The sequence below is a fragment of the Quercus robur genome, chromosome 4, assembly GCF_932294415.1.
Source record: "Quercus robur chromosome 4, dhQueRobu3.1, whole genome shotgun sequence".
In the NCBI taxonomy this organism is placed as follows: domain Eukaryota; kingdom Viridiplantae; phylum Streptophyta; class Magnoliopsida; order Fagales; family Fagaceae; genus Quercus; species Quercus robur.
Window position 1 is genome coordinate 81,801,997 of NC_065537.1, and position 66,822 is coordinate 81,868,818.

The 66,822-nt window shown below is 36.4% G+C and overlaps 2 protein-coding genes, 2 long non-coding RNA genes and 1 pseudogene across 4 annotated transcripts; 4 read left to right on the plus strand and 1 right to left on the minus strand.

Annotated features, from left to right (window-relative positions):
- The first annotated feature begins 19,203 nt into the window (after positions 1-19,203).
- Positions 19,204-27,585, plus strand: LOC126722750 (probable pectin methyltransferase QUA2; annotated as a pseudogene).
- Positions 27,586-27,603: 18 nt separating this feature from the next.
- Positions 27,604-29,505, plus strand: LOC126724568 (uncharacterized). Its single transcript, XR_007655038.1, has 4 exons — positions 27,604-27,704; positions 27,859-28,014; positions 28,354-28,594; positions 29,153-29,505. It is a non-coding gene; the product is annotated as an uncharacterized LOC126724568 (long non-coding RNA).
- A 131-nt stretch (positions 29,506-29,636) lies between these two features.
- On the plus strand, positions 29,637-29,881 carry LOC126724569 (uncharacterized). Its single transcript, XR_007655039.1, has 2 exons — positions 29,637-29,685; positions 29,770-29,881. It is a non-coding gene; the product is annotated as an uncharacterized LOC126724569 (long non-coding RNA).
- Positions 29,882-30,141: 260 nt separating this feature from the next.
- Positions 30,142-33,008, plus strand: LOC126723948 (uncharacterized). The gene is made up of 4 exons (XM_050427971.1): positions 30,142-30,249; positions 31,662-32,154; positions 32,332-32,445; positions 32,529-33,008. The coding sequence occupies exons 1-3, from the start codon at positions 30,226-30,228 to the stop codon at positions 32,406-32,408; spliced, it is 594 nt and encodes a 197-aa protein (XP_050283928.1). The 5' UTR covers positions 30,142-30,225; the 3' UTR covers positions 32,409-32,445; positions 32,529-33,008.
- Positions 33,009-34,957: 1,949 nt separating this feature from the next.
- LOC126722751 (uncharacterized) lies at positions 34,958-36,559 on the minus strand. Its single transcript, XM_050425902.1, has 2 exons — positions 36,095-36,559; positions 34,958-36,040 (listed from the first exon to the last, which is right to left on the minus strand). Exons 1-2 carry the CDS (start codon positions 36,557-36,559, stop codon positions 34,958-34,960), a joined length of 1,548 nt encoding a protein of 515 aa, XP_050281859.1.
- Between the last annotated feature and the right edge of the window lie 30,263 nt (positions 36,560-66,822).

A 66,822-nucleotide genomic window follows, 5' to 3' on the forward strand; every position in this document is an offset into this window, starting at 1 on the left:
TATAACAAAAAGCTCAGGATTTTGACATCTAGACAACCACTTACCGTTGATCTTGTTTGATTCAAGCCCTAAAAATTTTCTTGCCTCTATCTTCTGGGACCGACACCTCCTCACACAGCACACACACTCCTTCAGTCCTCACTCCTCAGCCGAGCTCTTCTTCTCATCGGCGACCACCGTAGGGCGTGGTCAACGACCACCGTAGGGCGTGGTCAACGACCACCGAAGCTTCTCCGGCAACCCCAAGGGCCCAAAGCCTCTCACCCTCTGCTGTTTCTCTCTCTCTCCTTCTTCAGCTATCGCGTTCTCTCTCTTCCAATTTCATTGTTCTTTCTTTTCTTTTTTTCTTTTTTGCTTTGGGTTTACACTTTGACTTATCTGCCTACCGTGTTCTTATATATAGTATAGGTTTAGTGCCCGTTTGGTTCAGCGTTTGAAACCCAAAACGCGCGTTTTCAAAAAAGCCAGCCCAAAAATAGTGTTTGGTAAGTAATAAACGCAACTTTTTGGAAAAAGTTGCGTTTTAGATTTGTGAAGAAACGCGCGTTTGAGTTTATGGAGCTCTGGAGGTCCATAAACAAAAAGCTCATGCGCGTTTTCAAATTGATCCGTTGGGCTCTTCCAAAAATAACCAAATTACCCTTGATAAATCATCAGCTCTCATCTCATCTCTCTGCTCTCCCAACAAATTTCCATATCCAAACACAAAAAAATCTATAACAAATTCCCAAATTCAAACACAAAAAAATCTATAACAAATTCCCAAATCAGTTAAGGAAAAAAAAAAATCAATCCCTTGCAAATTAGGATTCCTCAAAATACAAAAAAAAAAAAAAAAAAAAAAAAAAAAAAAAATCAGAATATAGCATAGAGAATTACAAGACAAAATCGAAGTCGAAGCGTCAAAAACACCGAGCTCTGGGTTCGATCAAATCGGCGAACACCACCCAATCAAACCCGGATGACTCTAACTCCGACCCCATTTTCGATCTCCAAGCCCTTCCCTCTCAGCCACGAAGAAGGAGAATGTTTTGGTGTTTGGAGAAATGGCAGGGAAGGAATAAAGAAAGGAGGAAAGAAGGATTAAAAAAGGAAGAAAGAAAAAAAAAAAAAAAAAGAGACGAAGAAGATGTTCTGGTGTTTTGGAGAAATGGCAAGGAAGAAATAAAGAAAGGAGGAAAGAAGGATTGAAAAAAAAAAAAAAAAAAAAAGAAAAGAAAGAGAAAGAATCATGCAGACGAAGAGATAAGAAAAAAAAAAAAAAAAAAAAAAAAAAAAAAAAAAAAAAAAAAAAAGAGGAAGAAGGAGAGCTCTCTGGGACGTTCTGGAAACTTGGAGAAGTGAAATGGAAAAAGAAAGGAAAGAAGGAAATAAAGGAAAAGATTGGTCAGTGGGTACGTGTGTGGACTGGAAAAAAAGAGGGAAAAAAAAAGAAAAAAAAGAAGAAAATGCGGTAAGTGAGTGGAGGAGAAAAAAAATGAAAAAGAAGGAAATATTATCACAATATTTTCACAATAAATATTAAGTAGTAGGTTATTATTAGCTAACACTTGTCGGAAAAAATAATTTTTTTAGAAAGAGAAAAAAATAATTTTAATAGTACGTTCAAATTAAAATTAGTATCAATTTTTATCACAATATTTTTACAATACTTTCACAATAAATCTTAAGTGGTAGATTATTATTAGCTAATATTGGTAAGAAAAAAATAATTTTTTTAGAAAGAAAAAAATTGATTTAAGTATGATGAAGTAATTGATTTAAGTATGAAACAAAATCAAATAAAAAAAAAAAAAAAAAAAAAAAGTATGAAATAAATTCCCTTATATATACATTGTCCTTTTTGGTCATTTACCCCTCAAAAAGCCACTTTTATAAGTGCTAGCCAAACACTCAGCTTTTTCATTATGCACTTTTTAACAGTTTTTACCAAACACTCAGCTTTTTGAAACTCCACTTTTTCATTATGCACTTTTACAAAACTCCACTTTTTCATTATGCATTTTTTCAAAAAGTTGAACCAAACTCACCCTTAGTATTTTTTATTTTGTTTGGTTTTATGATTTTAATTTTTATCTGCCTTATACAGTTGTATGTGTTTTTTTTTCTTGAAATCTGCTCTGCCTTATATTGTTTACTTGTTTATAATGGGTTTAGCATTTTTTGTTTTTGTGTGTCCTGCTACAGGTTTTTTTTATTTATTAAAGTTAGATATTGTAGGTGAAATGGATTTTTTTAGAAAAACTATAAAATCTAAATAATATCATCAGTTAGCAAACGTTTCAAACTATTTTGGTTTCTAACCATTCGAGTTTAGTGGAGTCGATTTGTGGGTTGTAAAATCGAGTTTAGTATACTCGATTTTCCTTTTTGCAGTAGCTGACGTGGAGAAAGGGTGCACAGAAATCGAGTTAAATAAACTCGATTTCTATGCATACAAACCGAGTCCAATACACTCAGTTTTTACACATAGAAATTGAGTCCGTTGGACTTGATTTCTGTGTATAAAAAACGAGTCTATTAGACTCGGTTTGTATGTACAAAAACCGAGTCTAATGGACTCGGTTTTTTTACACAAAAATCAAGTCCAAAGGACTCGATTTCTGTTTTCTTTTGCCACGCGTCACTAACTTGTCTCTCAACAAAACTCTCAAAAAACTCTCTCATTCAAAACAGTCCTCTCAACTCACAGTCCTCCCACACTAACACACTTACAGTCCTCTCAAAATTAGTTCAAAAAACTCTCTCATTCCCTCCCACACTCACAGTGCGTCACTCAAAAAACTCAGTCTCTCTCTCACTCTCACTCCATTCCATCTCGGTCTCAGCTCCACTCTCTGATCCGGCTCCGTCGCCGTTCCATCTCTCTCACTCATTCCCTCTCTTCAGCTCCGTCCTTCTCCGTCGTCGTCGACCCTCCATCTCGCTCCATCTCAGTCTCAGCTACGGTCTCTCACTCTCCATCATCGTCGCCGTCAACTTCTCTGTCGCCTTCGCCGTCAGCGTCTCCGTCACCGTCCCAACAAACCGCAAGGTATCATTCTCATTTGATCTCTTCTATGTGGTTTTTGGGTTTTTATATCATTGTATGATTTTTGCTTATTTTCTGTTTCTTATATGTTCTTTTATTTTTATTTTTTTTTTGGGTGTAATGTGAATTGAGTTGAGATTAATGGGTTTTTGGATTTTTATTTTTATAAAATGTTTATTATTATTAATATTATATATTTCTGTGATTTGAATTGAGTATGACTATGCACAAGTTATGCTTACCAATAAATAGGTACTAGCATTGATTGCTGGGATGACATGAGTTCTTATTTATTGAATTGCTGTTTGAACCTAGGGGTTTTTATCATGTGGCCTTTTCAATGAACTTTTAACTCTTCACCATCTTGTGTGAAGTTGCCATAATCACGATATATGTTCCTTCTTGTCATGACTAGCAAATAAATTGCTCTGATAGTTTTTTCTTGTCATGACTAGCATCTAACTGGGTCTAACGTATTTGTAGAAATATAGGAGGCAACTCTCCTGTTTAATATGACCTACACCTGAATAAAAACATCTCTTTAATCTTAGTTTTCTGTTAGGCATTGAACGAGAGGGCAGGGATTTTCTTTATACATATGTATATGTAAAGAATCTATTGATAGATTTCTCATCGTTTGGAAATTAAAAAATTACGTTATTAACTGCTCATACAAGTGTAAATGGACTTTGCCATTAATGCTCCTCTTTCCAATTAATCGTTTTAGTTCTCAAATCAGCATATTTCCTCATTTTTGGCAGTTCCACATATATCATGATGCTTTAACTTTCATTAAATGTCTTATTCCTTTTTTTATATTGTTTTATGGTCTTTTGGTTTTATGGTCTTTGTTTGATTGGTCTCACGCATGGGGATTCACAACTAGTGACGCCATTCCTGTATTTATAGTCTCTTTCTTATTGAACATAATTTTTTTTTTTCGTGTAATTGTTTTGGTTGCTTTGTGCTTTTTGTATGTAGTCTTTTTTTCAATAAAATTATTCTTATAAAAAAAAAAAGGCTCTCCTAAATATTACAATATGAAATTCATCATATATATTAAATGCCTGTCTAGAAATTTATTTTCCTTTCTTCCTTCTTTATATAAGCATAGAAATGATGTTCATCCATATATATACATATTTGAGGTGCTAATTGCATTTTATACCTTGCAGGAATAGGCTTGAAAAGGCTTCACAACATAAGCTTTTAGAGAAGGAAGTTGCATAGTGATATTGCAGGTAATGATTCTACTATGTTGCTACATTTCAAATCTTGGCTGCCATGTTTGCTTTGTTACCTTTGTTCGTCTGCTTTACTATACATTGCTGTTATTGAAGATTATTTATTTATTTTATTTTTTTGTCCTGGTATTTAAAATTTGCATTATATTGTCTTATTTTTAACATTTGGTTCTTCACTTCTTCTGCATAGTTTTCACATGAATCTACACAGGCAATGCTGCAATGTTGAAATGATTTTATGATTTCTTACATTATGTTTGGTAGGATGAAGTGTAGAAATGAGATTTTTCGTACCTACTTGTGTTGGGGTGGTAGGGTAAAGGCTTTGTTCACCTTTGTACCCTGGTTTGGATGTTTTGTTGTGAGTTTAAACAATCAATATTAGAAAGTCTTTTAAGAACCCACCCCACAAACTCCTCCCCCCTTTTTAATTTTTTCAAATCTTTTATGTAGCACGTAACTGTAGGGTCCATTTGGTAGGAGGGAAAATAGTAAGGCGAACCATGTGGGTAGCCCAAATTAATCAACGCGGATATGATTTTCCTTCATTCTTTTTGTCACCTTTTGTAAAACTTCATTGTAGCCCAAATTAATTTGATGAGTAAAGAGGACCATCTGCTTGTTGTCAAAATAAACTGAATCATTTTCTTGTTCATCACTTTCCTTGCCAATTTAACATGTGATTATATTACTCTTGACTCCCTAAACTTCGTGCAGTATGGCTGCTGTTCCTGCTCAGCTCCCTGATGAGTTTGGTCCTGGGCCCATTAACGATTCGGTGTTAAGGTTTATAAAAACACATCGAGCATGCGCTGTTTGGGAAGACAAGGTAAAAATTAAAACCAACCACCTGCTGAATATTCTCTTCTTATCCTTTTACATTATGTTGATTTTTTTTTTCTTCCCATTTCTAAAATTCTAAGTTTGTCAATGGTATTACTAGCTTTCAATGCATGGTCATGCGCATTAGTTGGGTTAAGTTAGATTGGTTGACTGTTAGTGTGGGTGTACACTTTGCTACCATTCACTCTTTCATCTAGAAAACCAAGAAAAACACTTTGAGATGAAACTAATGCTAAAAGTATGAAATTTAGGCTAAAAGGATCATAGTTATGTTCCAAATATTCCAATACGTAAAAAATTAAATGCAGCTAGGCAACCCTGAATAGAAGAATGATGAACCAGCATTATTAAAAGAATGTTATTACTTATTACTTACCACAACAGCAGTAATGATTCATTGTTACATTACAATCTTGTGATGCTAAAATTGCTATGTAGAATGCAATGAATTAAACTAATCACATCAAAAATAAATAAATAAATAAACTGAACTCAATTGAGACTTACAAGTATATTAAGTCTCCTGCTAAACACTGACGATACTATGTCCATGTGATTATAATAACTTGGCCTTATTTATTTATTTTGTCTCCCCAAAAGAATGGTCATGATCAACATTTTGTATAAGCATATTCTAGCCAATTAATAATCTCGGTGTATACTTTGTGTGTGTGCAATTAGACCTCGCCATTGCTCCACAGTTCAGAAACTAGGTTGGCAACTTTCCTTATAACAATTTCCATAATTAAGCTAACAAGTTTTAAATACATACCTTACAGCCCGAGTGGATAGCATTTTGGTGCCATGCATAGCCTTCTTTACATAACCAAATCAATTAGCCTTAACCAAGTTACCACTCTCTTTGTCTATGACAAGGCCTCTAATCACCTAGATGAAACAATTGAATAATTTGTGCTTAGTTACAGGAAAGAAAAACAAATGTCAGGACCAGCAAAAAATGCCATGATTTACAAACTCTTAAAATTGTGTAGAAATGAAGATTTCAGTAAGAGTACGTTTAAATGTGTTGCGTACATGAATGTGTTGTGTACATGAACTCGATGTCTGTCCATACATGAACAAAGCAATCCTAGGTTCATAAGAGTTATTTTTGTTTGAAGCAATGTGACCTGTGATAATTTTATTGTTGCTTGGCAAGAAGTTGTTCAGGTTGTGGTTGTTGCAGTAATTTTTCTTGTTATTATTGAGAATGCTAGCCTTTGCCTCTAGTTTCTTTTACTTTCCCCTATTTAGGTTGTTTATTTTCCATCTAACTTTTCCTGGTTTAGAGGCAGCAATAGGCTGGTCGCATGGGAAGCCTTTCATTACTAGACAAATGTATAAAGTGCATTGCATCCTTTTATTTTTCTCCCGCTGTTGCTTTTTTTTTTTTGTTTTTATTTTTTCTTTTTGGGGTTGATATTTTAAGGTCCCTTCATAACTGGTTTATTTTTGTTTTTTGGAATCAATAACTACAATCATATATACAAAGGTTATGACATATTGCATCTCATCACCATAGTTCTATCATGTGCAGGATCCAGGGCCATTGAAATGCCGCGGTCGTAATGACGAGTTCCGAAAACGACGCCGGATAGTGGTGGATGATCATATCGTCGACATTGTGAAGAGAGTTGGATTAGAGGGGCTGTATAGGACCCCAAGTAGAGAGATTGATCATAACCTGATCACGGCCTTCGTTGAGCGATGGCGGCCTGAAACCCACACCTTCCACCTGCCACATGGTGAGACAACGATCACATTACAAGATGTGGAGGTTCTTTTGGGGATTCCAATAGATGGTGAGGCAATTGTTGGAACAACTGACTTGACATGGGCTGATGAATGTCGAAGTCTGCTTGGAATTGCTACTAATGACACCACGCTTAAAGGACAAAGGATCCAAATTAAGAAGCTACTAGAAAAAATTGACGAAGGGTTGCCCGATGATGCAGCAGAGGTGGTTGTGCATCAATATGCACGGTGTTATATCCTAGCACTCCTGGCAGACACAATTTTCGCAGACAAGTCTAGCGATAGGGTGCATATGATGTGGTTGCAGATGCTGAGGGACCTTCGGAATCCACCTCAGTACAGTTAGGGGAGCACTTGCCTCTTGCATGGCTGTACAGAGAGTTATGCAGGGCAACCGACAGAGGTGCTAGTCAGATTGGTGGAGCCTTGTTGCTAGTTCAGTATTGGGCATGGGTCAGATTCCCTTTTTTGTGCCCAAGGATGGACTTCCCACCAGATGGTGCATATGACCCACCATTTGCACCTTCTCCATTGTCTATTAAGTAAGTCTCTTTCTTGACCGATTCTCTCTATTGGAAATAGATCCATAATTTTAAATACATTGTTAGACATAGAAAATAAAATTTTAACCTTGATATTCTTCAAATTTTGACTCATTAATAGGATTTTTATTTATGTTTTTTATATATCGTTTGACAACCACGGAGGTCATATGTTATGATTGATGTATAATATAAGTCTTATTAATTTCTAGCTCCACCACTAATCATATGTTTAGATAATCATTTATTAGTATAAACTTAGTGGTATGTACTGTTAAATTTACGATTGCCCATCATTTATTGTCGTTGATTACTTCATATTCTTAATTCCAAGTATTGACTCCCTCTTTCGCAATTGTAGGACTGTGTGGGTTGTGAGCACCTTGAATAGCCCCGCCGAAATCTGTCTGGTCCGATACCGTTAGCTTTTAGATTGTATGCATCCAAAGCAGGTACCAAAATTGTGTTTATTCTATTGTTTATGACTATTGTATTTATAAATTTAAAAGAGCTCATAGATATGGAACATTGCATAATATGCTGTCCTTTGATTTGACTATTTCAGGTGGTGTGGCAACCATATGAAGCTGAATTAGCCCACCAGCCTGCGTTTTGTGTCGCCGGAAGGGATGTATGGACGGCAAGGGTACCGCTTGTATGTTTCTGGCTAGTAGAGAAACATACACCGGACCGTGTTATTCGTCAATTCGGGATGGTACAAGAACCCCCCCCCCCCCCCCCCCCCATATGTTGATACTGACGAAGCCCTTCATGCCATAGACCTGAAGGGAAAGATGGAGGTGAATTGGAGGGACAGACATTATGGCCATATCCAAGTATGGAATAGTCGAGCACGATTTCTATGTCCTATAGCACGACTAGAGGGTGATATGTCGTCTGCTCATCCATACTTCAATTGGTACGATAGGGTGACTTGGAGGTTCGTCGACCACACTTCGACTTCACTTGTTATTATGGTAATTGCTTCGACCTTTCTTTTCAATTTTTCTTGCATATCAGGAACTTCAGTATGATGTACTAATTGTATTTATTTACTTTCAGGTTACCAGTCACAAGAAGTTGTTGAAACTTTATACAGTAGGCAGTCCTGAGTACAAGCATATTTCAGCTGTACTTAAGATAGTGGAATGCCTTCACCGTATCACTGCCCGACTTCCGTTGGAAGATATCGATGGGGCAAATCCAGAAGCGCCAGAAGATACTGGACGACCAAGCACGAGCTCAACTCGTGCCAGCCATAGCCATGGTCAGCTTGCTGCATCCCATCAGGTTGTCAATAGGGCAGATCTCTCTCCACCCCCACATGCATCTCCTGCCCCAGAGTTCCCTCCACCTCCACATGCATCTCCTTCCCCAGAGATCCCTCCACGTACTGCTCATGCAGTTTCTGATCTAGAGATCTCTCTACCCACTGCTCATGCATCTTTTCACCCCGAGATCCCTTCACACACCTCACGTACATTTTTTGATCCTGCTCATCTTTCATTTACTCCACCATCCTTTGATCTCGGCCCTGATTTCAGTTAAACCCCTCCTGTCATGCACACGCAATCCCCATCATACAGCATTGGTCATATAGACCATGTACCGCCCCATAGTCACTCCATGTCATTCATGCCCACTCCTAGACTGCATATAGATCCCATGAGTACGGGCACTCACATTTCATTTGCTACACCATCCTCCCCCGCAATTGTAGGATCTTCAGTTGTTGGGAGTCAAGCAAAACAGCCAGCTGTGCATTTTGAGAGTGAGCAGGTTGTTGGGTTACAGTCACCCCCACCAGGTCGACCTAAACGTACAATAAAAGCACTTCCTTGTGGGATAGGTGGTCACAACGCTGGCCCCACGGTATGACAAGTCATTTAATGTAATGAATATTGAGTAACTACTGTTATGGTTGGTATTGGAATTCATGTAATCCATTGTTTGGTTGTAACTCCATCTTTGCAGCAACGTGAGGAGCCTCACGAAGGAGATGCAGTACCCCCCCCCCCCCCACATACCAGACACTATACGAGACAGCATAAGCGTAAAATGCATTAGGATTAGCATCCCATAGAGGTTCTCTCTCTCTCTCGCTCTCTGAAATCATTGTTTTTTTATTTATTTAATTCTTTTAATGCTTTCAAAACATTCCTGATTATTTGATGTGGGTTTATCTTAAAAACCCTTTTTTTTTTTTAATTATATTTCAAAGTCTTTGATTTTTGTAAATTTTATATTGAAATACTAATGCAGGTTTGTATATGATGCCTGGTTGGAAAGTTTATCCAACTCTCCACTTTTGAATTTGCTTTGTGCTTTGTGTTTACGAGATATGTGTTGATGCTAGATTTTAGTGGATATGTTTCTTGGTTTTCTTTAAGTGATTTTGTTCTTTGATGTTTAATGTGTTTTTTGGTGGGTTAAAACATTAGGCATATTGTTGTCAGTTTTTATTTTTATTTTTTATATTTAAAATTGCTGGATGTTGAAACTTTGTTGGTATGAATGTATGCAGGGATGGATGGTACTGGTTTGGGACTTGTTCTGCACCATTAAGCTCTTGGGAAGTAAGTCATATTACCCGTGTGTCTATGATGAATGTGATTGCTTCTATTTTTTAATTGGATTATCACCTCTTAAGTTAAACATCTCAATGGCAATCACTTTAAAATTAAATTCATTATTTTTTATCAAAAAAGAAAAAATGAGAAAGAAAAGAAGCATCTCAGAAGTGAGAATAGAAGTTAGTTTAAACTTTTTCAGCCAGGAATATAAAATAGATGCCCATACCTTGTCAGACCTAGGAAATTTATAGGTCTTTTTATGAGATGGTCCTTTTCTATTTGGGAAAAAACTAAATTGATTTTCTTGCTTATCAGTTCTTTTTTGGCAATGAATTCACATCTAGAAGGCTTGGCATTTAAGTCAGCTTAAGAATAACAAGAACTGATTCACTCTTTGTGCATTGTTTTCAGTGACTTTTGTGGAAACTTGCTTCTTCTCCTTTCTAGGATAATATTATGTAACTGGACTTCATGCTTTTGTATTCTTTTATTTATTTATTTTTAGTTGTTAGCAACAATTTTTAATCCCTTCACTGCAGGGCTTTTGACGTCTGGTGCCTTCATATCCCTGTTCACGATCGTACACCATTTGAAGGTCTTAATCTTTAAATAATAATCTGTGTGTATCAAAATTTTGTTAAGGTTTTCATGAAGTTCAATTGCATTGTTGATTCATTGAAATGATAGATTATGTCTGTACTTATCAAAAAAAAGAAAAAGAAATGATAGATTATGTCTGTAATTCTTGTAGCTATTTGACTATCATATGTAATTATAACTAATTTGAAATGCAAATATGATTTATTACATTATAAAATCTGTTTTGAACAGAAACCTAAGACACCATTATTCATTTATTGCTTGCACCCTTTATTCCAAACTGTCCATTTTATATGTTTATATACTTTTTTCCCCTGTTATTCCTTACATGAATAATTGGGACTCTAACAATTACTTATAATTGAGTCAATTATGCTGACAATAGATTAATTTGTTGGTACATTTTGAGCAAAAGTTGTAAGGACATATGTGTTAGCAATAGTTAAACATATTTTGGCTGTTGATATAAATCCTAGTCCCAAAACGTTGGAGTAGGCTATAGATCCTCAACAAGACTGATTGGGGTCAGGCTCATACTTGAATTAGTGAAGTTAAAAGTCCTTAAGGGCTGTACATGCCCTCTTCAATTTAAAAGCGTAAAGGGTGTTTGTGGGTAATGGGGTATGATATTAGCTTGTTGGTTGGTCAGGTACTTCTTCGCTTGCCTATGGGCTCCCTAGTGCGAAACCAAAATAGGTTGGCATCTTCCAAGTGAATTTAAATTAATGAAATTTTATCATATTTATGTTACTTTAGTTATAAAATTCATTTCATTAATTGTTGAGATCAATTTTTAACAAAATCTTAGAAATTTCCTTTGCAGTGATCAAATATTTTTATGTCTTAAAAAATTTGTTATGTGCATGCTTCTCACACATGTAGGTGGGTTTTGTATTATCCCTTAATACACAAGATATGATAATTTATAGTTTGGTAAATTTTGTTGTATGAAGGGCTGGCAAAACTTGTAGAAGAAACTGTCAGGTTTGAACATGCCTTATCTCCACATAAGCCAATTTATTTGGTTGGGGATTCCTTTGGAGGATGCCTAGCACTTGCTGTTGCTTCTCGTAATCCTGCCATTGACCTAGTTCTGATATTATCAAATCCAAGTTAGATTCCTGATATGCAGTTCATTTTTTTTCTTATAAATATAATCTTGGTATGTTTCTGTTTGATGATCAATGGTTGATTATCTGAGAAATCCTGATCTTTTGGTATTTCGTTTTAGCAACATCATTTGGCAGGTCTCAGCTGCAACCATTGTTTCCTATCTTGGAGGCTATGCCTGATGGACTCCATAGTGTAGTTCCCTATCTTCTTAGCTCTATCATGGGTACCTAATCTGTCCCCTTCAAGTCCACTTGTGGAATTCTTCAACGCGTGAAAAAATTGGATACATTATTGCTAATTTAACGAATTCACTGTGCCTTTAGTCTTAGGAATACCTCATGCCAAGTAATCAGCTACTATGGTGTATGAAATATGAATTCAGTTGCTGTGATATTTGGTGCTGCTGCTCTTAGGTGCTTGATTTGATATCAATTCTTTTTTAATATTGTTGCTAGCATGTTCATAAAAATTTGATCATCTTAGTTTATTTCTGTATTCTTACCCTGAGTGAAACCTTGAATCTTGTCTGTTGGTCAACTTAAAAATGATTTATTTGAATGAAGTGCTTTTAGATGCATATTTTATAACAATAAGTTTTGTCCTGCTCCTATCTATACTCACAGTTGAACAAACCCTGGGAACAACTTGAGTCTATTTGGTTGAACTGATTTTTAATCTTTACTGACCTAATTTATTTAATCACATTTTTGTTAATAAATTTTATTTATTGGATTCTGCTTTAATAGATTTGCATTATTATTTTTCCTTTAAATTTAGATGTGTTTTTATCCCGTGTCACTTTTTGCAGTCACAAATTTCTCTTTTTCTGATATATAATTTTCTATTTTGACATCAGGTGATCCAGTGAAGATGGTTGCAGTCAATATTGAAAGCAGTTTTCCTCCTGGGCAAAGATTTGAGAGGCTGTCTCGCAGCCTCATTGGGTTGTTACCATATCTTTCTGTATGGAATGCTTGCCAATTGGGTTTCCCCTTTTTTATTTTGTGTTTTCATAGATTAATTTCTCTCCTTCTGCTTCAATTTCTATTATTTTCAACTAGTGTTGCTTTTTTGCTTTTTGTTTTGTATTTTTGGCATAGTTTAGTTGTACTCTCTTTAGTTTCCATTTACGGAAGTTTCTGTAATTATTAGCTGCCTGGGCACAAAAATCTTTTATCTATTGTGCTTTATCTTTCTTGTAGCTTAGTTATATATCATTAGAAGATATTTCCTTTGTCCCATTTTGTATGTCCAGTTTAGAAAGTCCTAACTTTCTAAAAGAACATCATTTAATATTTTGTATCTCACACAAAAATAAATAAGTTTCAAAATTTCTGTTGTAAACTTTTCAGAATTCAAATCAATATATTACTAAAAGCTGAAGCGTAGCGTTTAATGCTGTTGCGCTCACGTTGAGCCACGTCAACGTCCACGTCATCATCTTTTTTTTTTTTTTTTTCCATTTTCTTATAATTATTTATAATTTTTTTTTATTTCATATTTACACTTCTCCAACATTTCTTCCTCTCTTACCTTTTCATCTCCCCACTACTTCTCTAACCTTTCTCCTTCTCTCATTCTCTCACCTTCTCATCTCCCCACTACTCTCTACATTAATATCATTCTTCATCTTTCCCTTCATCTTCCTCTATTTTTGTCTCTTCTTATTCACACTTTCTTATTATAAATTTGTCACTATCTCATTCATTCCATGCATAGTTTTTCCTTACAAAAAAAAGGTTCTCTCTCTCTCTCTCTCTCTCTCTCTCTCTCTCTCTCTCACACACACACACACACAATTTTTGAGTGGATTTTTATTTTTTATTTTTCTTGCATCTTCGCTTTAGGTTGATAATTTTTTATGTTCTTTAATCTACTTTAGGTTAATGCGATTCAGTTCTCTCTCTCTCTCTCTCTCTCTCTCTTTGATTGTTAAATGTTATCCTATTGCATTATAAAGGATTAAATATAAAAATATAATATTATTTGAATACATAGCATGATTTGGATAATTTAATTTGGTAGCTACTGTAATTTGATAGCATGATTTTTATAGTGCTCAATTTAGATGTTAAACTATGAGACTTTAATCATTTTTGTTTATTTTTTAATCCTTTGTGGTAGACAAAGTACTCTATAATGCAATTTATTTAGAGAAAAGCAAAGGTTGGCTAAACAAAAGTTATTGGATGAGAGACAAATTTTATCTTTCGCAATTTTACTTTAATTATTATTATTATTATTTTATAACAATGCATATATAAAAATTTAATTCTTAGATTTTGCTAATAATTGATTATTTGATAATATGTTTTGGGTGGACGAAATTACAATTTCTGCAAAGAAAATAACCTTAGTAGATTATAAATAACAATTTTTTTTCCTAATTGGTTCAATTAATCATAGTTAAGTTTTATTAATTTTTTTAGTTACTTTTTTCAGTGTTTTTGGATTGTAGGCAGAAAAAATAAGTTTGAGAAAGTTTGTTTAAAACTAAAAGAATAATTTCTAAATTTTATTTTCTTTTTAATGATTCACAAAATGTTATAAATAACTTTTATTAAAAAAAATAAATATTTTCGTTAAATTGCCTTTTGAATTTTTGAGAAAAATTGTATTTTTTTCATTTTAGTACGACAAAAATTATTAAATTTATGATTTATGATTGTTTCTATATTACATTTATGATTATTCTTATATATTACTAAAAGCTGAAGCGTAGCGTTTAATGCTGCTGCGCTCACGTTGAGCCACGTCAACGTCCACGTCATCATCTTTTTTTTTTTTTTTTTCCATTTTCTTATAATTATTTATAATTTTTTTTATTTCATATTTACACTTCTCCAACCTTTCTTCCTCTCTTACCTTTTCATCTCCCCACTACTTCTCTAACCTTTCTCCTTCTCTCATTCTCTCACCTTCTCATCTCCCCACTACTCTCTACATTAATATCATTCTTCAACTTTCCCTTCATCTTCCTCTATTTTTGTCTCTTCTTATTCACACTTTCTTACTATAAATTTGTCACTATCTCATTCATTCCATGCATAGTTTTTCCTTACAAAAAAAAGGTTCTCTCTCTCTCTCTCTCTCTCTCTCTCTCTCTCTCACACACACACACACACACACAATTTTTGAGTGGATTTTTATTTTTTATTTTTCTTGCATCTTCGCTTTAGGTTGATAATTTTTTATATTCTTTAATCTACTTTAGGTTAATGCGATTCAGTTCTCTCTCTCTCTCTCTCTCTCTCTCTCTCTGATTGTTAAATGTTATCGTATTGCATTATAAAGGATTAAATATAAAAATATAATATTATTCTAATACATAGCATGATTTGGATAATTTAATTTGGTAGCTACTGTAATTTGATAGCATGATTTTTATAGTGCTCAATTTAGATGTTAAACTATGAGACTTTAATCATTTTTGTTTATTTTTTAATCCTTTGTGGTAGACAAAGTACTCTATAATGCAATTTATTTAGAGAAAAGCAAAGGTTGGCTAAACAAAAGTTATTGGATGAGAGACAAATTTTATCTTTCGCAATTTTACTTTAATTATTATTATTATTATTTTATAACAATGCATATATAAAAATTTAATTCTTAGATTTTGCTAATAATTGATTATTTGATAATATGTTTTGGGTGGACGAAATTACAATTTCTGCAAAGAAAATAACCTTAGTAGATTATAAATAACAATTTTTTTTCCTAATTGGTTCAATTAATCATAGTTAAGTTTTATTAATTTTTTTAGTTACTTTTTTCAGTGTTTTTGGATTGTAGGCAGAAAAAATAAGTTTGAGAAAGTTTGTTTAAAACTAAAAGAATAATTTCTAAATTTTATTTTCTTTTTAATGATTCACAAAATGTTATAAATAACTTTTATTAAAAAAAATAAATATTTTCGTTAAATTGCCTTTTGAATTTTTGAGAAAAAATTGTATTTTTTTCATTTTAGTACGACAAAAATTATTAAATTTATGATTTATGATTGTTTCTATATTACATTTATGATTATTCTTATAATGAATAAAAATATAATTACAAAATACATTACTCTTTATTAAATTAGTTTAAATTGTATAAAAAAATTTAATAAAACTACCATAAAAATAATTATCATGCGCAACGCGCAGGTTTGTGGCTAATATATATATATATATATATAAAACCGAAACCTTTGGAGCTCCCACAATTTTCCACGTCATCACTATTTTCTTTTTCTTTTTATTTTAGATTCTTTTTATTTTTGGTTCAATTTTCCACGTCATCACTATTTTCTTTTTCTTTTTCTTTTTATTTTGGATTCTTTTTATTTTTGGTTTTATATCTTATCAAGTATTACAATAGTTTAGTTTAAATAAAATTCTATTAGATATATGTTTCAAAAGCTTGAAAATAGCCTTTGGAGCTCCCACAATTTTCCACGTCATCACTATTTTCTTTTTCTTTTTCTTTTTATTTTAGATTCTTTTTATTTTTGGTTTTATATCTTATCAAGTATTACAATAGTTTAGTTTAAATAAAATTCTATTAGATATATGTTTCAAAAGCTTGAAAATTCTATTTCAACTAAAATTCTATAACAAAAATTTTCATAAATATAAACTTCTGCCAAGGTCGAAACCCTTCATACTCACTCAAATTTTCACAAAGAAAACACACATATCAAATTGAAGCCATAGTAGGAAGCAAGTTGATTCTTCAACGAGAACAAATCATGTAGTACAAAGGCCACCTAATTGCTTTTAGTTTTGAACTCGATTGTCTTATTAACAACAAAGTCTATGAATTGCAGTGATGGACAACCGTCCACAAATAACATCCACGCAAGGGCTTGATGTTCTTCTTAATTATCTCATATAATTCTAGGAATTATTTTATTTAATTTTTTTTGGAATTAATATATTTAGATGGTTGGCATAGCAGACAACGTAAAAACAATTTTCTGTCATTTATGTTGCCTTCTGCATAACCCTAAATCAATGTTGAAATGTTGTGTTTTACAACCATCTGATCTTGGTAACCAAACCCTGCACCTATGATTGTTTATGATTATTTTTGTTCGTTGTTTGTAGTTTAAACCCATTAAAACTTATTGGCTGATGGTATTTCATGGTTTTTTTTTTTCCCTTTACTTTTACTTTCAAGGTTGCTAGGAACACAACCTAACATGTGATTTTTTTTCATTGTTTAAAGTTTAGACCCATTAAAATTTAAAACTAATTACTTTATAGGTTCATGTACTTTTTTCTTCTTCTTATTTTTCTCTTTTGAATAGTCATATATTTTGTGTTAGTTTTTGCAATATTTGAACATGTTTAGCAGATTTCAACAACTATACCATGTATTATTCTTTTGAAGGTAATCAATTTTTCTTTTATATTTCTCTATTATAAAATCATATATATATATATATATAGTTTTGTTTCAATAATTTATAGGATGTAAATCTTATGATTCCTTAATATTTTTTGGCCTTTTGGAAGTTTTAACATCTGACTTTTTGAGTTATATTTTTGTAATATCCAAAACTATCTGGAAAATTTCAATAATTATAACCATGAATTATTATTTTGAGTGTAACAAATTTTTCTCTTATATTTCTCTGTTGTGTAGTCACACACACATATATTTTTATAATTTTTAAGCTCTTAATCTTTTGATTCTTTTCAATAGTTATAAGTTTATAGTCATGAACTATTCTTTAATATTTTTCGTAAGTCATTACACGTTCAAACAATGACTTCTTTATCAAATTGTAACACAAATTGAAGTTATACAAGAGCAATTCATGCAATAATATAGTTTCTTAATCAATTTAAAATTTTATAAAATCAATTTAGTTTACCACATAAATAGGTAGGTTCCCGTGCATAGCACGGGTTGGCGACTAGTTTAAATAATATAGAGAACAGGGTTATATTGGGGAGTCAGTAATTAATGACGGAGAATTATTTTGGGATAGCAAAAATGGAATACTTGACATACACAATGAGAAAAAGTAGTCTCATAAAAATATAATAAATAATAAAGAAAGAAAGAAAGAAAGAAAAGAGAAAAAAAACCTCTTTTTGCTGCACATTTAACAAATCTCCTTTACTGGGGAACCAAGCCTATTGAGTCCTACAGTTGAAGAGTTTGATGAGATACATTTATTCAATGTGTCTCACTTGCATTACCAGAACATGTCAAGTTTTGATCACCTATAATATGGGTTCAAGGTTGCTAGTAAAAACACTAGCTTATGCGTACAGAAGGATTGCTGGTTGGGATGTATTTTATTTTTTCTAGTCTAAGTTAATACCTTAGTTCATTTGCTTTACAATGTGTATTTTTAAAAAAAAATTACTTATTGAAGCAGCCCAATTAATATTTGTGGTGTCAGGACTCTAGTAAGATGTCAATATGAATTTTGCATTACTCCATTTTGTTGTCAGGGTTTTGATGATATTATACCAAGGGACACTCTTCTTTGGAAGCTGAAGCTGCTTAAATCATCTGCTGCTTATGCCAATTCCCGTCTCCATGCTGTTAAAGCCGAAGTTCTTGTCTTGGCTAGGTTTTTCTTCTCTCTTGATTTTACTTGCTGTGATACTGAATTTACTTTTAAAGTGGTAAATCTTAATTGATTGTAAAGATTGATGAAGTATTTGCATTTCAGTGGCAAGGATAACATGCTTCCTAGTAGAGATGAAGCTGAACGACTTAAGAACTCATTACAAGATTGTGTTGTTCGTCACTTCAAGGACAATGGGCATACCCTTTTATTGGTAAGTGAGAATATGTACATCTATCATATAATCTCATAATTAGCTCTCATCATCACTTCCACGTTAGTAAAGCTGCTGGTGACACCTAGACTTTCATGAACATTGACTTCCTTAGATTGGTACTTTTAGTCATATTGGCCAAATAGTTACTTTCGTTGAAATCACCTAATCCAACCTGGTTGAATCCCAAGTCCACTAACATCCTTTTCCATTTGTTCTGGCTTCAGTTTGTCCCATGGAAAATTGGTTGACTACTTTTTTCATTTGATATGTATGGCGCCAACATTGAATTGCTTCAAAATTTCTTTTTCTATTTTTGGATAATTCAATGGTTTCAATGGAGGAGAGGGGATGGACGTCTCCTTTGGAAACACTAGGAGGTGCCAATTGAGCTACAAGGCTCTTGGCACTTCTAAAGTTCTTGTAACTGGTTCAATCTACTTGGAGCCCAGGACCATGTTTAGATGATGTATTTTAAAATTTCTTTAAATTTATGATTACATATCAACTTTGAGTTATCTCAAAATATTTAACTTATTAAAGTTTCAATGGGCTTCTATTCCATGATAATTGTATTCTACTTGAAATCTTGCATACTAAGGACCCAATTCAGAGCAAAAACTGGAAATTTTAAAGATTAAGCAGACATTTAACATTGAGGATCAGGCAAACAAAAAGACATACCATGTATAAACTGTTGCTATTTGGTTTAAAGAGAAGATGGTAGTGATTCTGGTTTCTCCTATGCTTAGGATGAATGAAATGGTCATGTACTTTCTGTTGGAGAACCATCAGTCCAAAACCTTAAGCTATCAGGGAGTTAGCCATTTTTTTTTTTAATAAGTAAAAATTGACTAAAAGAAAAGGAAAAAAAAAAAAAAAAAAAATAGGTGCCTGCAAGTACACGGGTTGTGTACTAAAGCTGCATCATAAATTAGTAAAAAATACAACAATTAAGAAAATCCAGCAAAGTAGAGAAAGAATGGCCAAAGTAGCCATCCAATCATATAGAGTGCATAAAAAATCATATTTATATGATGACATGACCTCACAGGAGAACAAAGTTCAAAGAGTAACTCGTACCAAATAGAAACAAAAAATTACGGCAAATTTTGTCCATAGTTTTGCAGAGAATCTTTGCTGGAAGATATTATCAACGCAAGAAGGAACTATTATTTGGAAAAAGACAAGTAAAAGGAATTGTTATAGTTCACGGTATGGCTGCCAACATAAGACACACACACCTCTATATATGTATTAGATCTGTCTGTAGATGAACATAGATATAACGAGATTTATATATCATAGTATAAGAAAGTACAGAGAGCAAATATTGGAAGAAGAAAGAAAGCCAAAGCTAGAGAGAATTCTGGAATGAAGACTTTTGTATATTGTTCAACTAAATGAATCTGTACATGAATCCGAGACTAAATACAGAAAAACAGAGCAAGTAAAATATCCCTAACAATACGGAAACAGTTACAAACACTTGTGCCAGCTCAGTCACGTGTGAACAACTCACACTTAAATACATTACTAAACTACAAGTCACTAAACTACAGCATTGTATTAAGCTACACTGTACAGCTAAACTACATAGCCAAGCTGTCGTTTATATCAGCATGTCATCCCTGCACTTCTTTCTTCTTTCTGCTTCGTTCCTTTTCTTGCTTTCTGATCTGAGTCACAATTTTGATACTCCCCCTCAAGATGACAATCAGCATTGTGAATATTTACAATGTTCATCTTGGCAAGTAAAGACTTCAATTGTTGACCACTAAGTGCCTTTGTAAGCAGATCAGCTAGCTGTGAATGAGTAGGGGTGAAAAACAATCTAATCACTTTATCTTCAACCTTATCTCTGACCAAGTGGCAATCTATTTCTATATGTTTGGTCATCTCATGAAACACAGGGTTCTCACCAATATATATAGCAGCTTGGTTATCACAAAACAGCATTGCAGGCTTTGGATGATACACTTCTAAATCTCTCAACAAAGCCAATATCCAAGTCATCTCACACACAGTCACTGCCATGGCTCGATATTCAGCTTCAGCAGATGATCTAGAGACTATAGACTGCTTTTTAGACTTCCATGAAACCAGAGAATTACCCAAAAAGACACAATAACCAGTAGTTGATCGTCTAGTGTCAACACAAGATGCCCAATCTGCATCTGTGAATGCCTTTAAGTGCAAATCTGAATTGGATGATAACAGAATACCTTGTCCAGGACTTCCCTTTATGTACTGTAACACCTTATAGGCTGCATCCAAGTGAGGTTTTCTTGGCTTTGACATAAATTGACTCAACTTATTTACTGAGTATGTGATATCTGGTCTGGTAATGGTTAAGTATATCAACCTACCAACCAGCCTTCTATAAATGCCAGGATCAGATAACAACTCTCCATGATATTTGCTCAACTTTAAGTTTTGTTCCATAGGAACCTTGCTAGGCTTACATCCTGTCATGCCTGCATCTTTGAGCACTTCCAAAGCATATTTCCTTTGACATAAGGAAATGCCTTTATCTGATCTAGCTATTTCAATGCCAAGGAAAAACTTCAAGTTTCCAAGATCCTTTAGCTTAAATTCTTGATCCAAGAACACTTTAAGCTCTTCAACAGCTTGAACATCATTGCTAGCTATAAGAATATCATCCACATAGACTAAAAGTGCTATGAATGACTGATTGAACTTCTTGGTAAAAAGAGAGTAATCAGACCTTGACTGTTTAAAACCACATTTGAGAATAGTAGAAGAAAATTTTGAGTACCACTGCCTTGATGCCTGTCTAAGGCCATACAAGGACTTGTTAAGCTTGCACACTATATTCTCCCCCTTGCTGTGGAATCCTTGAGGCAGCTGCATGTAAACTTCCTCATGAAGCTCCCCATGAAGGAAAGCATTGTTTACATCCAGCTGAGTTAGATGCCAGCCCCTCACAGCAGATATGGCAAGCAAAGTCTTAACAGTGGTCATTTTAGCAACAGGGGAAAAGGTTTCAGTGAAATCCAAACCCTCCTGCTGTGTGAACCCTTTAGCCACAAGACGTGCCTTGTACCTTTCCACTGTGCCATCAGCCTTATACTTCACTCGATAGACCCATTTGCACCCAATAGCCCTTTTATGGGATGGTAAGGGAGTAAGAGACCAAGTTTGGTTAGATTCTAATGCAGCAATCTCAGCAGCCATTGCATTCTGCCATTTGGGATCTTGGACAGCCTCTTGATAGGATTTGGGTTCAGAAATAGCAGTGATAAGAGAGCAAAAATGGGCATAGGATGGAGATAAAGTGGAAGAGCCAAGAAAATGAGATAAGGGGTATTTTGTACCTGAGGTTTGGGAGGCTGAACCAGACTTGATGGCATGATTGGAATGAATAAACTGATCAGTAATAATGTTGCTGCATTTATAGTCTTGCAAATAGGAAGGAGGCTTGGACACTCTAGTGGATTTTCTCAAAGATGGAGGTAAAGCAATGACAGTAGGTTCAATGATGGGAGGACTAGAACTATCAGTATTGGAAACAGATGGAGAAGCAGATGTAGCAGGGGAAGAAGAATTGGGTAAAGGATTAGAAGGTGAAGTAGGAAATGCAGGATCAGGAATGGGCTGAGAGATGGCAGAATCAAATAAAGCAGATTGAGAGGAATTGGAAGTATCTAGAGGAGGAAAAATGTGAGGAAAAGTGATGTTTGAGTGAGGTGAGGAAGAATAAGTGGATGAAATGAAAGGAAACACAGTCTCATGAAAGGTGACATCCCTAGAGACAAAAATTTTCTTGGTGACCAAATTGAGTAACTTGTACCCTTTGACTCCAAAAGGGAATCCCAGAAAAACACAGGGAACAGATCTAGGGTCAAACTTAGATCTGTTATGAGATAAGGTGGAGGCAAAACAAAGGCAACCAAACACCTTTAAGTGAACAAAAGAAGGAGGTGTATTGTAAAGTTTCTCAAAAGGGGTCTTATTTCCTAAAATGACAGAGGGCAGTCTATTGATAATGTAAACAGCAGTTAAAACACATTCACCCCAATAGGAAATAGGCACATTAGACTGAAATTTTAAAGCTCTAGCAATGCCTAAAATGTGTTGATGTTTCCTTTCCACAACCGAATTTTGTTGTGGAGTGGCAACACAAGAATGTTGATGTATAATCCCATGATTAGCAAAGAAGTCTTTTAGAAAAAATTCATGAGCATTATCAGTTCTAATGGCTTTAATGTTGGTGTGAAATTGTGTGGAGATCATGTTGTAAAAAGAAATCAATAAGGGTCTAGTTTCTGATTTTGATTGCATAAGATAGATCCATGTTGATCTAGTTGCATCATCAACAATGGTAAGGAAATACCTAAAACCATTGTGAGTAGGTTTTGCAAAAGGACCCCAAACATCACAGTGAATGAGATCAAAAGCATTAACAGACAAATGATTGAAAGAAGGGAAAGGGAGTCTTTTCTGTTTTGCAATGGGACAAAGGGCACAATCTTTATTACTATGTATAGTGCTTACATCAGGGAGAAGATCACACAGGACCTGAAGTTTAGCATCTGATACATGACCTAATCTAAGATGCCAAAGATAAGATTTTGTGGTAACAGGAACATCCACAACATTATTTTCAAAGGAATTGAAAATGGATCCTAAGATAGAAGATACATTGGAAACAGATTTGCAAGATTCTGAAGATTGTAGCAGATAGAGATTATGATGCAGCTTACCCATTCCAATCGTTTTCCAACAAGAAAGGTCCTGTATAAAACACATATTTGACAGGAAAATGAAGCAACAGGATAGACTTTTGGTTAATTGACTAATGGATATCAAGTTGAAAGTGAAAGAAGGGACACATAGTACATTTTCAAGAATTAAACTAGAAGTTACTTGAACGGTTCCTATGTGTGTGACAACAACTCTCTCACCATTAGGCAATTGAACAAAAGTGGTTATGGAGCTAGTAATTTTAGTAAACAAATCAACTGAATGAACTATATGATCTGTGGCACCCGTATCAAGCACCCAAGTGTCCTGACTATGTGCAGTTTTGTTTGAAGGATTGATAGCAAAAATGGAGTGTTGCATGCTTAAACATATTGAGTTTTGCAAGGGGTCATCAGAAATACCTGAGAGGGCAGAATTGGCTGTGTGAATTGCTTCATTAGAAACACTAGAACTGGATGCATGTGAACTCAACAATGAAATCAATTGCTGATACTGTTCCGGAGTGAAAGAGAAATTGTTGTTCTGATGCACATTCTCATTCTGAGCTTGATCACACTCCATTATGACCTGATTAGCCATAGGAAGCTGCTTTCCCTTTTGCTTGTAGCCTGGTGGAAACCCAACAAGCTTATAGCACTTCTCCTTAACATGCCCAACCTTTCCACAATAGCTACACATAGGCCTTCCCTTTCCAACATTCCCTTTGAAATTCTTGCCAGGAAAAGATCCTTGATTAAAAAATTGATTCTGGACAGCCAGAGCAGTGGATTCCACTGAAGGAGTGGCATGACTACTGGTAGATCGTTGTCTTTCTTCCTGGATTACCAACGAGAAAGTCTTATCCACAGATGGAACAGGTTCCATCATGAGAATTTGAGTCTTGACCTGTGAGTAGCAATCATTCAATCCATTAAGAAATTGCATGATTGAATCTTGATGGTGATGATGCCCTATCTTCTCATTCACACCACAAGTACATTTTCCACATGAACATGATGGCAGAGGCCTCAGATTTAACAATTGATCCCAAGAAGCTTGAAGATCAGTGAAGAAGCTTGTCACTGTAGAATCTCCTTGAATCACGGTGGAAATTTGCTTCTGAAGTTGAGAAATTCTTGGTCCATTTGCTTGTAGAAACCGAATCTTAAGAGCATTCCAGACCTCAAAGGCAGTGTTTCTGTAAATGACACTAGCAGTAATATGAGGTGAAACTGAATTCAAGATCCACGAAGAGATCATTGAATTGCATTTGGATCATGCCTTTTTCTCAAGTGGTGTAATTGCCATTGATGCAGTGATGGATCCATCTACAAATCCGAGCTTACTCTTAGCATCTAGAGCCATCCTCATTGCTCTAGCCCAATTAGGGTAATTATCCTCAGTGAGAGGTTGAACAACCAGGATCGCACCAGGAGATTCACCATGGTGCATGAAAAACGGACTTCCAGGATCTTCCAATGGAGAGAGCTCTCGTGCAGGAGAAGAGGAAGTAGTATTTGACGCCATTAATGAAGGGTCAAGCTCTGATACCATATAAGAAAGTACAGAGAGCAAATATTGGAAGAAGAAAGAAAGCCAAAGCTAGAGAGAATTCTGGAATGAAGACTTTTGTATATTGTTCAACTAAATGAATCTGTACACGAATCCGAGACTAAATACAGAAAAACAGAGCAAGTAAAATATCCCTAACAATACGGAAACAGTTACAAACACTTGTGCCAGCTCAGTCACGTGTGAACAACTCACACTTAAATACATTACTAAACTACAAGTCACTAAACTACAGCATTGTATTAAGCTACACTGTACAGCTAAACTACATAGCCAAGCTGTCGTTTATATCAGCATGTCATCCCTGCACTTCTTTCTTCTTTCTGCTTCGTTCCTTTTCTTGCTTTCTGATCTGAGTCACAATTTTGATACATAGAGTATGGGTGGTTTTGTGCATAAGTAAGAATAGTCCTGAGTCATAGTATTACCTGCTTGTTTTTATAGGAAGTCCTCATCGGGCCCTTCAATATGTTCTGAAAGCCAAGATGTTGAAACTCCATATTATTGACCACTCCAAGCCTGCATTGGGGGGACACAAAGCCGCCGATGGATTCCTATTGAAGAGAGGACAACCTGGCCATCAAGAACCAACTTGAACAAGAATGAACTTGCATTATCTGGTATTTTTATATTCTTGCACAGTATGGAACAGCATGCAAATGGCAAAATAAAAACCATGTAGGATAAAAAAAAATTGTCTGTAATATTCTTTGTCATATTATATGTTAATTTTAAAATGTTTGGTCAGGTTTGCACCCCGAAGAATTTGCCGAGGATACTGACAACTGGAAAGTGATGGTCCATAATTATTGGTCTCTTCTGTCACCATTGATATTCTCTGACCATCCAAAGAGACCTGGTGATGAGGATCCTTCACCACCTTATAACATGCTTAGAAATGTACTAGACATGAATGCTAATTTTTGTGGTTTCAATGCTGCGTTGTTGGGAGCCAAGAAGTCTGTGTGGGTCATGAATGTGGTCCCTACAAATGGACCGAACTACCTTCCCTTGATCATGGACAGGGGTTTTGTTGGTGTATTGCATGATTGGTAATGAAACCTTCTTCCTACCATTTTTCTTTCAGTATAAATGATACATCTTGGTATTCTTGCTTGACCTGAAATCTCAACTAAATGTTATTCTATTGCTCCAGTCTTTCATATACATGCAAGGATAGTATATCAGGTTATTTAGTTTAGTCAGTGAACCCTGGAGATAAATTGATCCAAGTTACATGTTTGCTGTCCCCTTCCAGATATCTTTCCAATTGGCTGTCTTGTTCCAGGAACTTTTATTTAAAAATTTGTTTGGTGGGTCATCTTAAATAGAATGGATAAGTACTAACCTTTTTGAAGGGGGCTTGTCTTTCCAATCCTTCTGTTGAACTTGGCTGGCATTACATGTCTACTAGTGAAAGTGTTGATTGGAAAAGATTTACAGTTACTTTAATGTGTAGGTGGTTACCTGCCAATTCTATATTTCAGATACGTTTGGTGAGAATTTTAAGGGTACTTAGTAATAGTATCAGTATAGGGGATTTGATTTTTAGCGTTCAAATAATTTGGAGCTTGGAGTTAGTTGGGAGTATTGGTGAATCAAATTACCAAAGATTATAAAGTAACTCTGAAAGAAGTTATGCATTCTAAGGATATGCCATAATAACAGAATTATATGATACGATTCAAGGATCCCTTGAAAACTCAGCACTGTCGCAGAATGATCTTTTTGAGCAATATAGAATTATAAGGAACTAATTTGGTATCATTTGCTTCACAAAGAAGTTAGCCACTGTATTGTACTTTTATCTGGTTATTGTAAATAATTTATGCTTTGATCTTGTATATATAATAATTCCATTTTCCTTTCAGGTGTGAAGCCTTTCCAACGTATCCTAGAACTTATGACTTGGTGCATGCAGCCGGACTGCTATCAGGGTCGGCTGAAGCTATAGGCCACTTAGGCAGTGGCCTAAGGCCCCCACTGATAAAGAGGCCCCCAAATAGTAATAATATATTATATAATATTATATAATATCTCATAAAAAAATTGTATAGTTTGAAAAAAATTTGTCTTAATCTTGAATGTTTTCTCACACATAAAACTTATTCTGATATTGATGGCTTAGATTTATTTTCAGAACTAAAATTTTTAAATGAAGTTTTGCAAATAAATGAAAACTCTCCAATTAATGTACTAAATTATATAAAGAGGCTAGAATCTTTTCCAAATGCATGTATTACTTTCAGAATATTACTAACTATACTTGTTACAGTTGCTTCCACAGAAATAAGTTTTTCAAAATTAAAATTAATAAAATCCTATTTAAGATCAACTATGTCACAAGAAAGATTAAGTGGATTAGCCATATTATCAATTGAAAAGGAAATGTTAGCGGAACTTGAATGCAAAAATTTAATTAGTAATTTTGCCTCTCAAAAAGCAAGAAAAATAAATTTTAATTGAAAAAAATATATGACTTTATAATTAAATATGATAAAAGGCCCCATATTTAAAGCTTTCGCCTAGGGCCCCCAAATTCATTGAGCCGGCCCTGACTGCTATCCCTTGAAAATGTCCAGCAGCGCCGTTGCACCACACTTGATCTGTTCACTGAGATTGATCGAACACTTTGTCCAGAGGTACCAAATCATCTAATTCTCTCTTTTAGTTCTATATATAATCATTATGCATTGATCGCCTTATTCTTGAAATAAACCTTTAATTTAATGGCCAAGGGTGGAGCAGAAAAATCATTAGACATGAAGATAAGATCATCCCGTTATATGAGCATTATTTTTCATGTTCCAGAAAACTTTATGATGGTTGTTTAACCTTTACAGGTGCATTTAGATGGTACTCCTCACAATTTAGAAGAAAGTGATTTCTGTGATTTTAGCTTTCTGGACAGAGGGCTTTTCAGTTCAGATATTTCTGTTTGTGTAAGTTTGCTGCATACATGAAGATACTTGGTATTTTATGCTTTAAACTTTAGTCCAAGTTGTCTTTTATTTTATAAATATTGTGAGGGAAGTCAATTGGAAATAACTAACCACAGTGACAGTGCCCCTTATATCGTTTTCTTGAATTTGGCAGTTTAAAGGTGCCATGCTTGAACCTGTTCGTAAAACACGAGATGCAACGTTCTTTGTGAAGAATTCTAGTGATATTTAGGTTCCACGGGGACCAGAGCAGCCAGGTGCTGTTCAAATTACCATGCTGGAGCTGGCAGCACAAGGACATGCTTCAAAGGTATCGGCAGATAGTTTAGGTAGATATGAATAACAGTTACCTTTTTCACTGCTCGCTTTTAGTTTTCTGTTCTTCTCTGTGAAGAGCCTTGTACCTTAGTGGTAACTCTATGGATCATTTGTCAAACCGAAAATCACTATGGAACCAGTTTGCAATTGAATTGACTTCAAATTTAATTTAATTTAATTCAATGTCTTTGCAATGCGATTGTTTTTTTTTTTTTTTTTTTTTTAAATATTCGCAATTCAATTATTTTTTTGGACTAGATATAAGTTGAATTGGAAGTCTTTAGTTTTTTGTGATTTATTGAGGATTTTATTTTTAATTCTTAATTAATAGAAACTGGAAAGATGAGTGAAGTTAACAGTACAAGTTGGTTCAAAGCTGCTAGTTTACCAGCAATTGCCTGTCTTTTAGCTACTCCTCTAGTCTTATACAAGTTATATCCTTCTGAAACCAAAGACACACCAGATGCCCCTGCCATGGCTGCAAAGAAATTGGAGCATATGGGTCCTGTTACAAGAAATGAGTGGGTGATGGTCGGTACAATGCTCCTTGCAGTCCCTTTGTGGGTCTTTGGGTATGTAGTATGCCTTACTTTGTGATAGTTATTATTAAATTACCATCTCATATATATATACACACACATATATCACCAAATTGTTCCTTTTCTTTCCCGGCTGATAATTAGTAGCACAAAAGTCAATTGTTTTTAAAAAAATAACAAAAAAAACTACTGGATAAGTTGAATTCTCCATTTATTTTTTTGTATCCCTTGATTTGTTATCACTTTTTTGGCAATTCAACAAGACTCAAAACACAAAATAATAGTCTTTGGTGTGTAGAACAACTCGCTACAGCATATTCCAGAAAATAAGAAAATTACCAAACTACCCCTAGTTTTAGTAAAACTTTATTAAAACTGAACCAGCAACTTTCTAAAGTAAAGAAACTAAATACTTAGATTCAATAATAACTGAAGTAGCCTTTAAAAGGTGCCAAAAAGCCCCCCACATCAAAATTAGTCCATAATTCTAGGTTTACTATTTAATCTTGTTTCTCCTTGAACACTTTACTTTTTGCATCATTAAGCCTAACGTATAAGTTATCATTTGTCCTTAATGCCATTATCTTTCAGGTACTTAATATACCGACTAAGATTAATAAGGGGACTGTTGAAATCATCACCCCTGTAGAGCTTATTAAGAAGGGTTACAAGGTTGGGTCCTCCAAGGCTGCCCTCCTTGCAAAGCTTGGCAGAAGGCCATTCTCTTATGGCCTCGTTGTTCTTCAAGTTTATAATGAATGACAAGGTCCTTTATCTTGTCAAAGATGTAGAGGCACATTACCAGGAACTTGAGAAATACTGTCTGATACGTTTGATGCCTTCTTCCACCATCGAACGTACGAGACGGTCTTTCTGAAGCTCCTTGTAATGTCCCTCTGCGTCTTTGACAAGAGAAAGGACCTTGTTATTCATTATTACTTCATAGTGGCCCTTTTTCTGTTGATAAAAGTATAATGATGAATGAGGTGACTAATAACTTATGTTGAATCATTTTGCTCATACAGTGATTGATAGTCATCCTTTAGTACTGATCATTTGTGCATCCTTTTTGTGCAGCTGTTGGTGCCATATTGTCAACAACTGATTCAGTTTGCACGCTGCAGGTACACGATGTTCATCCTTACATGAATGTTATACATGGAAATTGACATGCTCCATTAATGCATGATATTTTTGGCCTGTTAAAGGTTCTCAATCAAGATGAAACGCCCTTACTTTACAGTATTGTATTCGGTGAGGGAGTGGTGAATGATGCCACCTCTATTGTGCTTTTCAATGCAGTCCAATCACTTGATGTCAGCAACATTGATCTGCTTACAGCATTGAAATTCTTGGGGACCTTCCTTTACCTCTTCTTCACCAGTACTGCTCTTGGTATAGTAGTAAGTTGTTTTAGTAGTTATTTTTTTCTTGTTATTATTATTATTGTTTCTTTTCTTTCCTCCTTTTTATTGGGCATCTCTCTTCAATTTCGGTCATTTTATATACTGTATGTAAAGTACATAGTAAACAAGAAAACATGACAATCTTTTTGACGTAATTATGTTGTACTGGATAGGTTGAATAGATTTGCAGCTAACTTGAAGCAAGCTGCAGAAAGTGATGGCCGGATTAAGCGTTCTGTGAGAGAACAGTCAGCACTCATGTCAATCCTTGATTGCCGTCCAGTATGTTGAACTGTTTGTGTTATTTATGTTTATCATTTGTCTTCCGTGCCTTATACCATAGGCCTTGGATGATGCATTGACATGCAATAAGAAAATTTAAATAGCATAATCATACTATGTCGAAAATGCAAGCTGATATGAATTTCAATGGCATTTCTTGATCCAAGGTTGTCTTTTTGCATTTAAGGTTTTTGGTACAATTTATTGTGTAAGGCTGTGTTGTTTCATTGGTGAATTTTTTTTTTTTTTTTGGTAAATCACACTAACCTTCCTTAAGGTTTGAGGAAATGTCGGAATCCCTTTCTTATTTTCAAAAAATGACACTTAGCCCCCTATGGTTATTATTATTTTTTATTTTTTTTTAAAATTTTTCTTACGATATAACCAATCTGGTTATTAAGCAAAAATTTTTTGGGTGGATATAGTGGTTGAGAATTTAATATGAGAAATTTGAAAATTTGTAATGAACATAAATGGTCATAAGGGGTTATTTGTTGTGTAAATCAATATATTAAGGGGTGGAGTGTCTTTTACAAAAATAGGAGGGGGTTTTTGAAATTTCGACAAACCATTCTCAAACAATGTAATTTACCTGTATGAACTCTTTTCCCAGTTGTGAATCCGTGTGTATGAACTCTTTTCCCAGTTGTGATAGATATAGAACCATTGAGTAAGCTCACCAACTTCAACAAAAGTCACTAATTTCTGTTGTATTGCTATGAAAACATGGGTTCATAAACCTGGTTTCTTTGATGGTCTATGTTTCCGATTGGTAATTTGGTACTTTTAATGGAATATCAATTGCTTAGCGTAATTGAACTATTTGGTTGTATTTCATTAACTTAAGAACTGCTGGCCTAGCACTCTGCGGTTTAGTATCTGCTTTTGTTGGCATGATTAATCCTTCTTGCAATACCTGATTGAGTGTAACTTATTAACATGTATAGAAGAAAAGTATATACTTGTTGAACTCACAGTTGGATTTTCCATTTAACAATCACTACTGTTGATTCACCAACAAATTGAGGCATGTAATGCAAATTCATATGAGATGGGTGATTATGCATGTAGTGATATTTTGTGATATAAATTTTCTCAGTATCCATGTATAATTTTATATTGCATGGTCCTTTGCTTATTTCATTGTTGGCGTTAATGTTATTAAATATAATGTGCCAAACATCCATCTGTAAGTGGGTCTTGCTTAGTTCCAACTACTTATACAGCACCTTGTCCTTAAACCAATACAGATAAAAATAAACTAAGAAACTTGAAAAGATATAGATCCAATGGCAGCATTTTAGGAGAGCAGCCTCTGTTCATTTTGTGTATCCTCCTTATAGAGCATTTTAAAATGGAATTCTTTCACATACTAGTTGATATCTGATTAATGGATTGTGGCTTTGAAACAGGGACAAGGAGCTTGTCATTTCCTTCAATGGGAGGATACTCAAGAAATTACCACAATTAATGATCTTGTAGATGAAAGCAAACATGGCATATCTGTAGATTCTACTTCAACAAGCCATGAGTTAGTCACTAAAATGGGTGATTTGAGTATTAATAATTTAAAGAGGAAGTTTGATTCACTAGAGATGGAAAATCCTCAACATCTCCCAACTTCTGTGGCTGTACATGAACATTTTGAGAAAGATCAAGAGCCTGTCATAGAGAGGAGTGAACATGATGAGACTTCAGAGAATTTAACATCTACAAAGTATATTGATCCATCACGAGTTGAGGACTCTTCAAATCTCCAAGACCTAGTTGTGCTGGAGGTTGAGTTGAGTTCCATTATGAAGAAATCACTCCTAACTACCCATCTGACTTTAAAGGCTGAGATTCATTGCGGACAGGCTGAGTTCTGGAGGCAGATTACTGCTGCTGGAGACACTTCTACTGAAGGTATTTTCTTGCGTATGTACACATTTGCTATGTATCCTACACTTACTGCCCAACCCAACCCCCCCCGCCCCTCTCACCCACCGTATCTTTATAGTTTATGTTTCTCTTGCTTTGTTCTTGCTAACTTGCTGCTTGCCCTTATCAGTTATCTGTTAATATATATATTTTTTCTTCCAGTGACGGATTGTATAAGTCAAGTTTTAGGACTTCATATTCTGGGTTGGTTGGGCCGGCTTGCTTTCCCTCCTCCTTGATGTTTATTAGTTCTTCCACCTCGGCCTCTCTCTTGTGGTAAATACAGATTACATTCCATTTGTTTGGTTTTTTTTCCCTCTTTCATCTTTGGTTGTGACTCTGATTCATATTTTTGGTAGGTGTTTTCCCTAATTTTGATTCCATATTTGTTCCTCGAGATAAAGATGTGTCTAATTATGAAGGCTCTGCAGACTGCATCTCAAGAAGCAGAAGAGGCAACAAAACTTTGTCATCAAAGGGAGCAAAAGCGTAATGCAGCCAAGGCAACCTTAGAGATGGCAAGGATTAAGCTTCGGCAGTGATTGTATATTAACCATTCTCGATGTAAAATACAACAATGGTGTTTATATATGTAGATTATGCTGTATGATAGTGTAGATTGATGAGTCTCCTCAGTCCTTTCCCCCTTTTCTCTTTCAAGGTAGAAACGCTAACTTGCTTTTTGCAAGCTTGGTAACTGAATATAGCTCATGAAAGAATTTGTTCTAAATTACTCGCTTATACACACATGCAAACCGTTCTCTGACCTGTGCTTTTGGTCTTGTTTGAACTTTGAACACAATGATTGTATATAGTTGTTTCCATTAGCCCCTGCATTACTCAACACTACAGTAATATACCTACTTATCAAGCAGTGATGAAGGGTCGTTACTTATAGGATTCATCTTTTTCTTATAGAAATATACTGAATAGAAAGAAAATGCTTAATTGTTTTTATTTTTGTCAGTCAGTCTTTCATTTATGATATGTTTGGTTGCTAAGAAAATGTAGAAAGACATCAAAAGAAAAAAGAAAAAGAAAAGAAACTTAGATTTTGCATTGGGATTTGAGGAAACGTTTGGCTCTGTTCAACTGAGCGTAATACGAATATAATTAAATTAGATCCCATTTTGTTTATTATCTAGACTTGTAGAAAATAATTAAATGCTCATCCAGGTAGCAGTCTGATCTTTATTGTTGGTGATACAGCCGTACATTAACATTGGCCTATTTCCCAAATTTAAGTTTCAACATTGGCCTTTTTTGAATGTTGATGATTAGTAGCTTATTTTATGGTGAATGCATTTGTATTTTAAAGAAAATAGAAAACCCTCATCTCGGGGTCCAAGAACTACTAATGAAAGCTCGGCAAATGACAAGACGACGAAAAAGGTCCAAGCAAAAAAATATTTTTGCCATATTTGAATTTCAATTTTCAAAGATTGAAACTAATATGCTATCAATTACATTTACAAAAATGAATCACCACCACCATTAAACGAATCATTGTTACATGATGGCATCTATTGCTTTTTATTTTTTTTAAGAAGAAAACAAAATAGATATTATTAGTAAAACTTAGCCAAGTTTGGCTAAAATTACAGAATTTAGGTGTGGAGGAACACTCTTCGTCCACACCATGAAACTGCTAACATAACTAGCATGTTTAGTAAAGTTATGAGCTATAAAGTTTGCTTGATTACGAATATGGGAGAAAGTAATTGTATATGAAAGGTCCTTGCAAGAGTCTTGGCTTCAACAATCAAGTGGCCAAACGAGGTGAAAATAAGTTACACTCATCTAGATAGAGTACCAAAACTATAGCAAACAAGTTACAGTCATCTAAATAACACACCAAACTCCCAGGAAAAATTATGTTGCAAGGGCTTTAAACTCCATAGACATGCAATTCATCATTGAAAGCAAATAAGAAATAATTGCCAATAGCAATCAAATCTCTTAAGGCACATGCCAATGTCTTCTGCTTCTGAATAGGCTGGTTCAAAGACATGCTTTCATGCTAATGGAGCATGAATATATATCCCAACTATAGAGTACTGCCCAAGATCCTCTATTGGAAGCAATATTGCTTGGTAGGAGATAAAGCTAGAAGCATCATTTATATCATAGTGAAGACAAAATATTAGGCACAACTTCTATGCAACTTCTATATGAAGAATTGTATATTCCAATCATATAAAAGATTATGAAGTAAAATCCTTTTTATGGCGTTTCTTTAATTTTCTTGAAAATCAAATCCATCTTATAAACTTTTTTCCCAAGTGATGAGCAAATTACTTACGAAGAAGTCCAGTATAGTAGGAAAGGGGCACATCAGTGTAGTAAGTAAAGGTTCTTCACCAACACTTCTTTTGAACCCTCTGGCACCTTCAAGCTTAAGCTACTTGTGTTAAAGTACATGTCCGTTTCTTTGGGATTGCCATCTATGTAGTCTCTAGCTAGAATGGAAATAATTAACAACTAACTGAACATTCATAATATCACAATCTAGAAACAGGCACATTGGATATAGAATACTTTGATTACAAGTTCATTCAGTGATAAACAGAATAAAGGTCAATGCCGATACAACCTAGTAGTAAGTTCAAATACACAATAAAGAGAACCCCAATTTACATCTACAATACCATTCCAAAATCAAGTATCTGCATGCCTGACAAAAATTCAAATATTATCGTTAGATACCAAAAACCAAAACATACGTACTAATCTATGCAACTTGGCTAATTGATACAATCATGGCATTTTATATGAAAGCATCACTTACCTAGTTTGGATCATTACTGCTTGTTGAAGCCCCACGGGAAAGTGGACATCTTCTACGGTTATGCCCATGTTGATGACACAGTCCACAGCTTTGCTTTTGTTGAATCTCCCTCAACTCAGAATCTGGCCTCCGGCTTCCTGGTTCTCGTCGGACCCCATCCATCTCATTCTGTATCCTAGACGCCACAGGTCGACCTTTGCCTCGCAACAAGAGTGGGTCAGGCACCCACTTTGGACCGTCCACATCCCTCCACAATGACTCTGACAGTGGCACCACAAATGCATGTGAGTAGGTGCGAATGGCATTGTTCAAACTATAACATGGGTCAATATATGTAGTCGCATCTTGCCCCAAGTGCTGAAGAGCTTTAATTGCATGTGAATAAGGGATCTTTCGATTTTGCCACTTTCCACAACGACATGTTCTGTCCATTAGGTTTACTTCATGACTATGGTGTCCCCCTCCAGAGCTATGGATGTTGTATGCAGTAATTACTTGATATATACCATTCACGTAATTAAACGCAGTTATATTGTGGCCAAGAGATTTTTTTAGGTTGTGTCCATAGATTTTTAAGGCATATTTACTCCATACCTTGCCCTGTGAGAGATCATGAGTAATTTCTTTGTGTCGATCATGGAAATACGCTACAAGTTTGCAATGAGTGAATTCAACCATTGCAGCAATGGGTAGGCCACGGGCACCTTTCAGTACTCCATTAAAGCACTCCGAGACATTGGTTGTCATAGCCCCATAACGGTATCCACCATCATGTAGTTGGGTCCACATGTCTAGATCCTCGTTTATTAGATATGTGTATGGCATGATGGATGAGTCGGGTTCACTTTCCTGCCGCTCGGTTCTCCGTTTCTTCCTAAGGGCCTCAATCTCGGCTTCCTTGATAGGTTGCATGTACAACTCAAACTTAGCTTCCTGAGTAGCATACCCCGCTTTCAAGGCCAATGACTTTAAAGTAGCGTCTTGAAAATGCGTGTTGAAGTTGCTAGCAACATGTCGAAGGCAATATCTGTGAACTACTCGTAGTCGTCCATCATCATCTATAGGCCAGTTTGCAATTGCGTTCTGAATACCCTTATGTCAGTCAGAAATTATGCAAATGTCCTTATCTGCTATCACATCTTCCAGTGAGATCCTGAGACGTTCTAAAAACCACCTCCAACTAGACCCTGACTCTTTGTCCACAACAGCAAAGGCGAGAGGCAAAACCTTGTTGTTGGCATCAGTGGCCATTGCAATCAACAACACCCCTCGATATTTACCATACAAATGAGTCCCATCAATACTGATCACTGGCTTACAATATCTAAATCCTTCAATGCATGGAGCGAAAGCCCAAAATACATAGCGCAAAATTGTATCACCAAACTCGTTCCTGGGTATGGTGTGCCACCAGTACCAGGTGCCAGCTTCTTGATCCAAGTATGCCAACAATAACTTTCTCAACTTTTGGTAAGACTCTTCCCAATCCTCGAATATCTTTGCAATAGCTCGTTGTTTCGCATCCCATATCTTATAGTAAGAAAGACTATGCCCATAATACTTCCCTTTAATGAAATGTTTGAGGTGATAAATTGTTGCCATGTGTTTCTCTTACAATAATGGAACAAATTCTTCTGCAAGAAAATTACAATCCATCATTCTACCATCAAAGGCCGTGGCAAGGGGTATATAACTGTGAGGACCCCTATAAGATGTGACCATCCATAGTCCATGTTCAGGCTTCTCTACTGCCCCAACGTACCACATGCATGACTCATCGATGCATTTCACAGACAATCTACTTTTGGTCGGCCTACTAGTCACAATGTTTCTGTTATGCTTTGCGGCGTAAATTGTTAATGCACATTTCACCGCATCTTTATTCGCAAAAATCAACCCTTTCGCAAAATTCATGTCCGTATTCCAAGAAGAACCAAATGCTTGTTGAGTAACTTCAAGATCAACCATATTTTCCCAAGTATTTTCATAAAATGATGAGGCAGGAGGTTCATAAACAGGGGTCGCATTTGTAACATGTTGAACTCTAACAGTAGTGTCCGCATCATCTTCATCACATTCAGCCATATCATTAACATGAGGAATGGGAGTAATTTCATGATCATTAACACCCCTGTCAAAGTCGTCTCTCTCAATCCTCTCTTCGTACTCATCTCTATCGTTAATATCTTCCCCAATACAGTCTTCGTCTTCATCTTCATCTTCATCTTCAACTACTGGAACTGTAGAGGATTCGCCTCGATGTGTACAAAATTTATCTTCATATCTATTTCTAGGTTCACTCTCAATTGTTGTTGGTGTCTCTTGAAAAGAGGGTGTATAACCTCCCAATGTAATGCATCGATCATCTAGGACTGCAAACTGTAGAGATGTAGTTGTTTGTACAATTTCCTCTACACCAACTTCCGCACGCGGCTGCAAACTGACGTACAACTCAAAATCTGCTACCTTTTCCCATTTTTCCATCTTACTAAACATGAATTTCACATGTTTGTCCTCTGTTATCGCCATATATCTGTAATTAATGCATTGATTGAGAACTTCATGTGGAGAACGGAAAGTAATATGTATGTCATGCAAAGCAGGGTTCACTTGCAACTCTTCCATAATTTTTACTTTCAAATCATTCAAGGTCTTTAGCTTACGGCGTATCATCATATAGTAGCACTGGATATCCGGACCTTGAAACATCAATCCGTCATAAGGGTTGGCATTGCTAAGGAGTTCACCGTAGTATATATTTATATGGATCATTGTCAACCTATAGATCATCAAGTGCAATAGTGTTAGTGACAAATTTATACCGCTCAATCAACATCAATCACAAAACTTTGCGTATTAAATGCCAACATTACTAATCTCAACCAAATTTGCATACACTCACATACAAAAATAGTCGTTACCAATTTCATATTCTTCTAAAATTCCAAATCATTCTAGGGGCATGACTTTTAAAACCCATTCAAATAAGTTCTCATGAACAAAAATATTATATACCAACCTTCAAATCTCTGTTACAAATCATAAATAAATATATCTTGAAATAATTTATGGTAACAAGACTACGAATATCTTAGGTATCAAACTCATAATCCATTTCATATCCATGATAAAGACCTAAAATTACTAAATATTCCTAACAATTGATCACAATATTTAGCACTAAATGTTCCCATCATATCCACAAGGGCCTCACAATATCCATTATATATATTTTTTCTTAAGTAGATTCATGATCTTATATAAATGTGTCCAAATATTTGGACATTAGTTTGGCGGTAAGTAATCAAGTTCATCATTCAATTGAGCACTAATGTCAAAACTCAAATAGCTTCATTTGTCATGATTAAATGCAAGCTATCAAAATAAAAGGACTAAACAAAACCAATTTCAAGATATGACTAGTTGTTTGGACATAACATGAGTCATACTATGAACGTGATTACACTTTTTATAATTAATCATAATATTAATTCAAAAAAAAAAAAAACTAGCAAATAATCATAATATAAACAAATAAACTAATCACAATATACTAACAAATAAATTAATCACTAACAAATACATTAATTACAATACACTAACAAAAAAACTAATTACAATATCTAACAAATAAATTAATCACTATACTAACAAATAAATTAATCACTACAAATATACTAACAAATAAACTAATCACCCTCTCAAAAAAAAAAAAAAAAAAACTAATCACAATAACTAACAAATAAATTAATTCACTGCAACAAATATACTAACAAATAAACTAATCACAATAGACTACCAAATAAATTAATCACTACAACAAATAGATTAATCACAATATACACTAACAAAAAAAAAAAAAAAACTTTTCCTAATATGTTATAAATTATATTTACACTAACAAATACATTAATCACAATACACTAACAAAAAAACTAATTACAATATCTAACAAATAAATTAATCACTATACTAACAAATAAATTAATCACTACAAATATACTAACAAATAAACTAATCACCCTCTCAAAAAAAAAAAAAAAAAACTAATCACAATAACTAACAAATAAATTAATTCACTGCAACAAATATACTATCAAATAAACTAATCACAATATACTACCAAATAAATTAATAACTACAACAAATAGATTAATCACAATATACACTAACAAAAAAAAAAAAAAAACTTTTCCTAATATGTTGTCAATTTTTCTTAAATAAAAAAACTAGCAAATGTTGTGTACCTGAGATGTTGTGAACTTGTTTGAGATAAGTCTGAATGAGCTTACTGAATGAAAGTTTGAGAAGTGGAGCAGTGAGAGTTTACTGAGGGTTACTGAGTAGTGAGACGGACAAAGTGGAGAAAAGAGGGAAAATAGGTCCCAGCTGGGACCCACGGTAACACGTGGAGAGCTGGGGACCATTGACGGAAATCGAGTTCAGTAGGCTCGATTTCCAGCTCAGACTACACGTGATGGTCAAAGGAGATGGGACATAGAAATCGAGTTCAATGAACTCGGTTCTATGTAAAGAAATCGAGTTTAATAAACTCGGTTTCTATGTATAGAAACCAAGTTTACTGAACTCGGTTTCTATACTAGGAAATCAAGTTCAGTAAACTCGATTTCTTTACATAGAAACCGAGTTCGTTGAACTCGATTTCTATGTATAGAAACCAAGTTTATTGAACTCGGTTTCCTACTTGTCCAGATCACCTTTATGGTAAATCGAGTCCACTAGACTCGAATTGTTAGATCTACAATTTGTTTCAAACGTTGTCTAACTTATGATATAGTATAGGTTTTATAGTTATTTTTTAAATAAGTCCAGGTGAAATCACTGAAATGAGTACTGAAAAATCAACCGATTCGGCTGGTCCGCAATGGAAATATGTTACTTAGAAAAAGCAAGTGGTGTTGGTGGGAATGTAGTTTTTAGATGTAGCTATTGTGAAAAAGTTTTCAAGGGGTCTTATTCAAAGGTGAAGGCACACCTGTTAAAACTGTCTAATTATGGAGTACAACTATGTGTTAAGGTTGTAGAGTATTGTATGGAAATGTCCCAATTAGAGGATGCGTTTGAGCAATCTACGCAAGGACGAAGAAGCCTAAGCTAGTATCTTTACCCATTGATTCTGCTCATAGTCCTAATCTTATTCCTAGTGAAAGTAGTACAGCTACAAGTCAACCATTTATTCAACAAAAACAAAGGGTTTGGGAATTCTCCTTTGGAGAAGGCTTTTAACAATCAATGTTGAGAGCAATTAGATTCTCTTATTACTAGGACATTTTATTCTGGTGGTTTACCCTTTCACTTTGCTAAAAACCCATACTGGATTGAGATGATCAAATTTGCAACTAATAATAATTTAGCAGGCTATGTTCCTCCAAGTTACAATAAATTAAGAACAACGAACAACTTTGTTGCAAAAAGAGAGGGCACGTATTGAGAAGATGTTGAGGACAATTAAAGATACTTGGAAAAAAAAGGGTTTAAGCATAGCAAGTAATGAGTGGACAAATGTCCAAAAAAGACCACTTATCAATTTAATAGCTACATCAAAAAAAGGGCCACTTTTTGAAAAATCCATTGATGGTACCAAAGAGTGCAAAGACAGGCACTTCATTTCTAGAGGTCATAGCTGAGGTTAGGTATCAAAATGTTGTCTAAATCATTATTGACAATGCATCTATTATAAAGTTTGTAGGATCTATTGTTGAAGATGAATATCCTCATATTTTTTGGTCACCTTGTATTGTGCATACCCTTAATTTAGCCTTGAAGAATATATGTGCACCTAAAAACTCTGCAAAATAAGGTTGCACATAATGAATGTAAATGGATTGTGCAAGTTACTGATGAGGCATCTCTCATTCGTATTTTCATCACAAATCATTCAATGAGATTAGCAATTTTTAATGAATATTCCCCTTTGAAATCACTTCTTGTTGTTGAAACACGATTTGCTTCAATAATCATCATGCTTAAAACATTGCATCAAGTAAAAAGAAATCTTCAAGAGATGGTCATTAGAAAGCAATGGATGTCATATAGAGAAGATGATTATGGAAAAGCTCAAACTGCGAGAGATTATGTTTTGAATGATTTGTGGTGGGACATGAGATTCACAGGACCTATTTATGAGATGCTTCGAGTGGCTAACATGGATGCCCCTATTCTTCATAGGGTGTGTATGGTTGAATTTAATCAACCATGTGTTGGCTATATTCCGTGACAAATTTGCTTGTAATACAACACTTAGAAACCCTGTATTTAGGTGGGAATCATGTAAGTGTAGTATGTGAGAGAGTGAAGAAATGTTCAAGACTGTGCAGTGAAGCAGGGACTCGCAGCTGGATCTTGCGGGAAGCTCGCGGCTTGCAAGTCACCAAAAGTTGCACACACGCAGAGCATGCAGGGGAGCTGAACAGTCATGCCAGCTGGAGCACTACAGGACAAAAATCCAGACTGGCCATTTAGCTAGCTCGCGGCTTGAACTTGCGACTCAGTTAAGTCGCGAGGTCAAGTCGCCAGCCACCCCTGTTTTGAAAAAATTGACTCTTCGCATTCCATTCATACACTGTAAGGTTGAATTTATTCAACCATCTAATTGGCTTTATTCCGTGCCAAATTTGCTTGTAATTCAGCATTTAGTAACCCTGTATTTAGGTGGGTTTGTTGTAAGGGTAGTGAGTGAGATAGAGTGAAGTTTGCTCAAGAGTGTGCAAGAAAACAGAGTGTCGCGGCTGGGACTCGCGGGTGGACTCGCGGCTGCAAGCCGCCAGAAGCTGCACACGTGCCAAGCATGCTGGAAGATGAACAGTCATGCTAGCTGGAGCACTACAGGACAAAACATGACAACTGGCCATACGGTTAACTCGCGACTGGATCTCGCGACTTGGTCAAGCCGCGAGGTCAAGCCGCGAGCCATCCCTGTTTTGCCAAAACCTGACGTTTCACATTCCTCTCCCACTCCAGTATAAATACCCCTTTAACCCACGATTGAAAGAGAGCTTCCAGAGAGAATTTTGAGAGAGAAACCCTAAAGAAAAACAAGATTGTTTCACACACAATCCCTACCTTAGAGTCTCATCATATTCCTCAACTCTCTTCCTCTCCATTGTCAAAACCTTGAGAGGCATTATACCAAACCTGGTTCTCACCATTATCATCTCTGTGAGACAGTCGTTTGGAGCACTGGGAAGCAGTTAGGAAGGAGCCAATCTTCATTGGTTGATGCTATGGTCTAGTAGCGGAATCCGGAAAGCTAGAAAAGAAAAAGGTTCGGCGCAACCTCGTTGGAGCAAGAAGCTTGGAGGGCTTAGGTGCACTGGGTAGATTAGGCTTGGAGGGTCTATTGTTGTCCTTGTATCCCAACTGTATTTTCTAGTGGATTGATTACCGCTTGGAGGGCGGCGGAGAGGTTTTTCGCCGAGGACTTCGGTTTCCTCTTCGATAACACATCGCGTGTTGTCTTTGTGTTTGCATCTTCCTTCCTCTCTATCTTTGCCTTTATATTATCTGCTGTGATTTTATTATGTTATGGCTTAGATAGTTTATAACCAATTTCACATTATAGCATGTGTTAAGTTTCCGCACACTTGTTGTTTGACATATTGCTTGTGTTGGTTAAGTTAATTTTTGGGGGTCTAAACGTTCAAAAGTGTTTTGTACACGTTTTTGAACTTTCAATTGGTATCAGAGCAGGTACACTGCTGTTGGTTTCATTACCATTGTGTGATCCTTGACTCCCTTTTGAGATGGATAGGTCTCAATCCCTAAATGCACCTCCATATTTTGATGGTAGTAATTATGCTTTTTGGAAGGTTCGTATGAGAGCTTTTCTGTGTTCTATTGATGAATCTGTTTGGGATGCTGTTGAGATTGGTTGGACCAAACCTGAGGCAGCCAAATCCACATGGGATAAGGCAGCACTTGCTGCATCTAATGCTAACAGTAAAGCACTAAATGCTATTTTCTGTGGTGTGTCTCCAGATGAATTTCACAGGATTTCTCACATTACCATTGCCAAAGAAGCATGGGAGATTCTGGAAACCACTTATGAAGGCACGAAGAAAGTGAAAGACACCAAGTTACAAATGCTGACCACTCGGTTTGAGGAGCTTAAAATGAGTGAGGATGAGTCTTTTGACTCTTTCTATGGGAAGCTAAATGAGGTGGTTGTCAGTAAGTTTAACTTGGGGGAGAAAACGGAGGACTCAAAGATTGTAAGGAAGATCCTTCGATCATTGCTGGAAAGTTTTCGTGCTAAAGTGACAGCCATTGAAGAGAGCAAGGATCTTGACGACATCAAAGTACAGGAGCTGGTTGGTTCTCTGCAGACTTATGAGATGTCGCTGCCCAATCAACGGAAGAGTAAATCCCTTGCTCTAAAGACCATTAATGAGAAGGTGGAAGATCAAGACTCATCGGGAGAAGATGTGGTTGACAAAGATGTAGCCTATCTTGTTAAAAATTTCAGAAAGTTTTTGAAATTCAAAAATAATGGCAAATTTGATGATAAGAGAAAATTCCAAAGTTCTGGAAGGGAGAAGAGGGATTTCGAAAAGAAAGATGGAAAAGAATCCCAACCCACACAAGGTGTCACTTGTTTTGAATGTAACGGGCATGGACATTTTAAGAAGGAATGTCCGAATTATTTGAAATCGAAAGGCAAAGTGTATGCCACGACCTTGAGTGACTCAGACTCGTCTGACTCAGAATCTGAAGAGAGCTGTGATGGAGAGGGGAACTATTCAGCTTTTATGACTATTGCTCATGTTGAGTCTTCGGATGAGTTGAATTTGCTTGTACGAGACCTTGGAGAACATAGTGATGATGAATCACTAGGAATTGTTGAAGAATCAGAAGCTAAAGAAGAAGAAAGCACAGCAAATCTTCAAGAGAATTATAACTCACTCTTGGAGAAGTCGGGTGAATACACAAGGGTAGCCAAGGCTGCTGTGAGAAAAATGAAAAAGGCTGAGGAGGACTACAAAAGTCTCCTAATTCGATATAGGGAGGCCAAATGTGAGATAGAAACACTGAACGGTGAGTTGTCCGAAGCTTACACTAAAGTGAGATTTCTTGAGAATGAGGTTGTGCAAGCAAATGCAAAAATAGAGAGGGTCACCACCAAGAAGCTAGATGATGTTATATCATCTCAAAAGAGCTTTTCAGACAAATCCGGACTGGGATATACCGGAGGAAGTAGTTCATCTGGAAATGTCACTAAAGAAGTGAAGTTTGTAAAGGCCAAAGATCCAGTTGTAGCTGACCTTACTGGTGTGAAGCTCGAGGTGGAGGAGAAGAAGAATGTGGTGGACCAACGGATGCTGAATCATCGTAATCAGTCTGTGGGCAGGTCTGAATCTCGTGCCAAGTCACGTCCACGACCACAAAGAGTTCCTAGAGGAAATTATGTGTGCCATTATTGCGGACTTCAAGGGCATACTCGACCAAATTGCCAAAAGCTGAGAGTAAAGAACAGTGCAACTCCTCAAAGGTCAGGAGGACCCAGAATTGATAGGAGAATTTGGGGAGGAGATCAATCTAGAGATCAAAATGGAGATCCCGGAATGATGAACGTGATGAAGATGATTGGTGCATTCACCAACTGCTTGGAAAGCTTCTCACGAAGGTTTGAAAGCCCTAACTCTCGTACCCAATCCTATAAGGAAATGACCCCAAACGCAAGTGACGTATGGGTGAAAAGGGGTACTCATGCATAAGCATTACAACATGTCCATGCATTAATACTTCCTATGCTTTGTGACTATGTTTGTTTGGTATGCTTGTTGTTTTTGATTTTGGTTGTTTGCTTGTCTTCTTGTGAATATTTCTTAATTTTGTTTTATCAATCTTTTTGTTTCATGTGTCAAAAATCCAAAAATCACATAAAAATTAGAAAATCAAAAAGCTTGATTGACTTTGTTGAGTTTTGTCTCAAAACTTGTTTTGCCTTGTACCTTTGTGCTAATGGCTTTGTGCATTTTCGAGCATTGCTTGTTTTCATGCACTCATATCACTGTGGAAAAAATCTTGAAATCTATGTGATTGTTGTAAATAGATCTTCAAACTTGTCATGAATGATTAGTGAATGGTTATGTTGATCTTGAGACATGCATAGACTTGTGTCTATATATCTTCCCACTTTTTATTTTTGTTTTGCTAAAAAGAGCTCACCAAATGTAAATCTCCAAATGAAAAGAGATATTGAGCTACAAAAGCCTGTCGCACATTCTAGTATTTGACTAGGAAAAAGGGTAAGCGACCTTATATTAAAGTGAATGTTCATTCAAAAAGGCCAAAGGCCTGTTCTTCAAAGAGAAATGTCATATATCCCTCTCACAATGAGAGATGATTGCCTCAAAAAGATCAAATGTTATGATTGATAGTGGAGTCAAATGAAAAGCTCCAAGTTATGTTATCAAGTTGTGTGGGAGGTCATATATACATATTTCTATAATTGAGATTGGTCACATGATCTAGTGCTAATTGTGTATGCCTTGGTTGAATTGATCATTGAAGCTTCACATTAGACAAAGGACTATCTCATTGTTGATATCCACACACAACACACAAGTTTATGTTCAATAAATGCCATATTCATTTGTGTGATTGTACTTGATAAAATGTGTTTTCACATGCTCAATCTTTGTTAATTCAAGCACAAAAAGATTTTTGAGTGTTTTAGGTGTTTTTGGAAAGTATTTTGTTTGAAAAATCTGAAAATTTCAAAAATACAGTTTTGCCCTGTTTTGGCGGCTCAGTCGCGGGTATGTCAAGTCGCGAGCCTCAGTCGCTTCTTCGCTGGTTATTTTTGGCGACTTGTTCGCGAGTGGAAGGTCCAGTCGCGAGGTTCACTCAGAGATTTTCGCGGCTCAGCTCGCGACTCACTCGCGGGTAGACCTTCCAGTCGCGAAAAACACTTAGAAAAATTTTTCAAAATTTTGTTCTTGAGTGCTTTGGCGGCTTGAGCTGGCGACTGTGTGACGACTTAATCAAGTCGCGAAAATCGCGTGTTTTGCAGAAACAGGAGCAGTTTTTAAACTTTTTCAGTTTTCCCTCGAATTTTTGTGACTGTTCATCTTCTCTCTAAACTCTCTCCCTCCCAAACGCTCCGTGCTCCCTTTTCCAATCTCTAGTGTTGCACTCTTGTAGCTCAAAATCGTCAAGTTACAGGTATGGGTTTTCTGTTTTACACTCTTTTCTACTTGATTTTGTACTTTTACCCTTTGATTTTTCGCATTTGATGGTGTTTTTGGAATGGGTTTTTGTTTCGGTTTCTGCTCCTTGTTCATGCTTAGCTTGTGGATGTTGTTACTATAGTTTGTGTTGATGATTGTCATATCCTTATTGCTCTTCATCTTGTGCTTAGCTGAGTGTTTCTTTTATTTTAATCTGAACTTTGAGCTGTTGAGTTGTCTCTATTGGTTCATTTTGAGGTTGTGAGTTTTACTGTGATAAATTTGCATGTTTTAGTGTGTTAATCTGTGGGAAGCTTCTGTTTGGCTCAATATAATGTTTGTGTGTCATATCATTTTTCCATTATCTGTCTCAATGTCATTTATCTGCCTTTAGGATAGTTTCACCATGTTGTTCATGTGTTTCCTATCCTAGGCTTGGTTTATCCATGTGTTTGAACTAAGTAGCTTGTTGTTTAAGTTTTTAAAGTTCATTTGTATGGTTGATATCTCTTTGTTAATTACATGGTACTGACTGGTTATGCACATATATTGCTCTATGTTGTTGTGACCTTTTCTGATTGTTCACAGATGACTCCCTCACCTCAGAAGAAGAAATCTACTGCAAAGAAGGCTGACAAAAGATTAAAGATGGATTCTAAATTGTTTAGGTCAGTTCACCACTTTGAGAGATACAAGGATAACTTCTTGAATGCAGGAATCATTTAAGAGAGATTTGTAGATTTGGAGGACTTAAGGCAAACTTTTATTCCCAGCTGTTTTGAAGGAAGAGGATGGGAAAAGCTTCTGAGTGGTTTCCCTGTTGTGTGTGAACCCTTAATTAGGGAATTTTACTCAAATGCTGTGATAAAGGATAATGAATTAAGTTGCTGGGTGAGGGGTAAAGAATTTGTCTTGGATGCTCATGTCATAGATGATGCATTAGGGCTTGAAGGATTAGATGATGAAGAATTTATCAATTACAAGGATAGGAGTGTTTCTATCGAAATAGTTCAACAAAGGATAGGTGGGCAGAGAGAAGGGAAATGTCTGAATACCACTGCCTTTCCAGTGGACATGAGGTGCCTTACAATAATTATGATGTTTAACCTCTATCCCATTAAGAAATTGACTACAATCAATTGTGCTAGAGCAGTCTTTCTGATGGATCTCAAAGAAAAGAACTTCATAGACATAAGTTCACACATTTATGACACCATTGTGGATGAGACTAGAACAACCTCTAGGCCTAAATTGATCTTTCCCAGTTTGCTAATGAGGATTTTTAGAAGTAAGGGTGTTCCAATCCCTCAAGACATCAGTCCCATGTCCACACCCTCTGCAATCAACAAGCTTACCTGCAAAAGGATAAGTGTTAGGCTTCCAGGAGAAGAAGATGAAGGTGATGAAGGAGAGGCTGTCCCAATGGAGATTGAAGCAGAGGCAGCAGGGCTTGCATCAACCTCAACACCTAGGAGGAGTGGCAAAAGACACAGAGCTTCAACTTCTGCAGACACACCTCCAGATGCTTTCCAGATCATTCTGGAAAGGCTTGATGGGATCAGGGCAGTCCAAACTGAGCACTCTGACAGGATGAGAGCCATGCAAGACCAGATTGATGTCTTGGCTGCTGAACTTGACAGCTTCACAACTCAGCATGACCAGTGACCCTTTGGCCATTCCTGTCAAAAAGGGGGAGAAGTTCATTGATGATTGAGAAGCAGAAAAGCAGCTCTTAAGGGGGAGTAATTAGTTGAGGGGGAGTTGCCAAAAACAGAAACTGTGTTTAATATGTTTATGATTTGAGTACTTTTAGTGTTTTTATGTTTTGATACACTGTGTTTTGGTGTATAGCTGTTTCAAACTCTTTTCATATACTCTTGGTTTAAACTTTAATATATTTTGATGATGTTTTTCAGGAAGTTATTGGTTTGTACCCATGTGCTTTTGTAAGCTTTTAGGGTTGTTGTTTTATGCATAGTTTTGTAGGCTTTATGGTTTGTACCTTGCTTAAGTGCAGCCTTTATGCTATGTTGAAATCAGTACTTTAATCTAAATGTTCTGCATTTTGGTTTATGTACTGTCACTCTTGTGCCCTTGTAGGATTGTTCCTAGATGCATATGCCTTGTGTGCTATGCATTGGTTGAGTGTTGAGCATACAAGTGTCTTGCCTTGTGCTTGTTAACTTGTATGTCCTTGTGTTCATTCCAAGTGTGAATGAGCACTGTGATCACTAACTTGTGGTGTTCACTTGGTTGATCAAGCCATGGTTTGTTTATTAACTCCATCTTTGCTTGATCACATATTGCCTGTTTCATATGCATTTATAATTTTCTGCTTACAATGATCATGGTGTATTGTTGTGTTTCAGGAGTATTATGTTCATATGATTCAAGTGCTTCACAGCTTCTAGAGTTAGGTGTGAGTGAGTTTTGTTCAACTGTTCCCAACTCACATGTTAAGTCTAGAGTCTGTTTTAGGGTTTTGTCACGGAATAGCCAAAGGGGGAGATTGTAAGGTTGAATTTATTCAACTATCTAATTGGCTTTATTCCGTGCCAAATTTGCTTGTAATTCAGCATTTAGTAACCCTGTATTTAGGTGGGTTTGTTGTAAGGGTAGTGAGTGAGATAGAGTGAAGTTTGCTCAAGAGTGTGCAAGAAAACAGAGTGTCACGGCTGGGACTCGCGGGTGGACTCGCGGCTGCAAGCCGCCAGAAGCTGCACACGTGCCAAGCATGCTGGAAGATGAACAGTCATGCTAGCTGGAGCACTACAGGACAAAACAGGACAACTGGCCATACGGTTAACTCGCGACTGGATCTCGCGACTTGGTCAAGCCGCGAGGTCAAGCCGCGAGCCACCCCTGTTTTGCCAAAACCTGACGTTTCACATTCCTCTCCCACTCCAGTATAAATACCCCTTTAACCCACGATTGAAAGAGAGCTTCCAGAGAGAATTTTGAGAGAGAAACCCTAAAGAAAAAAAAGATTTTTTCACACACAATCCCTACCTTAGAGTCTCATCATATTCCTCAACTCTCTTCCTCTCCAGGGTCAAAACCTTGAGAGGCATTATACCAAACCTGGTTCTCACCATTATCATCTCTGTGAGACAGTCGTTTGGAGTTCTGGGAAGCAGTTAGGAAGGAGCCAATCTTCATTGGTTGATGCTATGGTCTAGTAGCGGAATCCGGAAAGCTAGAAAAGAAAAAGGTTCGGCGCAACCTCGTTGGAGCAAGAAGCTTGGAGGGCTTAGGTGCACTGGGTAGATTAGGCTTGGAGGGTCTATTGCTGTCCTTGTATCCCAACTGTATTTTCTAGTGGATTGATTACCGCTTGGAGGGCGGCGGAGAGGTTTTTCGCCGAGGACTTCGGTTTCCTCTTCGATAACACATCGCGTGTTGTCTTTGTGTTTGCATCTTCCTTCCTCTCTATCTTTGCCTTTATATTATCTGCTGTGATTTTATTATGTTATGGCTTAGATAGTTTATAACCAATTTCACATTATAGCATGTGTTAAGTTTCCGTACACTTGTTGTTTGACATATTGCTTGTGTTGGTTAAGTTAATTTTTGGGGGTCTAAACGTTCAAAAGTGTTTTGTACACGTTTTTGAACTTTCATACACCAGTATAAATACCCTTCATTCCCACAAAATATGTGTGGCCATTCAGAGAGAAAAATCCTAAGAGAGGTTTCTTCAAAACACCCACCCAATTAGAGAGAGCTACTCATTCTTAGAGAGAAATTTTTGTAGTCTCTTCTCATTCCCTCTCTCATTGTCATACTTATTGAAAGGAGATTTCAATCCAAACACTACCCACACCCATTTAGAGTGTTAAGCGTTTTTGGAGTTTTGGGAAGCATTGGAAGATGCCAAGGATGGCGGATGCTATGGTCAAGTAGCGGAATCCGGGAAGCTAGAAAAGAAATAGGTTCGGCGCAACCTCGTTGGAGCAAGAAGCTTGGAGGGCTTAAGTGCACTAGGTAGATTAGGCTTGGAGGGTCTATTGCTATCCATGTATTCCAACTACATTTTCTAGTGGATTATTGACTGCTTGGAGGGCGACAGAGAGGTTTTACGCCGAGGGCTTCGGTTTCCTCTTCGATAACATATTGTGTGTTGTCCTTGTGTTTGCATCTCTCTTCTCTTTATCTTTGCCTTTTATTTTCTGTTGTGGATGAGTTTTTAATTGGTTTAGATTGTTTACTAATTCTATTTATAACTTTTGTTCTTTTTCCGCATACTAGTTGTTTGATATAAAGCTTGAATTGGTTATTTTGTAATTGGAGGTCTAAACGTTCAAGGGTGTTTTACACACTATTTGAACTTTCAATTGGTATCAGAGCAGGTACACTTATTGTGATTTAAATACCTAAGTGTGATCCTTGACCCATTGTATTTATTTGCCATGGATTGTGCTTTGTATGCCTCTTTGTATGATTTGGTTGGTGATGAATGTAACATGCCACGTGTTTGTGAAAATGCCTCTATGAGTGTTAATCCTCATAAGTGTGATGACATGTCATTTGAATCTATGGGTGTTGTTGACAAACTCTTGAAGAAAAATGCTAAAACGTTTCAAAAGAATTTGAGCAAATTATTTTGTGACAATGATGATTTGATGGCTAAGCTCAATGAATCCAAAAAATTGGTTGAGAAATATAAAAAACTTGCTGAAATTTCTCTTGAAAAGCTGAAAGAGTTTGAATGTTTAAATATAGACTTGGATGCTAAACTTGTTTTGTCTAACAAACTTGTTGATGATCTTAAATGTGAAAATGAATCTCTTAAGATGCATGCCAAGTGTTTGATTGCTGAACCTATTGTTAAAAAGGATGAAAATATGTGTTGCAATCATGTTGTGGTACCCGATTTTGTGCCTAGTGTGTGTTCTACCTTAAAGGACAAATCGGTGTACATTCCTCCACATAAAAGAAATCAAAAGGTGGAGAGAAAGGCTGTTAAGTCAAAGCCTTCGTTTAGGTCTCAACCTAAGGTTTTGAATGGATCTAAATTTGTTCCAACTTGCCACTATTGCGGTGTGATCGGTCATATAAGACCTCAATACTCCAAGTTGAAAAAGGAACAAAACAATGTTGCTAGATCTCTTCCCAAAAAGCCTAGTAGACCTAAACGTATTGTTTGTCACCATTGTGGTGCCTTTGGTCATCTAAGACCTCAATGCTCTAAGTTTCATACTTTTAAAAGAATCAAAAGAAGAGAGAAACTTGAGCTTTTTGGAAGTTGTGCTAAAAAGAGTAAACTGGTTTTGAGTGAAAATAGCATGTTATTAAAGAAAATGTTTAATGCTCTTAACTCCTTGACTATGTGCATTTCCGGTTCTCATTCTTCCAACCCTCGTCTCACTTATCTTGAGACACTCATTCCAAACAATCGTTCCGTTTGGATGAGGAAGGGTTCCTAGGGTTGAGCTTTTGCTCTTTTGGTCCTTGATCTAATTCTTTCAATCTTTGTAGGACCCTTCATGCATTAAATGTCATAACTTCATGCATTTTGTGCATCTTGCATTTATTTGTATGCATTTTTTCGTTTTTGATCTTACTTTTATGTTTCTGTTTTGTGTGAGTAAAAATCCAAAACCACATAAAAAGTGAAAAATTCAAAAAGTTTGATCGTATATGTTTGAGCACATATCTCATGTGAATTTGGCCTTGTACCTTTGTACAAATGGCTTTGTGCATTTACGAGCTTAGCTTGTTATTTTTGCACTTATATCTTTGTGGGATAAATCTTGACATCTTTGTGTGATTGTTGTAAATCGATTTTCAAGCTTGTCATGAATGGTTAGTCAATAGTCATGTTGGTTTTGATACATGCGTAGACTTGTACTTATATCTCTTCCCACTCTTTTATTTTTATTGCTTAAAGAGCTCTATAAATGTAAATGTAAATCTAAAAATAAAATGAGATAATGAGTTGCAAATGCCGTCGTACATACTAGTATTCGACTAGGAAAAAGGGAAAGCGACTTATATGAAAATGTATGATGCCCAAAAAGCCAAAGGCTTATTCATCAAATTGAAATATCACAAATTTCAGGCATCAATCTCAAAAATGAGATGTATTGCTCAAAATGAGTTGTATTGATTCAAAATGATCAAATGATATGAATTGTAAGAAGCCAAATGAAAAGCTTCAATCTTATGTAATCATTTTCTTGTGGGAGGTCATATATGTTCATTTCTATAATTGAGATAGACCGCTTGACTTAGTACTAGCTGTGTATGACTTAATTGAATTGATCATTGAAACTTCACTCTAGACTAAGGACTATTCTACATTTGATACACACACACAACACACATGCCTAATGTTCAATGAATGTCTTATTCATTTTGTTAGATTGTACTTGTCTAAATATGATGTGTGTGTGCTCAATCATATATAGCTCAATCCAAAAAGATTTTTGATCATTTTATATGTTTTTGGAAGTGATTTTGATCACTCTTTGTGTTCATGTTTAGTGTTTACTTTGTTTTTCATTGTTTAACCATGTTCTGTATTGAAAAACAGGTGTCATAGTTTTTCGCGGCTCAGCTGGAGACTCGCCAGTCACGAAACCCCAGTCGCGAAACCCCAGTCGCGAGTTCATCCAGAAGCTTTTGACAACTCACTCGTGGCTTGCTCGCGACTCGCGAAAATTTTCGCGACTGAACCTCGCGACTCGCCCAGTCGCGAAACGCCTAGAAATAGCTTTTTAAAGGGCTTTTTGTGGGAAACTTATTTTAAACCTCTCCCATCCTCTCTAAAACCCCTCTTTCAATATTTTTACATAAAAACCCAACCAATTTGAATGGTTTTTCATTCCATTAACATTTCTAAGGTAATTATAAATTCTTTTCATTATTTTTGATCCTTGGATTATGTTTTGGAGAATTTTGTACTCTTGGTTGGGATTTTTATCATAGGGGTTGGGAAAACTTAATTTTTGTCAAATTTCTTCATGGGATTGGTTTCTTTTGTTCATTTGCATTAGATGTTGGCCCCTTGTGGCAGAAAGAACATGTATTAAGGGTGAATTTCATGATGTTCATGCATTGTTTCACATTATTGTTCATAGTGTGCATGCTAGGTGTTTGATAAAATGCCTCTTAGACATTTTCTAGCTTGTTTAGACTCTGATGAGTACCAAACTTTGGGGTTTCTCATGTTTCCTCATTAGGAACATGTTTGGTTCATTGGTTGTGTATTTAACACACCTTGCCCCACATGTGCATTTTTCATGCATTGGTCATGCATTGCACTTAGCCACCTCTTGCACACACCTTTGCTACCCTTGTCATGCATTGATCTAGACCTTGCTTCTTCATCCTAGCATGTCATATCTACCTTATGCTCTGTAGCATTTTACATTGTCTTAGGTTTAAGCTTCATTTTCTCATTCATCTCGCACCTCTCATGCATCAGTAGCATTGTTCGTACCTTCATCTCTTACCATCGTTTCTTCTTGACCCTTTGTCTATTCCTGACAAAAAGGGGGAGAGTATACTCTAGAGAGTATACCAAAGTGTTTTGTCATTTCTATATGACTCTTGTGCACATCCTTAGGGGGAGAAATTCTATTTCTCATGCATATTTGTAGGGGGAGAGATATTCCATAGGGGAGATGCATATACCAAGGGGGAGAAGACATTGAGACAATAAGAAAACTTTGTTCTGTTTGTTTTCTTGTTGTCTTTATGGTGCTTTGAGTTATGCTTTGTGGTTCTCATCGAATCATGTTTTTGTTTTGGACATGCATATATCCCTATGCTATTGTACTCCATTGAATGCATGTTTGGATGATCATTTACTTTGCTATGTGATCATTGTAGTCATTTCTATATGACTGTTTTGGTGTATGATCAAGTTGCTCACATGTTTCACATCATGTTTACTTTATCGCAATTTATTTGTTATATTATACTTGTCCTTTTATTACTTGCTTTACCTTGAGGGTCTAATGTGTTTTATGCAAGTGTTTCAGGTTACAAGTATATATGTTCCAAGTGCATCACAGCTTCTCATCATTTTGAAGGGGAGAAACTTTAAGCACTTTTAGCTTATATTGTTTAAGTTTTATTCAGTATTTTGTGGTTTATACCCATTTTGCTTTTGTAAGCTTTTAGGGTTTGCTTTCATTACTTGTAGGCTTTATGGTTTGTACCATACTTTATGCAGCCTCTATGTTTTTGTTAAATCAGTACTTCTATTCAAATGTCATGAATTTTCCGGTTAAGTATTGTCACTCTTGTGCCATTGTAGGATTGTTCCTAGATGCATATACTTAGTGTATTATGCATTGGTTGAGTGTTGGGCATAAAAGTAATTTGCATTGTTCTTGTTAGCTTATATGTTCAAGTGTTCATTCCAAGTGTGAATGAGCATTGTGGTCACTACCTTGTAGTGATTGCTTATTTGATCAAGCTATGGTTTGTTTCTTAACTCCATCTTTGCTTGATCACATCATGCCTGCTTCATATGCTTTTCTGCATACAATGATCATGATGTATTATTGTGTTTCAGGAGATTCATGTTCATATGATTCAACAGCTTCACTGCTTCTAGATTTAGGTGTGAGTGAGTTTTGCCATTGTTCCCATACTCACGTTTAAGTCTAGAGTCTGTTTTAGGGTGTTTTGTCACGGAATAGTCAAAGGGGGAGATTGTAAGGTTGAATTTAATCAACCATATGTTGGCTTTATTCCGTGACAAATTTGCTTGTAATACAACACTTAGAAACCCTGTATTTAGGTGGAAATCATGTAAGGGTAGTGTGTGAGAGAGTGTGAAGAAATGTTCAAGACAGTGCAGTGAAGCAGGGACTCGCGGTTGGATCTTGAGGGAAGCTCGCGGCTTGCAAGCCACCAAAAGTTGCACACGCGCAGAGCATGCAGGGGAGCTGAACAGTCATGCCAGTTGGAGCACTACAGGACAAAAATCCAGACTGGCCATTTAGCTAGCTCACGGCTTGAACTCGCGACCCAGTTAAGTCGCGAGGTCAAGTCGCCAGCCACCCCTGTTTTGGAAAAATTGACTCTTCGCATTCCATTCACACACCAGTATAAATACCCCTCATTCCCACAAAATATGTGTGGCCATTCAGAGAGTAAAACCCTAAGAGAGGTTTGTTCAAAACACCCACCCAATTAGAGAGAGCTACTCATTCTTAGAGAGAAATCTTTGTAGTCTCTTCTCATTTCCTCTCTCATTGTCATACCTATTGAGAGGAGATTTCGATCCAAACACTATCCACACCCATTTAAAGTGTTGAGTGTTTTTGGAGTTTTGGGAAGCATTGGAAGATGCCAAGGATGGCGGATGCTATGGTCAAGTAGCAGAATCCGGGAAGTTAGAAAAGAAATAGGTTCGGCGCAACCTCGTTGGAGCAAGAAGCTTGGAGGGCTTAGGTGTACTGGGTAGATTAGGCTTGGAGGGTCTATTGCTGTCCATGTATCCCAACTACATTTTCTAGTAGATTATTGACCGCTTGGAGGGCGGTGGAAAGGTTTTACGCCGAGAGCTTCGGTTTCCTCTTCGATAACACATCGTGTGTTGTCGTTGTATTTGCATCTCTCTTCCCTTTATCTTTCCCTTTTATTTTTTGCTATGGATGAGTTTTTAATTGGTTTAGATTGTTTACTAATTCTGTTTATAGCTTTTGTTCTTTTTCCACACACTAGTTGTTTGACATAAAGCTTGAATTGGTTATTTTATAATTGGGGGTCTAAACGTTCAAGGGTGTTTTCCGCACACTAGTTGTTTGACATAAAGCTTGAATTGGTTATTTTGTAATTGGGGGTCTAAACGTTCAAGGGTGTTTTACACATTATTTGAAATTTCAGGGTGTATAAAATGTGGGATTCAATGATAGAAAATGCAAAAAAAGAAATATACTGGCATGAAGGCAAGGAAGGATATAAGGAGTCTCCATTTTATGAGGTGGTAAACAGTATACTTTTTTATCAGAGGACTAAAAATTGCACACCACTTCATTGCCTAGCTCACTCCTTGAATCCTAAGTAAGTTTTCTATCTTTTTAATCTTTTTTTTCTTTTAGGCATTTTGAAAAAAATAAACCCATTAGTTGTACTTATTTATTTGTTTTTAACTAGGTATTATACCAATCAATGGATTGATGAAATCAAAGGCCGTGTTGCTCCACATAAGGATGTTGAAATTTTTGAGGATAGAAACAAGCGCCTCAAAAGATTTTTTTTTCCTGATATTGATGATAGAAAGAAGGTGAATGTGGAGTTTGGTTTGTTTTCAACAATTATGAGCTACGATGAAGATAGCATGGAAGAAAGGTGGACCTTCAATCCATCGCTTTGGTGGTTAATCAATGGGTCCAAGTTACTAATGCTTCAAAACATAGCTCTAAAACTTCTTGGACAACCTTGTTCATCATCATGCGTTGAGAGGAATTGGAGTACATATGGCTTCATCCATTGTTTGAAGAGGAATAGAATTACTCCTAAGCGTGCTGAAGATTTAGTGTTTGTTCATTCTAATCTTCGACTTCTTTCAAGGAGGAGAGAAGAGTACACTTAAGAAAAATCTTAGAAGTTGGACATTAGTGGAGATACTTGGGATGAGCCATTTGGAGGACCTGGGTTGCTTGAGATTGCAAATCTCACACTAGACGAGACAAAGATGGAGATAAGTCTTGTTGAAAATGATGACTATCGTGATGACAAGGATGTTGTTTTCTGATCATCTTGAAAGTTGAAAACTTGTTTTTCTTTTATGTTTTTAGTTTGATGTTGAATGTAGTCTATTTAAACTTTTGGTTTGTACTTTAAACAACATTTTACGGGTGTTATTGTACTACTTTGGGTGTTAGTTTACTTATTCGTTGTTCTTACTTAATTTAAATCCTAGACATAAACATATTTTATGTCTAAAAATATTTAAAAATATACCTAAATATAAATACTAATTGTCGTACCCCTGCCATGTCGTACCCTTGTTTTTGAAAAATTGCCGTACCCCTATACCTGTACCCGTGTCGTACCTATGCCCGTGCCCGCGTCTGTGCAACATAGCTAAAGCTTTATTGTCGTTGTTTGGTTTATTTTAAGACACTAGCCGACCATGTACAGCACTTAGAGAGGGTGTTTCAATTGTTAAGAGAGCGAAAATTCAATGCTAACACTAAGATATGTACATTTGCAACTAGCCAAGTTTGATTTTTAGGCTACATTGTTTTTGCATATGGTATTAAGATGGATCCAGCCAAATTTCAAGCTATTTTTGACTGGCCTGTACCAAAAACAATGGGAGAAGTTAGGAGTTTCCATGGATTAGCCACCTTTTATAGGAGGTTTATAAAAATTTCAGTGCCATTTCTGCCCCATTAAAATATTGTTTGAAGCAGCAATCGTTACAATGGACTTCTAAAGCAGCTGCTAGCATTTGAAGCCCTCAAAAACTCCTATCCTTCAAGTACCGGACTTTGAAAAAACTTTTGAGGTGGACATTGATGCTTCTATCAAAAGAATTGGAGGGATCTTAAGTCAAGAAGACAAACCAATAGCATTTTTCAGTGAGAAGTTAAGTGAAGCTAGACTCAACTATTGCACTTATGACTTGAAGTTTTATGCCATTGTGCAGGCTATCAAGCATTGGAAATACTATTTGGCATACAAAGGATTTGGGTTAAATACAGATCATGAGGCCCTTATAGACCTCCACAGTCAACAAAACTTACACAAGAGGCAAGCTAAATGGGTTACTTTCCTCCAACAATTCTCTTTAACCATCAAGCATAAGGCAAGAGTTTTGAATAAAGTCGCAGATGGTCCTAGCAGTAGGCAGACCCTATTGTCTCAAATGCAGACTACCATTCCTAGGTTTGAAGTGTTCAATGACCACTACAGCTCAGATAACAAGCTAGCAACTATCTTGACTGCCATAACCAAAGGAGATAGAGCTGCCTATCCTGGTTTCTCTGAAAAGGAAAGATTACTTTGGAAGGGGAATCAATTATGCATTCCTATTGTTCTTTGAGAAACACTTTACTACAGAAACTTCATAATTAGGGTGATGTTGGCAGGGATAAAACCTTGGCCTTGGTGCACAGAAGTTCTTCTGGCCAGGCATGGAGAGTGATATTACAAAGTTGGTACAAAGATGTTTTGTTTGTCAAAAAGGGAAAGGAACAGCCATTAATGCTGGTCTCTATATGCCTCTACCTGTACCTTCTAGACCTTGGGATTGTATTAGCATATATTTCATACTTGGATTGCCCCCAACTACAAGGAGATCATATTCCATCTTTGTTACAGTTGACAGGTTCTCTAAGATGGGACATTTCTTAGCTTTGTAAAAAGTCAACTAAAGCTTATCATGTGGTTGAATTATTTTTTTTGGAAATCTATAAACTACATGGGCTTCCCACTTCCATTGTCACTGATAGGGAAACCAAATTTTTAGCTCATTTTTGGAAGAACTTGTGGCATAAGGTTGGCACTACTTTGAGAGATGACTTGTAGGGGATCATCTTAAATAGTGGGAATATTACCTTGTAGAATCTGTAATACAATCTGTTATCTCAATGTGTTCTTAAGTGTTAAGGGGTTCGAATGAGGCCTGGCTACCTCAAATTAGTCACAAACAAGGCCTAGCTACCTTGAAGTAGCCATAGATTTCATGCGTGCTTGGTAGTTTTGTGGTTGCTGCTTCGTTTCTCTGCTTGGTGGTTTTTTTAGTTGCTGTTCATTTCTCTGCTTGGCTCCCCCCCCCCCCCCCCCCCCGGCAATGGATGGTTCAACGTTCTTATCCATTGAATCCAAAACATTTGAGTTTTCAGTCGAGGAAGGGGGATCTTTTTCTTACTGCAGATCATTGAGAGAGGTCGGAATTTGTCGCTTTCTGTTTTTATGGGGAAAGAAAGTGCTCAGAGACTTGTTCCACATGGAGGAGTTGCTTTCAAAGCAATCTCCTGGCCAATTTGTGAGAACAATAAGATATAACCATCTAAGGGTATTGGAGGTAGGTGGAGTGGTTTAAGAAGATGATGGGGAGGTGAGGGATAAGATAGTTCAATTTTATGTGAACTTGTACTAAGAAATAGAGGGATGGAGGCCAAAGATTGATGGACTTAACCTTGCTGGCATTGGGTGGATGAATGTCGCATGCATGAAAGGCCTTTTGGGAAGGAGGAAGTTACACAAGTGGTGAAGAACTTTCAAGCAGATAAATCCCCAGGTCCAAATGGCTTCACCATAGCTTTTTTCCAGCACTATTGGAGGGTGGTTGTTGCAAATGAGTTTGTCATTTTTGAGGAATTTCATAAGTATTGTAAGTTCAAAAAATCCCTTACTTCCTCATTTATAGCATCAATCCCCAAGAAACATAATGTTATTAATGTTAGGCACTTTGGACCTATCAGTTTGATTGGAAGCATTTATAAAATTGTGGCTAAGCTGCTGGCAAATAGATTGAAAGGAGCGTTGGATAAACTTATTTCTACATCACAAAATGCATGTGTAGTTGAGATAGAAATTTTGGATTCAATACTCATTGCCAATGAATGTTTGAATAGCAGAATCAAAAGTCACATTCTTGGCAGTATCTTGTAAGCTAGCTATAGAAAAGGTTTTTGACCATGTTAATTGGGAGCTTCGTCTTTATTTATTGGAGAGGATGGGGTTGGGTGAAAAGTGGAGAGGGTGGATTTGCACTTGTATCATCATGGTACAATTTTCTGTTTTAGTTAATGGGTCTCCCAATGGTTTTTTTTTTTTTTTTTTGGCTCTTCTAGGGGACTAAGGCAAGGGGATCCTTTATCTCCTTTGCTTTTCATCCTTGTCATGGAAGTTCTCAATAGCATGCTACAAAAGATGAAGGAAGTACGACTTATACAAGGTTTTGAGGTGGGAAATGCTAGTGGGTTATCTATCTCACATCTTTTATTTGTTGATGACAACATTTTACTTTGTGATGCTGACACTAAACTAATTTTGTACATATGATTGTTACTAACTTGTTTTGAGGAGGTGATTGGGTTGCGAGTTAATTTGGGTAAAAGTGAGATGGTGCCGATGGTTGAGGTGGACAATGCGCATGAACTAGCTGATCTTTTGAATTGCAAGGTGGGATCTTTGCCTTTGACTTATCTTGGCATGCTATTAGGTGCTACTTTTAAATCACAGGCAATTTGGAAATCCCATTTTGGAGAAATTTGAATGTCATTTATAGAGAGATTATAGAGATTATAGAGGAATTTTTAATGAGTGGTTTAGAAGAGGAGTTCAAGCACCATTTGGTGGAATGGGATAAGTTGTGCACTCCTTTGGCTAATGGGGGATTGGGGATTTGAAAACTTACCACTTCAATCAATCTTTGTTGGGAAAATGGCTATGGAGGTTTGGGTTGGAGGAAAACAAATTGTTGAGACAAGTTGTTACTATGAATATGGGAAGGAATGGGTGGTTGGCCATCAAAATCTGTTCAAGGCACTCATGGCTGTGGGTTCTGGAGGAGCATTAGAATGAAGGGAGATCTTTTCTTACAATGCATTCAGTTTGATGTGGGTTTTGGTAAAACTGATGTTTCCTATATTGTTTGAAATTGACGTGGATAAGAATGCTTATATGGAATCATTATTGGAGAGACAGGTAGAGGGGAGTAGTAGGAATTGGCGTGTGGAATTGATAAGAAATTTTAACTATTGAGATGGGGTGGCTTCATTTTTCCATTTGTTAGATTCCCATATTCCTCTTAGGGAAGGGAATTATAGGATGAGATGGAAGTATAAGAGTACTAAAGAGTTCACTATGCAATCTTTTTATGAGACATTGCGGGACTCACCCCCTCTACCTTTTCCTTGCACAACCATATGGAGGGCCAAGGCTCCTTGGAAAGTTTCTTCAATGTCAAGTTGGTGTTATATGCATAGTTGTAGCAAGGAGACTGTGGATCACCTCTTGATTCATCGTAGTGTGGCTTTTGAGTTGCGGAGTTTTTTTTTTTTTTTTTTTTTTTTTTTTTTTTTTTTAAATAGGTAATCAAGTTTTATTGATAAGAAAAACACAATGTGTTTACTATAGTAAACTCATTGCACTTGAAACGAAAACAAAACAAAAAAAAAAAAAATCAAAGGGAAGAGCTAACAGAAATAAAGAAATCAAACAAGGAAATACAATGCGTAAAACCCCAAATTCAAGACCACTTAAACAATGTCCTAACTAGCAAAGACTTCAATAGATCCATAGGTCGCTCAATGTTCTCAAAAGTTCAGGCATTGCGTTCCTTCCAGACTAACCACATAAGACACACCGGTACCATATTCCAAACATTTGAAGAATGAGTCCCCAACCAATTCCTCCATCCAAAAAGAAGAGAGAAATGGTATTTGGCATCACCCACTAAACCCCTAAACATAAGAAAGACTTCACTCCACAAAGCATGAGCAAACTTATAATGGAGCAAAAGATGATCCACACTTTCCTCATCACAAAGACAAACTTTTTTTTAAAATAAGTAATAAGAATAGTATTAATTATGAAGAAAAAACAAATAAAGCAAATACAAGGTGTTCATGATAGTGAACACAAGAAAAAGCAACAAACAACAACAAAGATAGAAAAAGCAACTTAAGGGACAATTCTAAGGGAAGTAAGAAACTCAATGATGGAAGAACAATTTGAAGAACCCTAGCCCCTAGACCAATCAAAAAGAGTACTCTGGCATAGAGCTTGTAACTGAACAAGCAATTTTGCTTTAGCCTCAAAAGAGCGCCAACTTCTTTCCATCCAAACAACCCACATCAAACAGCCAGGAACCATATTCCATATGTCCGAAGTAAATTTCCCCAACCAATAACTCCCATAAAACACCAAACTCTCCATAGAACTTGGCATGGCCCATTGGATCCCGAATCCCTGTAACATTTGCACCCACAAAGAGTCAGCTACAAGACAGTGCAAGAGAAGATGATCCACAGAAACAGCAGCACATACAGCACCGATTCGCCAAAAAGAGACCCCGGAGCATCAAATTATCCAAGGCAAGTACCCAACCATGAGCTGTTGTCCATATGAAGAAAGCCACCCCTTTAGGAATCTTAGCTTTCCAAATACCCTTCCAAGGGAAACTAGAGATAGATGAAGCACCCAGGATCTTATTGTAATAGGACCAAATATCAAATTTACCATTCCCATTAAGACACTAATGGGAGCTATCACACCCAACACCTCTAGCAATCCGAGATTGTATGAAATCAAGAAAAGAGAAGGCAGCTTCTAATTCCCTCTCGTGAAAGTCCTTGTAAAATCTCAAATTCCAAAATCTATCATATCCACCCTCCTGATGACACAATACATCAAAAATGCAAGCTTCCTTGCCATTTAAACACACATATAACTGAGGATAGAGCATTTTAAGTGAGATATCTCCAACCCACCTATCATGCCAAAAAAGAATACGAGAGTCATCACCCACCACTAGAGCCAAATGTTTGGAGAATCTCTCCCAACCATCATTAATACCACGCCAAAGACAAACAATGCCAATTAACAAGAGGCAAGTTCTTCTTAGCAAGGTTATCTATTGTAAGAATCTTACCCCTAGCCGCTAACCATAGAAAGAAAAACACCCTTTTAGGTATCTTATCACAACAAATGTTCTGCTAAGGGAAAGGAATAGAAAGGGCTTCCAATAATGAATTATAAAAGTGCACACATAAAAAAGAACACTACGAGTCAACTGCCAAATCAGGATATCATCACCCTCCCTCCTTGGTATTTTTGAGGAAATATGCTCAAAGAAAGAGTAAAATCTCTCCATCTCCTAGTCCTGAACGTCACAACAGAAAACTAAGTTCCAGCTCCTACGTCCCCCATCTAGTGCAATAAGAATCAGACTAGAAATCCAAGCTTCTTGAGCCACAACACAAGCAAACAACTTCAAATACAAATCTATCAAAGAAATAGGACTGCTCCACGGGTCATACCAGAACCGAATGCGAATACCCTCTCCCACTGCATACACCACATGACCAAAGAAACTCTTAGCACCCTTCCTAATATTCTTCCATATCCCACAAACAAGTGTCCCTCTAACAACTCTAGTGCACCAACCTCCACTAGTCTCCCCATATTTGGTGGCTATAACCTGACGCCATAAATGTGTGACTTCACTCTTAAAACGCCATAGCCACTTCCTAAGCAAAGCTTGGTTAAACAACCCTATCCTCGAAATCCCCAAACCACCTGCCTCCACCGGCTAGACAACCTTTTCCCAAGCAACAAGCGAATATTTAAAAACATCAACATATCTCCCCCAAAGGAAATTCCTTTGAATCCTCTCTAATTTGTCCACCACATGTTGCGGAATAGTAAACAAAGATAAATAATAAGTGGGGAGGCTCAAAAAAGTGCTTTTCAATAAAGTAAGTCTACCTCCTTTTGACAAATATAATTGCTTCCAACCTAAGAGCTTTGTCTCCATCTTTTCTATAATAGGGTTCCAAATCGAAGAATCCTTATAATGAGACCCAAGATGCATACCCAAATAAGTCATGGGCAAACACCCAACCTTACAACATAAAATCCGAGCTAGTACATCCAAATTTCCAACCTCACCAACTGGCACAATCTTACTCTTACCAACATTAACTTTCAAACCTATGATAGCTTCAATGAATATCAAAACCATCTGAAAATATAATAATTGCTCCCTAGATGCATCACAAAAAAGAATAGTATCATCCACAAACAGAAGGTGAGAAATAAGCAAACCTCCTTGCACATTGGGACTGGCTTGGAAACCACTAAGAAAACCTCCCTCTTATGTCCTCTTCAATAACTCAACATCTCCATCACTAACAGGAAAAGGAGTGGAGATAAAGGGTCCCCTTGACGAAAACCTCAAGAACTATTTAGAAATCAGCTGGAGACCTATTAATAAGTATTGAAAAACGTACTGTAGAAATACACGCCTTCATCCATCTCCCCCCCTTCTCCCCAAAACCCATCCTCTCCATAAGGTAAGATAAAGCACTCCAATTCACATGATCATAAGCTTTCTTAATATCCAACTTGACAATCACACCCGGAATATCACTCTTCAATCTACTATCCAAGCATTCATTTGCTATGAGAACAAAGTCAAGAATCTGTCTTCCCCCAACAAAGGAATTTTGGGAATTGGATATAAGTTTATTTAGCACACAACTTAGTCTATGAGCGAACACCTTTGACAGAAGTTTGTACAAACTACCCACAAAGCTAATAGGAAAAAAGTCTTTAATATTATCTGCATCGATCTTCTTGGGTATCAAACACAAAAAGGTAGCATTGAGAGATTTCTCAAAGATGCATTGTCTATGAAAGTCCGCAAAAAAAGCCATAACATCCCTTTCAAGCACACACCAACACTTTTGAAAGAAAGCCATCGTAAAGCCACCAGGACCAAGGGCCTTATCACCCTCAACCTCCAGAAGAGTCGCAATGATCTCCTCCTTTTCAAACTCTCTTTCAAGTGAAGGCCGATCAAATTCATCCAAACTAACAAACTCAACAGTGGGCCTCTATGATTCAAACTCCTAATATAAATTCTTATAAAAACCCACCACCTGGTTCTGAATATCTAACTCTACCTCATACATGATGCCCGCAACCTCCACACCCCTCATTGTATTAGCTCGTATATGGAAATTAGCAAGCCTATGAAAAAACCTAGTATTATTATCCCCTCTTTTAAAAACAAAGCCTTTGATTTCTCCCTCCAAGAAATTTCCTCCTAGGAGGCTAAATGCTCAATATTAGTCTTGATCTCAATTCTTCTTGTTCTATCTGCTAGAGACAAAACTTACATCCCTTCTCTCATATCAAGATCCAAAAGCACAAGCAACAAACATTTTTTCCTAAAAGACACAACCCCAAAAACATGTTTATTCCAATGCTTCAAATCTCCTTTAAGAGCCTTGAATTTACAGACTAGAACATAACTAAGAGGCCCCACAAAATGATATCCATTCTACCATCACCAAACTCGATCCACAAAACTCTCCACTTTGAGCCACATGTTCTCAAATTTAAAGGAACTTTTCCCCCTCACCATGCCTCCTGCCATCACAAGAAGAGGACAATGATCCGATACCACACAGGGTAGAGGCCTTTAGGTCACATCCTGAGATGATCCTCCCAGTCAACTAAAAATAGACATCTATCAATTCTAGACATAGAAGGATTATCAAAGTCTCGAAATCACATATACTCACCCCCCCCCCCAAACAATAGTAGATCAACCAAAAAATTCCTTTCAATAAAGTCTGAGAATTTGAACATGGTTGGGCTAAACGAAGTATAACGAAGTCGCTCTACTAGATATTTGATGATGTTGAAATCACCAAAGACGCACCAGGCTGAACTCCACCTTGCTCTCACACTATCAAGTTCTACCCACAAAGCATCCCTAAGACCAGCAACTATCGAACCATACACCCCAATACAAATCCAAAAAAAATCGTTTGCCACACCCTTTAATAAGATAGAGATAGAAAAGCAAACAACCACATAATCAATTTTCTCAAACACCCTTTTGTCTCGAGTCAAGAGAACTACCCCCGCTGTGTGAATGGCATTCAAAGCTATCCAATCTATAAAGGGGCTTCCCCGAAGACTTTTCACAACAGAAGAATTGATACAATCCAATTTGGTTTCTTGAAAACACACAACATCATACTTCCACTCCTTGAGTAAATTCTTCACAGTATCCCTCTTTTGAGAATTGTTTAATCCTCTCACATTCCAAGAAAGGAGTTTCAAGTTCATGGACAATGATCTGAGTCCAACCCAATGGAATTCACAATCCCTCTGAATCGTCTTCCAAATTGCCCATAATAATTAATAGTAGAAACTAAGTTCCTTAATTCCCTCATACCTTTTTTAGTTGAAGAAACAGTACAACGAAGACTACCAGCATCTGCTTGTTTTTCCCACTCTTTCTCAAGCTGTTGGAAGAAAGCAACCTCTCACATGAATCAATAGGAAAACACACGAATTCACCAAAGCCCTTAATCATCCTTCTCGCCCAAACTGAAGGTTCCAAATCATCCCCCACAAAAATGTCATCCAATTCACCCTCCTCTATCACCAACTCCAAACCCCATAAGGATCCCATTTAGCCAAAGGTACAAAATCCAAGGAATTCTGATGATCCTCATCCTTACCTAACCCCATGGAGTTGTCCTAATTCAACATTAGAATATCATTTTCGTTTGAGTCAGAAACTAGCTCAAAAAGAGGAGAGAAATGGTTTTGACCTAGTAGCTTGTGGCGCAACTTATCAGAGAGCTCGAGGACCGATAACAATGGAGAAACTACCTTTGGAGAATCAACATGCTCGGCAATGTCAAACTGCCCATTGGAACATACATCGGAGCTTGGGACAAGCAAACCCACCTCAACCCCAAAGATTGGACAACTCATTGCTGGGCCGTCAGAGATTGTAGCTATAGAACCGATACACCCCGCCTCGACACCGCTACTTGGAGGGCCCACAGTAGAAGAACCACTAGCTACAGCCGCGTCAAGCAACCTTTAGCCCTCAAAAGTACCTTACCCACCTCATCGATACTCAGAGATACCGACAAAGTCATCTTGTCTAAGTCATGGGTGCCCAACCCTTCACCCAACTCCCATGAACTTGATCAAGTCAAT

Bases quoted from the DNA above. Each gene is read 5' to 3' on its own strand.
- LOC126723948 (XM_050427971.1), top strand. From the start codon at position 30,226: ATGTCAATCCTTGATTGCCGTCCA. The intron at 30,250-31,661 runs GTATGTTGAACT...GCTTTGAAACAG, and splicing joins CAATCCTTGATTGCCGTCCA to GGACAAGGAGCTTGTCATTT. The intron at 32,155-32,331 runs GTATTTTCTTGC...TTTTTCTTCCAG, and splicing joins TGGAGACACTTCTACTGAAG to TGACGGATTGTATAAGTCAA.
- LOC126722751 (XM_050425902.1), bottom strand. From the start codon at position 36,559: ATGGCAACAATTTATCACCTCAAACATTTCATTAAAGGGAAGTATTAT. The intron at 36,041-36,094 runs GTGATAGCAGAT...AAGGGTATTCAG, and splicing joins TCAGGATCTCACTGGAAGAT to AACGCAATTGCAAACTGGCC.